General features: G+C 53.0%; 2 protein-coding genes across 17 annotated transcripts; one reads left to right on the top strand and one right to left on the bottom strand.

Annotated features, from left to right (window-relative positions):
- Positions 1 to 5,595: 5,595 nt before the first annotated feature.
- On the top strand, positions 5,596 to 14,529 carry CD74 (CD74 molecule). 2 transcript variants are annotated; one of them, XM_060144012.1, is made up of 9 exons: positions 5,596 to 5,844; positions 9,559 to 9,731; positions 9,960 to 10,033; positions 10,573 to 10,635; positions 11,404 to 11,499; positions 11,775 to 11,862; positions 12,892 to 13,083; positions 13,576 to 13,638; positions 13,909 to 14,529. In XM_060144012.1, the coding sequence occupies exons 1-9, from the start codon at positions 5,768 to 5,770 to the stop codon at positions 13,917 to 13,919; spliced, it is 837 nt and encodes a 278-aa protein (XP_059999995.1). In that variant the 5' UTR covers positions 5,596 to 5,767; the 3' UTR covers positions 13,920 to 14,529. The 2 variants fall into 2 exon arrangements, with proteins under 2 accessions (XP_059999995.1, XP_059999996.1); XM_060144013.1 differs by lacking the exon at positions 12,892 to 13,083 and having other exon boundaries at positions 5,603 to 5,844.
- Positions 14,530 to 15,899: 1,370 nt separating this feature from the next.
- TCOF1 (treacle ribosome biogenesis factor 1) lies at positions 15,900 to 55,093 on the bottom strand. 15 transcript variants are annotated; one of them, XM_060143997.1, is made up of 27 exons: positions 54,957 to 55,093; positions 52,499 to 52,554; positions 49,511 to 49,662; positions 47,370 to 47,443; positions 46,219 to 46,405; positions 45,584 to 45,657; positions 43,514 to 43,741; positions 42,444 to 42,626; positions 41,993 to 42,220; positions 41,611 to 41,817; positions 41,273 to 41,455; positions 40,885 to 41,139; positions 40,598 to 40,795; positions 35,073 to 35,210; positions 34,686 to 34,871; positions 34,363 to 34,569; positions 31,017 to 31,124; positions 26,170 to 26,353; positions 24,640 to 24,776; positions 22,966 to 23,079; positions 22,411 to 22,657; positions 21,862 to 21,947; positions 21,140 to 21,320; positions 18,675 to 19,211; positions 17,885 to 17,982; positions 17,089 to 17,132; positions 15,900 to 16,291 (listed from the first exon to the last, which is right to left on the bottom strand). In XM_060143997.1, exons 1-26 carry the CDS (start codon positions 55,062 to 55,064, stop codon positions 17,106 to 17,108), a joined length of 4,383 nt encoding a protein of 1,460 aa, XP_059999980.1. In that variant the 5' UTR covers positions 55,065 to 55,093; the 3' UTR covers positions 15,900 to 16,291; positions 17,089 to 17,105. The 15 variants fall into 15 exon arrangements, 14 of the variants coding, with proteins under 14 accessions (XP_059999980.1, XP_059999981.1, XP_059999982.1 ...); XM_060143998.1 differs by having other exon boundaries at positions 15,900 to 16,288; XM_060143999.1 differs by having other exon boundaries at positions 21,862 to 21,944.
- Positions 55,094 to 60,948: the final 5,855 nt, after the last annotated feature.

Raw genomic sequence — 60,948 nt, 5'->3', positions numbered from 1 at the left:
ACGTTTCTTCAATCTTTTAAAATATAGAACCCTCTCCACACCCACACATGCACGTTTTGTCATGACATTGACTCTTCGATGGGTACAGTTGTTGTTTGTAGACTGTCTCTGAATTTGTCTGTTTCCTCATAGTTTTATTTCATTCGTTCTTCTGTGTCCTGTAAACTAGAATTTAGGTCTAAAGGCAGATTCATTTAATGATTTTTTTAGCAAAGATACTCCCCAGCTGAGTATCTTACCCCATTAGGAAATACATAATGTTATGTTGCTCCACCACTGGTGATGCTAAAAGTTTGATCATGTGGTGGTGACAGCAGGGCTGCACCATTGTAGACTGCCTTTTTCTGTAAACAACCAGCAAGGACTTTGGGGATGATACTATGGCATGTGGATATCCTGTTCTCCCCCAACCCTTTGTCTCATGGTTTGGGCATCTATTGGTGGTCCTTGCCTGAGTTAATTATTACACTGGGGGTTACAAACAGGTGATTTTCTAATTCTGTCTTTTCTTTTACATTAGTTAGCTTGCATTCTTCTAGAAACAAGGGTTTTTCCTCATCAGCTGGGATTGAACTGTATAGTTCCTTTTAAAGAGGCGGGGTAAATTATTCTTATTGATGCTGGAATTGTCTCATATGTGGTTGGCAGGTGCCTCTTCAAGTTGGCTCCAGGGTCCTTCTGACAAACTCCAGCGGTCTTTGAGCACTTCTTCGCTTTCTGGGAAAAAAAGATGTCTCCGACTCACCTGTGTTTTCCCTTTCTCAGCCCTGGGATCTGCCATTTTGGAACTAGAATGTGAATCCAGCAAGTTGGCCTCAGAGCTCTTTTGTTTAGACCAGTCCCAGCTCTTTGTGACCTTGGGCCAGCTCCTTTCCGCTTTCTGAGCCAGACTTTCTTCATACGAACAGTGGGGGAGCAGAATCCTGCCTTAACCCTGGATACCCCTCAGGGTGTGGCAGATGCCAAGCCTTCCTTCTTCCTGTCATTCTGTCTCCATCCCATGCAGGAGGGTAGGTAGGATGGGGCTGCTCCACCGGGCAGCAGGGCCTGTGTGACAACTGAGACCTCTTACCCTACTAGAAGCAAAGGAGGGAGCCATCATCCAGCCCACCCTCCTAGCTGGAATCGTCTCCAGCCTCCTGTGGGCGAGGACAGGATGACCCTTGGGGTCACCCTCAGCTTTGGCCTAAAGCTGCTTCGCAAGGAAAAGGCATTAAACTACCATTTTGTTATCACAGTCAGTTTAGAATCAACTGACTTCGATGTGGAATGGAGTTTTACTTCATATCAAAGTTATAAATTCACATATTTAAATAATCAAATCCTTCTAAAGGGCTGGCTGTGAAAAACAGCAATTCTTTACCTTCCTTTTCATACCACTTTAAAACGTTTTTAGCTGATTCATTTGGTATTAACCTCCATATCTCTAAATGACTACTGGTATTGTTACTTCCAGATTGTTTCAGTTTTAAACATTATCTGGTTGGCTTTTCACTGTGGAAGACCAAGATTTAGCCCTCTTTTCTCCTCTAAGTGACTTTTCCTGACCTCTCGTCCTCCCAAATGCCTCTATTGTATGTTTAGTTAGGTCAGTATTCAAAGTTTACTATATTATGACAATGTAAATGCCTTTTATAGCTGCATTATGTAGTATAGTATCATGACTATTCATTTCCTATATAACTTTTGTTTTCCCAAGAGTTAATAGTTGTCTTGGTTTTTCATTTGCTTAATTTTCTGTGAAATTATCATAATTCAACCTCATACTCTCCAAAAAAGGATCTAAGTCACCTCTTAGTATGTTCAGACCTATCAGCTATCTATCAATTTTATCTTGTTGAAGAAATGTCTTTCAGAGCCTCTGGGCCTGATCCAATATGGATATGTTGCTTTACTCCTGGGATTTTGCTGTACCATCATTCTGGGGATCCCCATTCCCTCTTGTGAGCTGAATTTCAGTTTCCTGTGTCCCAGGTCTTCCTTTATTTTTAGTGAACACCTTCATTTTGGTGGAGCATACCTTCCTGAAGCTTTCTGAGGAAGAAAAAATTTTTGAGATACCTAATGTCTGGAAATACCTTAATGACACCCTCCTACGTATTTAGTAATTTGGCTCAGTAAATATTCTAGGGTGGAAATCATTTTCCCATCGAATTTTGAAGGTGTTGCTCCGTTATCTTCTGGTTTCCAGGGTTGCTCTTAAGAAGTCCAAAGTCATTCTGATTCCTGGTCCTTTATATCTGTCTTGTTTATTTCTTTCTGTGGAATCTTCTTTTTGTCTTTATTTTTCTGAAACTTCACTTGATGTGCCTTGGTGTGAAATTATTTTTATACTTTGGCCCTGGTACTCACTGGGCCCTTTCAGTTTGGAAATTTATGTCTTTGAGTTCTGGGAATTGTACTGAATTTTTTCCCCTCTATTTTCTCTGTTTCCTATTTCTGGAACTCTGATATTTGGCTATTGGGCATCCTGGACTGGTCTTTAATTCTCTTATCTTTTCTATTTCTTTCTTTTTATCTTTGTGGTATACTTTCTGGGAGGTAAAACACACACACACATACATACACACAAAACCTTTATCTTTTACCTACTGGTTGTTTAATATCTACCCTCATATGTTTAGTCTTTAAGAGCTTTTTTGTTGTTCTTCTTCTAACAGTACTTCTATCTTTATAGCATACTATTCTTGTTTCATGGGTGCAGTATCATCCTTTACCTCCCTAAGGCTATTAATGAGTGTTCGCTTCCTGCATGGTTTTTGGGGTTTGGTTAGTTGTTTTCTTCACTCTCTTTTATGTTAGAGGTTTACTTCAGATGTCCCATGACCCTTGATTGTCTAAAAAATCAAGTGGAAGCCGTGACCCATGTGAAGGGCTTATTCACTGAGGGCTTCCCTATAGGGTTATCTGGCTGGGTTGTTTCATTGTTGAACCCCAATATCAGAATCTTTAGGTCATTCCTTGTGGGATGGTCATACTCTCCAGGGAAGCCTTCTCTCATTTATTGCCTGGAGAAAGAAGGTCTGGCTTCTGGCATTCTGTGAACTGGGTCAGAGAGAAGGCTGGGACTCTCAGCTTTAGAACTGGGCCCATGCCCTGCACTGTGCCTAGGGATAGACTTCCAGTCCTCTTTCAGGGAGGGAGGGATAGTTGGGGAGGGAGAGGACATGGATATCCAACTGTTTTCATAAACAGACATAAACAAACAACGAATCTTCTTTTTAGCCCCACCTGTACTCCCACCCAGTGTGCCTAATACCTCAATTCCTGAGCCTGTTCTATCATGTAAATTGGTGGCTTCTCAGCTTTTCTAGCTGCAGGTTTAGGATTAAGCTTTCTGGGGTCTGTTAATGACTACCTCCAATCCACCTGCTTTCCAGCTTCCAAAATTTTGCACTGTTTTCTCCTGTTCTCTTTGTCCTTATAGATTTACACTAAGAAAAAAAAAAGGCAACTCTTCGCCATTTTAGTGACAGAGCCAAGTGAAAGAGGAAGCAAAGCTATATATGTGTTCTAGCGATCATTACCAAGAAATCTGTTTTTAAATTGAGCTATAAATTTCACATAATAGTCAAGCTTTTAAAATGGTACAATTCAGTGGTTTTTCCATATATCCACAAAGTTGTGCAACAATCACCACTGTCTAATTCCAGAATATCTTCATCACCCTGAAAGGAAATCCCATACCCATTAGCAGTCATTCCCCATCCCCTTTCCCCCCCAGCCCCTGGCAACTGCTGATCTACTTTCTGTTTCTATGGCTTGCCTAGTCCAGACATTTCAAATAGATGGAATCATACAATATGTGGCCTTTTGTGTCTGGCTTATTTCATTTAGCATGATGTTTTCTTTTCTTTTTTTAAAAAAATAAATTTATTATATTTGGCTGCATTGGGTCTTCGTTGCTGCATGCAGGCCTTCTCTAGTTGCGGCGCATGGGCTTCTCACTGCAGTGGCTTCTCCTGTTGCAGAGCATGGGCTCTAGGCACGCGGGCTTCAGTAGTTGTGCCACGCAGGCTTCAGTAGTTGTGTCTCACGGGCTCTAGAGCGCAGGCTCGGTAGTTGCGGTGCATGGGCTTAGTTTCACCATGGCATATGGGATCTTCCTATACCAGGGCTCAAACCCGTGTCCCCTGCATTGGCAGGCGGATTCTTAACCACTGCACCACCAGGGAAGCCCAGCATGATGTTTTCAAAGTTCATTTTGTGCCATGAATTAGTACTTCATTCCTTTTTTAAAAAATAACAGTTTTATTGTGATATTAATTCTTCTTTATGGCTAAATAATATCCCACTGTACGGATAAATCACATTTTGTTTACTCATTCATCAGTTGGTGTATATTCGGGTCGTTTTCACTTTGAGGCTATTATGAATAATGGTGCTATGAACATTTGTGTATCCACTATGAAGTTTTTGTGTGGATACGTGTTTTCATTTCTCTTGAGTAGATATCTAGGAATGGAATTACTGGGTCATATGTAACTCTATTTAACTTTTTGGGAAATCGCCCAATTGTTTTCCAAAGTAGCTGCACCAGTTTACATTCTTGCCAGCAATATATGAGTTCCAATTCCTTCACATCCTTGTCAACACTTGTTATCTGTCTTTTTGATTATAGCCGTTGTGGTGGATGTGAAGTGGTACTTCACTGTGGCCTTGATTTGCCTCCTAACGACTAATGATGTGGAACATCTTTTCATGTACTTATACCATAAATTTGTTCATTTATTAATGAAAATTTAAACACACACACAAAAGACATAAAGATTAATAAAAAAAAATAAGGTCTACAAGCCACAGATAGTCAGAAATAAAACCATGCCAACACAGTTAAACCTCCCCTGGATACCCTTTCCCAGTCCCTCCTCATTCCCTCCCTGTAGAGGTACCTGCTTTCATGAATTTGAACGACACAATTTGAGCATCAGGAGGGAGAAGGGTAGAATGGTTAAAATCATGGGCTGCAATTCCTGGATGCACGATCCTGGGCAAACATGTAGCCTCTCAAAAGCCTCAGTGTGCCTATCTGTAAATGGAGATAATAAAATAAAACAGCCCTCAAAGGGTTACTGTAAAGATTAAATGAAACAAAGCAAGCAAAACGATTAGCACAGTGCCTGGCACAAAGGAGGGCTTGGTAAGTGGTGGCAAATATTAGTACCAGAGCCTTAGAACTATGGACTCAGGTTCATAAAATGCTTGAGTTAGAAGAAAGCAGAGGGAACAGTGAATCCAACTTTCCTCCTCCATTTTGAGATGACATAACTGAGGACTGAGAGGAGAGGAACTTGTCTAAGTTCACAAAGGGGGCACAGCCCCTTTCTGCACCCACTCATCTATAGGTGAGAGGGGAGACAAACAAAGCATTTTGGGTATTTTTTGCTTCAAAGTGATTTCCTGTCTAGGGAGTGAACATTTGCCTGTTTCTCAAAACATCCAAAGAGCCTTATGAATCCACAGGTCTGCCCAGAAACAAGTGATGAGGGCCCTGGGCAGCCAGTGGAAGCATGCTGGCCTTTCCACCTGCCTGGGGGACCTCCCCCGACTCATCCTGCCCCCTTAAAGGAAGCTTTGCTCAAGTGGGGGGTATTTCCAGCTTTGTGGCTTTCACTTCCACTTCTACTAGGTGGGCGGAGTGCCCTCCTGTGGACGAATCAGATTCCTTCTCAGCCCCAACTTCAAGAGGTGAGCCAGGGGCTCAGCGTCCTAGACAGGCAGGAGGCAGCAGCAGCAGCAGGAGTGGGGAAGACCAGAGGCCGGAACCATGGAAGACCAACGCGACCTCATCTCCAACCATGAGCAGGTGCCCATGCTGGGCCAGCGCCCCGGAGCCCAGGAGAGGTATGTGTGAACGGCAGGAGAGCGCACACAGACCTTGGGCCGCACAGAGTGCGCAGGTGCTACAGGAGGAGCAGTAGACCGGGAGTCAGAGGAGGCATGGACTTGGGCTCTGACCCCAGTGCTAACTGGGTGATTTTGAGCAAGTCTCTAGCCCGCTCTGGGCTTCAGTTCTCCCTCCTGTAAAGTGAGGGAGCTCCTCTAGGACAGGGGTTTTAACTTTCTATGCATCATGCACTTCTCTTCTGAAAATCAAGAGAGCTCTGGACTCCTTCCCTAGAGCTTCACACAATATCAGCAGCTTCACAGAGTCCCCTGAAGCTGGGCCATGAGGCCTAGGTTAGAAATTTTGGACCAGATTTTGAAAATAGTATGGATCCTAGATGGAGCAGATTTTCTAAAAGAGATTGGTAGAAGCAGCTCATCACAGAGGAGTTTCCTCCTAGTTACCACAAATTGCTATATGTGTTTATATCAAGGGAATTATCGTTGCAGGTGTCTGTAGAGTAGATGGAGACCTCCTTTGCCATCACAGGAGGGAATGAGAGATGTTGGAGGGGGATCAAAAAAGGGTGAGGGGGGTCTCTGGCTAAATTTCTAGAAGGGACTGTGGGTTGATGTGGGTGGTACCCTGCCTGTTCCCCTCTCCCTTGCAGCAAGGGGCCAGCACAGCCATCCAGAGGACCCCTTCCCAACTCCAAGATGGCCTCATCCATCTGTTCCCCTGAAAAGAAAAGGCGTGGTTAGAATGCAGCTACCCTAATGCCCCTGCTCCCCCAAATAATTCGCAAATGACAGGGACCTACAGTTGTGATGTCAGCTGTTGCCAGGCAGAAATGGGTTTGGGAGAGACTCTCAGAGGTGTCATGAGGAACTGCATACTGTGGGACAGGTAACTAGAGACCTTTAGAGACCATTTTCACAGCCTGTGAAAATCCTGGGGAATCCCATGGCTAGGAGGGCCGACTCTTACGAGGGCTGGATTCTGGTCCAGGTTCTGCTACTGTCATGTGTGACTTGGATAAATCAGTGTCTCTCTCTGGGTCTCAGTAGTAGTAATAATAACTACGACAAGAGTTATGATAATAGTTCCTATTCACTGTATACCTGTCACCAATCTTCAGTCACTGTTAGTCATTACTATGATTAATTTTGTGCCAGACATATAACTAAATGCTAAACTCAATCGTAATTCTCTTAGAAACCCTATCAGTTGGGTACCTTTTTTTTTTTTTTTTGCGGTACACGGGCCTCTCACTGTTGTGGCCTCTCCCGTTGCGGAGCACAGGCTCCGGACGCGCAGGCTCAGCAGCCATGGCTCACGGGCCCAGCCGCTCCGCGGCACATGTGGAATCTTCCCGGACTGGGGCACGAACCCGTGTCCCCTGCATCGGCAGGCGGACTCTCAACCACTGTGCCACCAGGGCAGCCCAAGTTGGGTACTTTTATTATTCCCATCTTTACATAAGAGAAAGTTGAGCATATCAGTAAGTGACTTACTTAAGTTATCGCAGCTACTGAATACTGGAGCCAGAATTTGAACCCCAGGACTAGTCTGATATCAAAGTTTGAGTTTATTCTACCATCTGACCTCCTTCTAGAGGCACGATTTGCAGGGAGGGAAGATGGGTCCCCCTCTGAGCTCAGGTCTCCCAGTGAGTTGCAGACCCAGCATGGGCTCAGTGAGCAGAAAGGGTGCCCCCTCGTCAAATCCTTGTCTAATTTTCCTTTTAGTTCAATTACTGCTTCTAAAAACTGTCCTGGCCTGTTTTGGACCCTTTTGTGAACACTTCTGCCTGGCAACATTTGTAGTTCTGGTTGGCTAGAACCAGTTCTGGTTGGCTAGTTCTGGTTGGCTCCCAACTTTGGCCAATTATTATTACTAGTCAAGAAAGAGGCAGTAGAAAGGAGGAAGTGAAGAGAGGGGTGACAAGGGCTTCCCTGGTGGCGCAGTGGTTGAGAGTCCGCCTGCCGACGCAGGGGACGTGCCCCGGTCCGGGAAGATCCCACATGCCGCGGAGCGGCTGGGCCTGTGAGCCATGCTGGGTATGGAGTCGAGAGTTTTACCCCCCGCTCTTGTTTTATATAACAACCTTTGAGTAGAGTAGATGTTCTTACCTCAAGTTACTCACTCAGAGAGGTTAGGTGGTGACTTGCCCCTGGTCCCCAAGCTAAGGGAGTGGCAGAACCAGGATTCCAATCCAGGTTACATGGTCTCGTCTTCATTATGACTCTCTAGAGTCTCAGGCCTTATGAGAAACTGAGGTTCAGAGAGGGGATGGCGGGAGGCAGAGCTGGGGCTAGACTGGGTGTGGGGCTGCTGAAGCAGTGAGACTGTAGAGCTTGAACTCGGGCAAGACCCAGACTTGGGTGGACTTTTCACCACTTCAGAGGCCAGGCCACCCCTGTTCCTTGGGAAGGCCAATGAGTAGGATTTGTTTTCCCCTCCTGTCGGTTTTTCTCCTTTTCTCCACACAGGCTTTTTACTTTCTCCTTTCAGAATAATAATCCCTTGGGCTGGGCCTTGGCCCAGAAATCAGAGGACTGACAAGCAGAGAGCCAGTGAGAATGAGCCATGTCTGTGATGTCATGAGTTACTAGGCAGCAGGGTGTTCCTGGAGGTTCCTAAACTATCCTTGCTGATTGCTGGAGTAAGCAGGGTGCAGTCTCGTCCTCCATTTCCAGTGGGGTCCTAGTAGTTCTACCCCTGGGGTAGGTGGGAGAAAACAAACCGGTCAGGAACTCTCAGGGTCCTGGGGTGGGATCCTTACTTCCCCGGCACGTAATATTTACATGTGCCCTCAAAAGTGTATCCAAGGCCAATGGCTCCAAGGGCTGGCCGAGGCCCGGCCACCCCTCCCTGTGCAGACAGCCGGTCCAGGGAGCGTGAGACGTTCTCCCAGGTCATACAGGCTCAGGCACCAAAATCCTGCTGAGATACGCCCCACCCTGCTTCCTAACCCCCATCCCCGGTAGATATTACCATTCATAATACTTCTGTGGTCACAGACAGATCTTACTTCAGATGATGACCACCAAATTCTAGAATTGCTGATGTGAGAGGTACCCATGAAACAGGCCCAGAGAATGGCAGAGATGTGCTCAGAGGCACAGGGAGTGTCTTGGGCAGAGGATGTATTCCCACAGGGGGTGGTCCCTGGCCCTGCTCCAGCCAGACATTGTCTGATGCACCCAACCCACTCCTAAAAATGGCAAGGCCTCACTTCTCTTTTTCAGGTGGGCTGCATGCTCTGCTGTCCAGGCCCTACTTCCTTCCTTCATCTCTGATTTCACTACAGGGGTTGGGTGCATAGTGGGGGCTGCCTGGAGGGCAGCCCTGATCCTCAGGAGATCCTCTGGTAGAGGGAACCTGGGGAGACCCTCCACCTCGACCCACCATTGCACAGGTGGGACCAAGGTCTGGAGAAGACAAGCACTTGTCACCGCTTCTTCCCCACGCAGCCTAGGCCCAGGGGCAGCTCCAGGATTTCCACCTGGGAGGGCTATAGGGGCAGCACTGGTTGGAGGTAGGGGGTCAGGGGAACGTCTTCAAGCTGTAGGTTCATAGGCACCTGTTTGTGTTTAAAGTGTGTGTTTGTTAGGGGTAGCTGAGGGCCGAGGGCTGGAAATGGGGGGCACACTCCCCACTCCCTGCTAGTCCTTGGGGCAGCCGCCTCCGCGGACCCTCTTCTGACCTATCTTCCCTGCCCCCAACAGCAAGTGCAGCCGTGGAGCCCTGTACACAGGCTTTTCCATCCTGGTGGCTTTGCTCCTGGCTGGCCAGGCTACCACCGCCTACTTCCTGTACCAGCAGCAGGGCCGCCTGGACAAGCTGACAGTCACCTCGCAGAACCTGCAGCTGGAGAACCTGCGCATGAAGCTTCCCAAGTGTGCGTGCCCCACCTCTATACCCACAGCCCTCACCCCCCCATCCCCACAGCCCTCACCCCCCCGTCTCTCACCTCAGAAGACCCCTCATTCCTGTACCCAGCTGCGCCCGCTGTCCCTTCTCTCTGGTCTGGAATTCCAGCCCCTCATCTGGGTCTGAGATCTCGGTCCCCGGAGCTGAGTGCCCTCTTCCCTGGGGCCACGCTCATGCTGTACCTTCTGCCCCACAGCCGCCAAGCCTCTGACCAAGATGCAGCTCAGCGCCCCGATGCTGTTGCAGGACCTGCCCATGGAAGGCCCGGAGGTAAGGCCAGCCCCAGGGCGGCGGAAGAGGGAAGCATTACCTAGCCTGGATGGAGGGCAGGTGCCAAGGGACAGGGGAGGACAGATGGCCCGGGAAAAGTAGAGCTGGAGAGGGGGTCCTGACTGCTGGGGGAGGAGGAGGAACTCCAGAGGTGGGGGAGGAAGGAGCCTCTTGGGGCCCTCCCTGGGAAGAGGGCTCAGTCCTCCACAACTTACGAAATACTTCTCATTTCCCAAGCATCTCACAGTCCCTCCTATTCTCAGATCCCTTGATATCATATATGGATAACGTTTCTGTTCACTAAACGATCTCCCGTCCACAAAGCCTTGGGCAGGAAAGCTTACGCAGAGTTGACGAATAGGATATTGAGGCAGGAAGGTAGTGACTTGCCCGAGCCCTCACATTTGGAGGTGGCAGAGGTGGGCCTGTTGAACATCTGGGAATCCACACTCTCACCCAGACCCCAGCTGCTGGCTCTGCTCTAGGGCCCCTCCTCCATGGGCCAGTGCTGGGAAACACCCTATTCCTTCCTTCCACAGCCCATGCAGAACGCCACCAAGTATGGCAACATGACGCAGGACCATGTGATGCGGCTGCTCCTGGTGAGTGGAACCTGGCCAGGCATCCCTGAGCTCCTGCCCCATCCCCATAAGCCCCCAGTGAGGCTATGCTTCAAGACCTGCGCCATGCCTGGCTCACAGCGGACATCCAATATGGGATCACCAGATTAGTGAAGGAAGACAAGTGTGGCCCTTAAACGTTATATGAAGTCCAGACCCGCCACTCCCCGTTTTGTGTTTGGGATGGAGAAACCAAAGCCCAAAGTCTGGAAGTGACTTGCTGAAGATGCCTGTTTTTTCCTTCCCCAATTTTGCTGCATGTCTACTCAGTGCCAGGCACTGTGTAAGGCTCTGGACCCACAATTGGGAGCAATCAGATCCAGCTCCTAGTCCCACGGAGATCTCAGGCTAGCATGGGAGACAGACAGGTGACCAGGTGATGAGGGGTGTGCAGGGGGCTTTGTGAGGAAAGAGGCCGAGAACCCAACCTAGCTGGGCGGTTGGGATGAGGTCAAGGAAGTCCTCCTGAAGGAGGTGAGACCTGAAAGATGAACAGGAGCCTGCAAGGAGTAGAAGACTGAGGGTTATTGGTAGAACTGGGCCTGGAACTGGGTCTCCCAACTCCTAGCCCTGGGGTCTTGTAGCTGTGTAGCCGTATTACCCAGACCACTTCCCCTCCCCACTAGCTCCAACATGCTGAGGTGTGGGGTCCAGCCCTCAGAACGGAAGACCAGGGGAACATGGGCTGCACATTAAACCTTGCCTGCCAGGAAGCTTTTTAACCTTCCTTCCTGCCTTGCTACCCTGCAGAAGTCTGACCCCCTGAAGGTGTACCCGCAGCTGAAGGGGAGCTTCCCAGAAAACCTGAAACACCTTAAGGACACCATGGATGGCATGAACTGGAAGGTCAGCAGCTTCCCCTGCCCTGGTACCCTCCCTCTCCTGACATCTAGAGCAGCCCTGGGAAGAGGCGGGGTGAGCAGGGAAGCCATTCTCAGGAAGCTGGAGGCGGCTTACCAGCACCTAGAAAACCACAGCCATGGAAGAGTGACCAAGCCCTGTGGGGTCTCTAAGGAGGAACCAGGCTCCCGCTGGCCCTCCATGTCTCTGCCCCCAGGGACAGAGTCAGGCTGGGTTGGAGAGGGCTACTGAGCCTGACTCTCTGCCTTTATCCCCATTAGCTCTTTGAGAGCTGGATGCATCAGTGGCTTTTGTTTGAAATGAGCAAGATCTCGCTGGAGGAGAAGCCTTTTGAAGTTCCACCAAAAGGTAGAGGGAATGGGAGCCTTGGGGAGGCAGGGTTTCTGGGAGCTCCCTCAGGGGTAGAGCCTTAGGCACTCCCTGATCCATGCACAGGACTCTCCCAGCCTCTCAGCTCTCACTCCTGTCTCTCCTGCCTGCTCTTCTGGGCTTGGCTGCCCCCAGCCCCCATCCTGTCTGGGGTACCGAGTCCTCCCTTCAGGAGGTGACCCTCGTTGTGGAGGATGGTACTGCACAAGGGGGCCTGGAGCAACAACCACCCAAAACATCCCAGGCGTCATGGCAATGACCTTCCCCACCCAGCACTGCACCCTGCAGGTTCCCATGAGAGGGCTGGGCTCATGATTCTCGCCCTTCAAAGGGACCTCTCCCAGGTCACACAGCCAGCAGGTACTAGATAAGAGGGCCGTGGGGTTTTTCCATCTCATGGACAATGTATATCAGGGTTTTCAGCCCTAAAGCCTTTATGGGTCCTGTGTTCTCATCCTGGTGCTAATTTGTTGTGTGACTTTGGGCAAGTCTCTTCCCTCTGGGCTTCAGTTTCAGAAGTGGAAGATCAACGGTCCACCCCTCTCTGGGCCTCAGATTCTCCATCACAGAGTCATAGAGGGCACACTGGATGCGATCTCGACCAACTCCCAGCTAATGTCTGAATCCCCTCTATAACGTCCCCATCACATAGTAACCCCCACTTCTACTTGGATACCCCCAGTAATGCAAGCTCAGACTTACCAAGGTGTCCATTGCTTTTCTCTAGAAGTCAGAATCACAGGTGCAATTCTAAACTTTAATAGGCATTGAGTGTTCGAAGAAATCATGTTCTGGGATGAATTAGCCACACAGCCATTCACTTCCTCTTTGATCCTGGACCTTGTTGGTTCAGGCCTCATTTCTCCATCTGTGCAATGGGTAGAGCAAGTACAGCCATTTGGACAGAAGGCATTAGGCCCACAGCAGTGGTATGTGGATCTCTGGTTCTGCTGAGACCCTGGCCCAGAGCTTGCTCACTCACTGTGTTCACCGTGCCTGTCGCTTCAGTACTGACCAAGTGCCAGAAAGAGGTCAGCCGCATCCCTGACATCCACCCGGGCATGTTCAGGCCCAAGTGCGACGAGAATGGCAACTATATGCCGCTCCAGTGCTATGGGAGCATCGGCTACTGCTGGTGCGTCTTCCCCAACGGCACCGAGGTCCCCCACACCAGGAGCCGTGGGCACCATAACTGCAGCGGTAAGCAGTGGCCGCTGTGCCAGGAGCAGGAAGGACCAGGAAGGCTGAGGGGCAGGAGGTCTCTCCTGGCGCACCTGGGGCCAGGACACTCGAGGTGACAACTCCTGGGGGGCAGCCACTCAGCCATGCATCCACCCACCTGTGCATTCCTTATCTGTTTGTGCATTTATTATTTCTCTCCTCTGCCCACACTCATCTACTTACTCATTTACCCTTCAGTCCTTCCACTTTACCCATCCACGCATGCATCCAGGCGTCTCCAGATCCACCCATCTGATTGCATCACCCCCTCCTTGGCCTTGCTCACTTAACTCCCCGGCCGCACTTCATTGCCGCTTGCAGCCATCCAACAAGCATCCTTCCACTCATGTCTGTTCTACCAAGCACCAGGCTCGTGGCGAGGTTGGGCAGAACTAGCCCACCCAGGCCCCTTGTCAACGGGTGCGGTAGTCTGGGCTGCAGCTAACACGTGGACACTGTGCTCCTTTGCAGACCCACTGGAAATGGAGGATCTGTCGTCTGGGCTGGGCATGTCCAAGCAAGATCTCGGTCAGGGTAAGGGCCCCTGCAGGGGATCTGGTCCCTAGCAGCTTAGCCCCCGAGGGGCCTACTCCCTCGTGGGTAGATGACCCAGGGCCATTCTCCAACATCCATTTCACAGATGAGGACCAGGGTTGGGGGTTTCAGGGGCTATGACGGTCAGTACTTGTACCCAAGCGGGAGGCAGTGGAGGGTAGAGTCCTCGACTGCTCTGAGGCCACAGGATGCTGGGAAGGGGCAGCAACAGGTGACTCCAACCCTAACCTGCTGTGTCTCTCTCCGCAGTCATCCTGTGAGCACAGCAGACGCAGACGCCAGCACTCAGCCAGCCCTGCATGGCCACAGCTTCCCTGGCCCCCTACCCTAGCCCCTCTCCCTCCTTTACACACCCCTCCCCTTGCCATCTCCTACCCTGCACCTCATTCTATGAGACTCTGGCGCCTGGCTCTCCATCATCCTTGGACACATCAAATCATCAGAACGGCACAGATTAACAATGCAGAAGGGCCCTGCTGCTCAAAACACCATCCACTAGCAGGGACATAAGGCCCGGGGAGATGGACCATGAACCAGGCTGACCCCCACTTCTGACACCACATGGTGCTCCAAGATCTAGGCCCATGGAAGAGGTGGGCAGGTATAGGGAGAAGGGATGGCACTGACCCAAGCCCCAGGACTGACACCTCTGCTGTCCCCTCCCCCATTGGCCTCAGCCTTCCAGCCCATTTAACTGGGGGGGAGGAGCCGCCCTTTCCCTCTCCCCAGCATCACCCACCCAGGAAGAACCAGCCTCTCCACCCGCAGCCCCTCCTTTCTACCAACCCCCAGTTCCGTCTGCGCAGCCAAGCTTGTCATCGGCCCTCAGGGCCACGGTGCCTGTGAGAATAAAAGGTAGTGAGTAGAACACTCCCAGTTCCTGGCTGCTCTGTTGGGTCCGGTTCATTTCCCCGAAGGGGGTGAACTGCAGACCTTGCATCCTGTGGTTTGGTGGGAGGACACAGCCCGGAGAGCCCAAATACAGATGCCTGTGGGGCGGGGCCGGGCCGTGGGGAGCGGGGCTGCAGTCTTTGGACGCGGACACGCTTGGTCTCCATGTTCCACACACAAGATACATTCCCTACTTCCAAGAAGAAACAAGCTCTTGCCCACAGTTCTTTAAGCACAAGCTCCTCTGGGTCCGGCTTCTCACGTCCCCATTTTCTTTTCTATACTGAGAACAGTACAAGTGTGATGACAGATGGCAACAACATGGGCCCTTGTGTCGGGATCACCAGGGAGTGGCGGCTGTGGAAGTGGGGGGCCTATGTCCTAGTTAAGGGGCGGCCGCTGCAGTGCCCCAGCTGCTCATTACCAGGAGGAGCAGAGGCCCCTGTGGTCAGATTTCTGGACTTTTCAAGAGGAGCCCCAAATGAGGAAGTTCACTGAAATCTCTATTTCTAAGTCTGAAGACCTGCTGTGGGTCAGAGAAGCCCAAAAGGACACTGCTCTGCGGTCTCTGTTCTAGATCAACACACTTAAGCGGGGAGAGGCTCCCTGGGGGAGGGCCTGGCCCAGAAGCCCTAAGTTAGGGTAAATGTGGATGCCACCCTGGCTCGCCCAGACCTCCCCAGCCCAGTGTTCTGTTTCTGCACGGCCTCTTGCTGCCTTTAGCAGAAGGCTAAAAGCCTTGGAGCGGACTCCATGACCTTGGGTGCTCCACACTACTCTGGGCTCAGGGAAGTGGCCCTCTGCATCACTGGCCATCAAAAGTCCTGCGGACGTCACCCTGACACATCTTTCAGGTTCCTCCACTTCTTGCCTTCATCATCGCAGAACCTCTGTTACCTAGACACGTGGACAACTCAGGCCTAACTGGGCGTCCTGCTCCTACTGTCCCTGCCAGCTACTCTCCACCAAGTACCTCAAGAGAGCCTGCCCACAGCTTGTCCTAACTTCAAAAGGTGACTTGGAAGACCCCCTTCCATTTCTTGCTTCTGGGTATCTGCCTGACCTACCTACCACAGCAACCAGCCATGACCATGCCTGAGCTCCCCCTTAGCTTAGATGCTACCTCCTCCAGGAAGCCTTCCCCACCCCAATTCAACACCAGGGCCTTTTGCTGAGTCTCCTCTGGCAAACAGTGTGTCACTCACCACAGTATCACAGAGCCTTGATACACGGTCAAGAATAAATCCTGAGCGATGGTTTGTTCATCTGCCAAGTGTCAGCCAGACTCTCCCTTCCAAGGATCAATCAATTGCAAAACGTTTGCCCCAGATGCAATGGGAACTTGCACCTTTCCTTCACGTCTTTTATTTTCTGAGTTATTACAAAAAACACACAAACAAAATGGGAGAAAACTGACAAAAAGGACAAAGCCTCAGCATAGCTGGAGACCAGGGGCATGGAAGGAGTCGCAGGCTGAGCCTCACTGGGTCTGCAGGGCAGAGGTGGCAAGTCCCGAGACCTCTGGGCATGTTGGGTCTGAGAAGGGAGGGGCAGGTCACTTAAAAAAAATATATATGTATTGTACATGTCCATACGAGGCATCCTTTGTCGGCACAGAAGTCAGGCCAGGGTCAGTGAGTGGAGGTCACGGGAGCTGGGCGTGGTTCCTCCTCCCGGGACCAGCCTTTCTGCAGGGCTCACTGGCTTGGCCAGCACGGACACCGCAGCTGGCCATCATCTTCTGGGGAAGGAGGGGAAGTTAAAAATTCAATTCCAACCCTTGGTGGGCAGAGGGAAGAGGCACGGGGCTGGCCACCAACCACTTGGCTAAGAAATCCTTGGGAGAAGGAAACGTCAGACTTCCTGACCTGTTTCTCCACCAAGGAGAACAAACTCAAAATCTGGCATCTCCTATGCAGGGGAGGGGCATTAACTAACCACGGTGGATACTAGTCAGTGCTGACCATGTCCCAGGAACTGGGCTGAGCGCTTTAGAGCTTAATTAACTGCAATGAATCCTCACTACCAGCTCAGGCCTGTATTACCCCCATTTACAGCAGGCTGGGGCCGGCTCAGCCAGGCGGATCACTTAACCACTTCACCACTACCTGGGAAGCACAGAGCCATCAGAATGGCTTGTTTTGAGCAAATCATCTTCCTTCCCATGAGGAAATGCCCTCGAATTACAAAATCATAAGGAAAAGGAACGGGCAGTGGCAAGGGAGAGACTGAGCTGTCCCCGACCTCAAGCCTTATCCTCATGTACAGACGCACCAGACCAGTGCCCACCTCCCACTGCACACTCAGTGTCGGTCACTGCCAGGACTGTCCCGGACACTTCTGATTCTACAGCTCTGGTTCCCGGCATCACCCACTGACCCTAAGGAATGCAACCTCTTTCACCAAACCGCCTTCCCTTCAGGGCCTACCCACGAAGCCCAGTCTAGCTCCCTGGAACCACGGTGAATGCTGGGCCTGCCCTCCCACTCTTCCCGGGGAGCAGATGGTCAGCAGGGGTTCCCGGGTCAGGAAGTGCACCTGCCGCCTGGCGTCCCTCAGACAGTCTGCTCTGCCGTCTTCTTCTGTGAAGAGAGAAGTACGTATGAGAGGCTCCTGTACCTGAAGCATCTCCCCACCCACGCTGCCCCCACCAGGAGGGGATGTGACAGTTGTCTCCTGAGGATTCGTGGCTCCCCCAGAACAGATTTTGGGCATGTAGAGATCCCGGGAGTAGGGATGGCGGCCCCTGTGTGCTCTGGAGGAAGGAGCTCAGGGCTTTGCAGCAGCAGATGCTCAGCTTTTCTGACCACAGCTGAAGCCCTGCTGGCCACGGTGAGAACTGCGCCTGAGTATAAGGAGCTGAGGGCCCCCTCGCCAGGCGATCAGCCCTTGACCTGCATGAAGCAGACTGTGTGTGTTTCTGTGGTGGGGATGCCCTGCCCGCTGGGGCGCACACATGCCAGGGAACGTTTCCTCTCACCTGGAAACCTGCAACAGCCTACCTGGCCCCCCTGCCCACCTGGGGGGCTCTGCTTTCTTCACTTGTCATAAGAATATCCTTCTATCTCACAGGCAAGATAGGGCCACTCCGTGGTACCCATGTGCACAGACCTCGTGCTCCTCAGGGTGACGCCCCACCCCTAGCTCTTCTCTAGTGTATCATAACGCACAAGCCCCCGTTCTGGACCCTGAGAATGGAAGGGGCACAGTGACCAGGTCTGGCCCACACGAACCCCTACCCTGACATGCAGAGGCTGGGGCTGATCACATTCACCCTGGGGACTGGGTTTGGGCCCCCTTTTCGCGCCTGAGACTCCTCAGGAACTCACTCTACCTTTTTCTTCTTTTTCTTCTGCAATGGTGAGTCAGGGTCTTTGGTTGAGGCCTTTTTTGCTTTCTTCTTCTTTTCTTTTTTTTCCTTGTCTTTTTTTTCTAAGGGAAGAAAGTGAACTTGTTAAACAACAGGTGCTAGTCTTAAATGTTGGCGTCAATGTCGAGAGACACAGGGGGCGGGTCTCCAGGGGCCCTGGAGCTCTCCGCCCCCAAATGCCCCACACCATGGGGAGCCGTCAAAGCACAGGTCCATAGGCCTTTGTGACCAACTGCCCTGGCCCTCGGGCCAGCCTCATGATTTCTGCTCCATCCGTGGACCATCTGGACTATTACCATTTTTCTTTAACTCACTCTGTAAAACGTCTACACATTTATTTTAAAAAGACCCTTTCAACCTGTAAATGGGAATGAGTTATCACCCATCATACAGGGCCGGAGTGACGGTTAAAGGCAGCCCTGCCGCAGGCGGAGACCAGTGCAGAGCGCGCTGAGGGGCGGCTGCTGTCCAGGAGCCTGGATCGCAGGGGCCTGAGCTGCAAGTGCGCGTGGCGGTGGCTGCTGTGAGGGAGCTAGGGGCTCCGTGGGCACACGCCCTGGAGCCGTGAGCACCTTCTCAGCAGTGGTGGCCCCTGTGCTCCGGCACCTGGTTCTGCCTTTGCCCATCCTGCCCACCACGGACAAGCCATGCTCAGCCCCATCTCTGTGCTGGCTGGGGGCTGCCTGCCCGGGAGGTGACCGACAGCGCTCGGCGGGGCTGGGGAACGCGCTCCGGGACTGCACTGGGCACTTACTCTTGTCGGCTTTCTTCTTCTCCTTCTTGCTCTTTGGGTTGCCTTGGTCTCCCCCCTCACCCTTCACCTTCCCCGGCTCCCCTTCTGGCTTCTCCTTGGCCCCTTGGGAGCCAGAAGACTCCTTCTCCTTCTTCTCCTTGATGTCACCACTCGCTTTGTCCCTCTTGGATTTCCCCTTGGAAGTCCTGGGGGCCTTTTCTGGGGAGACTGCACGCTCCCCGCCATCCCCGGCCGCCAGCTGCTTCTTCTTCTTGCTCCTGGGGGCACCGGCGGCTGTCTGGTCTTCGGAGAGCTTCCGCTTGTTGCCCAGGCGGCCCTTCCGGCTGCCCTCCTTGGCCGCACCCATGGCCTTCTTCTTCTGCTCCAGCAGCTCCGCCAACACCTTCGCCACCGACGCCTGCACCTGCGCCTCACTCAGGGGCCAGGGCTCGCTCAGCAGGCGCCGGGTGATGTCGCTCTGCAGCGCCTGCATGGAGGCCTGGGGGCTCCTGGGCCCCTTCCCGGTCTTCTGAGGTGTGACGCTAGCCTCTCTTCTGCCTATGGAGAGAGGACCCGGGGTCACGGATCTGAGAGAATCAGGAAATAGACCACTCGTGGAATGAAAGTCAAGGGGCTCCAGCACAGACCTGACCTCCTCTGGTGCAGTACAGAGGGGGACGGCGGGGCCCCGCTGGGTCTCCGGCTCGCACCTCTCTGCCAGCTTCTAACTTAGAGCTCTCTTCTTGTCTCCCCACACTAAAAACTCAAGTTCAGGTTGGGGATGGAAATTAACTCCAGAATGTTCGTCAATGGGCTTGAAATCTACCAACAAATCAAAGAATCTAACTGTCAGGATAGGGATAGTATCTACCAGTCAGGAGTCCAGCGCTGGGAGGCAGGAGACCTGGGTTCTGGGTCTGACAACCAAACTCAGTTTCCCCATTTGTAAAATGAGGGGTTAGATGAACTGTGAGCCCCCTCACCCCCATTCTAAATCACAGACTCGTAATAAAAGCGAAGGCCACGCGGTCAGTCAACTCACGGCCACCTGTGCACAGTGGGCCCAGGCCCTCCGTGGTCAGGGGTCCAGGTGGTGTGGCCTGGGGGTGCAGTGAACATGCACATGGTGGCTGACTAAGCAGGTTTACTGCCTGCCAGAGTGACTCCTGCTGCAGCCTTTGTTTAGAACTTTCCACGCCTCTGCTCTCCTTTGATAATTGTATGCTGGCTACACGTGTGAAAAACCTTCCACAGCCCCCTCGAAAACGTCTCCCTGTCACACCCGCCTCTCACAAAGAGAAGAAAGCTGGGGAAGAAAGTGAGCAATGACTCCTCTGCTGACCCGGCACCAGGCAAGCTGCGCGAAAAGCCCAGGGACTGGGGGGTGTGGGACTCAGCATATGTCCTGACGCCGCCCCAACTTCACAGGTGACTTGGCGGGTCTCAGCCCCATTCGGGGCCTCACAGCACAAGTGCGCCGACACCCTGGGCTCGGGGAGGTGCTGGTGGCTTGGCCCTGCTCCACGTGGGGAGGAGAGGGCTGTTCCCGGTAGTGGGCCCTGCAGCAGCTCTGGCTCCAGAGCCCTAGTGGGCCAGGGGTGGTGGGCAGAGCGGGTTGCAGGACAGACGGAGGCCCAATTCAGTCCTCTGGTGCTTCTTGGCAAGGACAGGAGTCGGCTAGAGAAGGGAGCTGAGGAGGGCACGGGTGCCTCGGCAACCTCTCTCCCTGCAGCCCACTCCTCTGCTTCCTGTCTACCAAACACCTTAGAACACCAAGGCCAGGGAACCCCTAGAGCTGTCCCAGGTGTACCCTCTAAATGTCCCGCAGTGCTGGCACAGTCAGCGGTGGCTGATGCCCTAGGCCAGGTGACCTGAGCACTCCAGTCTGCCCTCCAAACACTGCATGACCATTTTCCACATGTGCCATTTTCTACGTGACATCAATGGATGCATCGACCCCTGCCCTGTCTGGTTAAGGCGCTGAGGTCCAGAGAGGCCAGGGGCTCGTCTGAAGCTTTAGAGAACGTCAGTCCATAGCCTGGGGTCATCGCCATGTGCTGAAGACTTCTCCAAACGTGGCCCCACCTTCTGTCTGAGCAACCCTGAGTCCCGACGTCCCGCACCATGAGCCTACCTGTTAGGAAGAAAAGTCAACACGGACAGCTAGAGAGCGCCAAGGCCTGCCCTGAAAGTCAAGGTGCACCTCCTCTAAGGCAGGGGTCACCCTACCAGGTGCACCAGCATCCCACAGGGCTGGATAACCCAACCTCCAGGCTGCCCTAGACCACAGCAGCCAGCCCCGTGGGCGCAGGCCCCTGCCCTTTCATGAGCACCTCCAGGCCTGATGCAGGGGTACCAGGCCTCACTTGGGGAGGCCCTGCTGGCAGACAGGACCATGTTGGTGGGACGGCTCCTGAGGGAGGGAGAGAGGCCCCTGCCTCGTCCTTCCACATCCTGCTGTGTCCTTCCTGCAGCCCTCGACTCACCTGTTTTAGGGGACATGGTGCCTGCTGCTTGTTGGGGCTCCACTTCCTGCTTGCCGTCTGGGGCATCTCTGGTGGCCGGAGTAGAGGAAACCGAGGGGTTGGGGTCTGGCTTGGGAGTGGCCTTTGAAGCCTGGGAACTGGCCGGAGTTAGCCCAGGGGTCACATAACCTGAGAGGAGAGACTGAAGAAGCCCAGTGTGAAGAGGCCCAGCAGTGTATGGCCTGCTATGAGGACACCAGCACAGGGACCCCAAGGGTTGGGCCAGCCCTACTGGGTGGTGGGCACACCAGCCCTCTGTGAGTACCTCCTGCACTATTTTAATTAATACATAGTTTTAACAGGCACATTTAAAAAGGAAACTTCTTATTACTAATGCAAATGGAAAAGCACTAGCATTGGCTACGTACAGATGATAACCTTAAAAGAAACCCCATCTGTTAAAGAGCGTTTTTATATGGGGATCACCTAAATCAAGGTAAGCCCTGTCTACAGACTCCAAGAGTCCGCTGCTCACGACTTTCTGTTGAAAAGGGGCCTCGGGGCAGGAGCCAGCCTGGCTCCACATGGACAGGACCCTGCCCAGGGCCCTTGGGAAAAGGAAGAGCCCAGACCTATGAGCCAGGGAGTGGCCTCGGCCTACAACTGCACAGGTGGGCAAGAGCCTGGCCTGGGGCTCCTGCCCCAAGGCCCCCAAGGTTGCCAGCCCCTTCCCTCGCGGTTACCTGGGAAGGTGCCACCACCTCATCATCGCTGGAGTCTGCTGTGGTCTCTTCCACCAACGTCTCCCTCCTGGAGGGGGCTGGACCTACTGGAGAAGCACAGGTATCCTACTGGAGTCCCAGGTACCCTGTGCCAGCTAGACAGGCCGGAGCCCTCAGGAGGGCCCCAGGACAGCCTGGTCCCTGTGTATGTGCCTCACCCTCCCGCCCGAGGCTTCATCTGCTCCCTTCCAAGGTCTACTGCTATTCACAGCATTCCAAGTGAGACACCTGAATGCCAAAACCTAATTCCCAAGGGAGGCATGGCCCTGGGATTTTGGGGCCTCAGTTAGGGGAGCTTGATACCAAAAACTTGGGAGTGGCCAAACAGCCTAGTAGGAAGGCCTCTAACGTCATGTGGACCAACTCTGTTATGGGGTTGTGCAGCTGGGTAAACTGAGACCCTGTGTGGGATGGCTAGGCCAAAGTCGCAGAACAAGTGGAGATACAAAGCAGAGGCCTGAGGCGAGGGCTCCACCAGGTCCCCCAGCCTTTTCTTCCCAGGACCCTCACCTGGCCTGTGGGTCAATGGGGCCACCTGGGGCCCCTCAGCATCTTCTTCACTCCCTGAAGAGCTGCCACTGCTGTCCTTGCTGTCATCTGAGGTCCCAGAGGCCTTGGCCTTGGGGCGTCCCGAGGGAGTGGCTATGGCCCGCTGGGTTGCAGGAACCTCAGGCTTTCTGAGCTTGTTGGCCCCTCTGGCCTGCGCGGGGGTGCTCTGGGGACTCGTCATGGGCAGTGTTCCCCGAGCACTGTCAGTCTAATTTGGTGAGAGGAGAAAGGGTGAAAGGAAAAATTAGGGGAAATAAGATCTGGTGCTTACTGAACACCTCAGTTAAGGGCCAGGCACCGTGTTAGCTGCTTCGCACACAGGCCTCATTTAATCCTCCCACAACTCTCTAAGACGGGCAGCAGAAGCCCGGGAGGTAAGCGTGTGTGCTAAGGCCAGTGCTGGTAAGTGCTGGTGCTGGGACTCAGGCCCCTGCCTGGGCCCTGCCTTCTACCCTCTGCGGTCTCTGATGACCGTCCCCTCCAGAGTGGGGCCTGGCCCCCAGCTCCCCAGCTCACCCCACTTGAAGACAGGGTCCTGGCAGCAGGAGGCTGGGCCTCACTGGCTTTCTGGGCAAGGACCTTCAGGGCAGCCTGGGTCAGCGGGAGGTGAGCTGGGTTCCTCTTTGTCACCTGTGGACAGCCAAAGGCAGCCCTGAGACTCCCAAGTTCCCAGGATGCCACCATGCCACAGCCTGGTCAGATCCTGTCTGGCTGGGGTGGAAGGGGACCTGTAGCTGCAAGAGGAACCTGGGGCTGGAGTGGAGGACTGAGAGGCAAAGGGGCAACGCCACCATCTGGGCAGAAAATGGTGCCAGGCTTCAGGTTATGAGCTAATCATAGCGTTCTCAGAGGTCCAAAGACAGCTCCCAGCCCAGGGGAGGGAAGCAGCTCAGGCTCCACCGGAGGCCCCACCACTCAATCTGCGCCTCTAGCTTCGTGGCTGTAACGGCCTCCTTAACGGTCTCCCTGGTGCCACTCCTGCTTCCCACACACGGCAGCGGCCAAGGACAGAGAACGGAACGAAACCTGGGTGTGATCCCTCGCTGAAACCTCCAGGCCCCCCGCGGCCCTCACCAGGCCCTCACCATGCGTTGTCAGGCCTGGCCCCTCCGCCCCAGCTTCTTCCAGCTCTCCAACCCCCAAGTGCTTCCCCAGAGGTCCCTGCACCTGGGTCTCCCTGCTTGGAGGGCTCCCCAGCTCGCCCAGGCCTGGCTGCTTCTCCGGCCTCAGTGCTGCCTCCTCTGGGAGGCCACCCCGGCCCATCCTTTCTAAAGCAGGTCATCCCCCGGTTCCCTAGTTGGTGAGTACTTTAACTTCTGGTCTCCTTGTTTCATGGCTGACCCCCGCCTTGGGAACTCCACGAGGGCAGGGACCCTCCTTGTCTTCTTCCTGTTGTATCCTCAGTGTCCCACATGGACAGATGCTCAGCACCATCTGCTGGCTGAACGGCCACATGGATGCAGGTTGTTGGGTGCCGTGACCACAAGCCAGCCACCCACTCAGCACCCATGCTCCCAGGAAGCTCTTTTTGAGCTGTAGCTCGTGATGAGCCCCTCTGAGTGGAGGTGCCCAAGTCCTGCTGCCGCCTCCCCAGCTCTCCCTCCTCCTGCCTTCTCAGAAAAAACGGGCGGGCACAAGGGGTCAGGGAAACAAACCCTACAGCCCCGAGAGCAATGGACTGGGAGGCAGGAGCCCCGATTCTGACCCTGCCTGATCCTGGTCACGTCTGGACCGTCTTGCTGAGGGCGTGGTGCTCAGTTTCATCATTTGAATGATGAGCCATTAACTCTCCCCTGCCCGGTTTTTAAGTTCCAGCAAGGACCAAATAAATAAAAATGCACTGAAATCCGTGAAGCCTGGGAAGAACGCTCATGGTCACTATGACAAATACTGACAATGGCAAACTTTTGTTCAAACCGGGAGAGAAAAAACAAACCAAAGGCCTGACATTGTTGAAAAAGCTGCTGAGGGACTCAGGGAGCAGGGCTGGCTCTGCCCGGGCGCCACATGCCAGATCACGCAAGGCTAATTCGGATCAGGGCTGCGGCCAGGCCAGGAAAGGCTCTGGCTTCGAGGGGGCGGGTGAAAGCAACTGCGCTGCCACCCAGAAGCCCTGTGGGGAAGTGGGGGCAGACGAGGGAGCCCCGCAGCCCTGCTAGCCCGCACAGCGTCCCCCGGTCCGTCGGGTACCTGAGTGGCTGGCGTCTCCTGTTTCTTGCCTTCAGACACCCGACTGGTGTCCTCACTGCTGCCGGCCCCCACCATGCTGGCTCTGAGGGCTGCCCTGGGGTGGGCCGTGGGCACAGTTGCCACGCTGGTCCTAATGGCTGAGACGGAGCGGGAGGGGCTGCGTCAGGGCACAGGAGCCCGTGGCCTCCCCGGAGGAGCAACACCCAATCTCTCAGCCCATCCTGAGCGGTGCCCGGGGCCTTTGTGGTAGAAGCCCGTTAAATCCCCTCCCGAGCGCCTTCCAGGCAGGATCTGCCACTGTCTCCACATGACAGGGAGACGACACGACTGCTGTGGCTGTCACCCCAGGCCTCGTCCTCGCCACCTTCAGCCACCCCCCCGCCCCCGCCGCTGGCCAGGCCGCTCCTCCTGAGCAACAGGCAGAGCACTGGAGCCAAACGTGACTCTCCGCGCATGTAAAACAGTCTCTCTCGAGGACAGCCTTGGTCATGTGCAGAGGCTTGATTACACATGTTCACTGCAGCACTGTTCATGATAGCCAAACACCCCAAACAAAACGCTCAGCTTCCTCCAACGTGGTGCTGGCTAAGCAAACTGCAGGATCCCGCCCCGGTGACCACTCTGTAGCCAGCGGGCATCATGCTGTAAATATGTAACGTCACAACACACCAAGTAAAGATTACTGAGCGTATGTACAGTGTGGTCTCACTAAAAACACATGGCGTTATCGTAGGTTTTTGCAAAGTTAATAGTTGTAAAATGTTAACAGTAATTATTCTGGACAGTGGGATTCCAAGTGAGGTTTTTTCTTTTGTGCTAACCTGCATTTCTTAATTAGCCTACCAAGATCAGGTATTAATATCTTCATTAAAAAGTGTTCTAGTAATAATAATAGTAATTAACCATTTTCTTGCTATCACTGTTAGAATCACAGATTGTCAAAAGTCAAAGAAGGGCTTCCCTGGTGGCGCAGTGGTTGAGAGTCCGCCTGCCGATGCAGGGGGCACGAGTTCGTGCCCCGGTCCGGGAAGATCCCACATGCCGCGGAGCGGGTGGGCCCGTGAGCCATGGCCGCTAAGCCTGCGTGTCTGGAGCCTGTGCTCCGCAACGGGAGAGGCCACAACAGTGAGAGGCCCGCGTACCGCAAAAAAAAAGAAAAAGTCAGAAAAATCCCAGATCTGATCCTGTCTCCAGGAATCCTTCCCTACATGTCTCTGTTTAGGGATTACCTAACCCCTCCCCTTTACATGCCACCAGGAACGGAAGGCTCACTACCTCACAGCCCTCTCCATGTTCAGTCAGTCAGTTGTTACAAAGCTCTTCCTTATACTACAAACCTGGTCCCTGCAGCTTCTAGCCTCTGGTCTGGGATCTACCCTTTGGAGCCAGCACAGAGAAGCCCCAGCAGCTACTTCTCCTGAGCCAGCCCAGTGGGGGTGTGTGTGCATGTGTGTGTGCACGCGGGTGTGTATGCGTGTGTCTGGCAGTTGCATCAGGGGAGTCAGCCCTGCACAGTGGGCCTGTGCTCACCAGGAGTCAAGCACTGCGTAGCGGGGATCACGTCCTCATCCTCACTCTCAGAGGAGCTCCTGGGTGTGCTCTCTGAGGCCTGGGCCTTCCTCGGGGTGCTTGTAGCCTGGGTTTGGGTGGGGGTAGCAGCTGGGCCAGCTGGACTACGATTAGGGTCGACAAAAATCAGAGGGGTTTTAATCACCTTGAAAAACAAAAACAAAACACACCCCCCCAGTGATTAAAGGCTTGGCCAGGGGAAGAGGAAGGGGAAGGTGGGTAGGGGAGGGTTTTATAAGGCAAGGGGTCCAGAGAGCTTGGGGTGGCTGGGCACAGTCAGAGGCCATTCTAGCTGCCCAGGGCACTCCCAGCTCACTCCCAGTCCACACACCCACTAAGACCCCGCACAGCACCTCACAGCTCACAGGAGCCCATCTGACCCTCACATAAACCCCTGAGGTCAGCAGCGTTAGCTCCACCATACAGATGGGAAAACCACAAGTCCAGAGAGGGGAGGAGAGCTGCCTAAGGTCACACGGCCCAACGGAAGCAGAGTCAGGGCCAGAACGTGCAATTCAGCTTCCCTCCTCTGGCTGACTTCAGACACACCTGCCGCATGGGGCGCTCCAAGCAGCGCCCCCCTCAGTTGCCTGGTTGTTATACGTGATTCACCCGGGGAGTTGTTCACAATCTACTTGACCCATGCCCAAGAGTCTGATGCCACCTCCTGAGGGTGTGGCCAGGATGCAGCAACCCAACTACATCAGCCCAGTATCTTCAACAAATAAACTACACAGGGAAAATCAACAGAGTAAGACCGAAGGGACCCAGTACAGTGTGTGGCTCTTACATGGACTCCTATCTGACCATGCCAGATATAGAAAACGTCATTCATGAGACAACTGGGGAAATGGGGACACTAACTAGGTGGGTCAACTTTTTAGAGATTGTGGTTAAAAAAAAAAAAAAGGGATTCAGTGGTGTTGGGGAAGTGAGTTGAAGGTTTGGATGAAACAAGCTTGGTCACAAGTTCAGAACTACCAAAGCTGGGGATGGTACTTGGGAGCTCTGTACACTGCTCTATCTGTGGGTATGCTTTGCATTTTCCAGTGAGACACTGAAACAAAGAGAAAGAAAGCAGGACCACCTGGTATTCTACAGATGCCTGGGAACCACAGCTCCAGTGAATATGCCCACTGCACAGAAGGGCATCTGGGGAGCCTACTTTCCAGTCCCCAAAGGTCAGGGCTGGTCTGGGTTCTGGCCCCAGCCCCACCCCCACGGGGAGAGGAGGGCAGCAGGCAGGAGCTGCCCACGGCCACGGTCTGAGACCCAGGTCTCTGCCCACCTCCTGAGCCTGACTCCACCTCCTCCCAGGGTGCTGCTGGAGAGGTAAAGTAAAAAGGAAAGCAGAAAGGGGCCCGCCCAAGGGGGGAAGCTCTGCTGGGCTTGGGCCCTTCCTACCCCTGCCAAACGGCCTCCCCCATGGCTGCTCGGATCTGCCACTTCCAGAGCCTTCCTTCCCACGTGATGAAAGAGAGAAGATGGAAAGTGGGAGAAGCCTTACAGTTGAGGGAGGGGGGATCTATATATATGTGAGAAGACAGAGGAACAGATTGTCGGGGATGAAGAGAGGCAGCAAGCCCACTGAGGCAAACAATAGCGTCTGGGATGTTAAAAGCAGCTCCGCAGCAGAAGCCTCCTCCCTGTTCCACCTGCCCACGCCGTGCACCCCTCCTTCCCCCGGGCTGGGGGCTGGGCAGGGGGCCTGGCTTTGGGGGCCGGGGCACGAGGGGGACCCTGGCTGAGCCCTGGACTGGGGAGGGTTCCGAAGGAGGGCTGTGCTGCCCAGGGGTATGTGGGATGCACTTCTGATCCCACCTCTGCCACGACCTCACCTTGTAGCCCAGCCCCTGAGCTTCGTGGGCCTCACTGTCCCACCTGCTGAAAGGGCTATTAGTAACCCCAGCCTGGGCTCACTCACCGGAGGGCCTCTGGTCTGCCCAGTACACACAGGGGTGACAAGGGCCTTCTTTCTGGGGTACGTCAGAAAAGACGCACTGGAAACGGAAGCAGCCCGAACATCTGGCTGGACGCCCCGTGTAGGTGCTGGGCAGTGAGGGCCCAGAGGGAATGCAGGCGCTCCTTTCCTACTACAGGCTCTGACGCCTGTAGGACCAAACCCGGGGGCCTTCTAGAAGTCACAGCTGAGCGCATCACAAGAATGCCCTCATTCCAGTCTGGGGCAGAGCAGGGGTCAGGTGGATTAGCCCAGGCTGCTGACTCCAAGGGACATGGCCATGAAGGTACCCGAGCTCTGGACGGTAGCACTTCTCCAAAGCCTCTCCCACAGCTGCCTGGGACTGGTTAGCAGATCCTGGGCCCAGTCCACCCCAGGGAGATGAGAAATCCCACTCCCAGGGATGTGGCCTGGAGCCTCCATGGTTCACCAGCCCCCAGGGAATCTCACCCCAGGGGTTGAGAAGGCTGAAGCTCAGCGAGGGCAAGTGGCCCTACCCAGGGTGACCAGCAAACTGGTGTCAGAGACAGGGCTGGAAGCTAGTCCTCCAGGCACCAGACAGGAACTCCTTCCAGGACCAACCATGCTAAGCCTCTGATTTAACACCCTCATTTAGTTTCTTGCAGGTCTCTTCTTTCTTTCTGACTCAACCTAAAACTCTGAAGGCAGGGCCTAGTCTTCTTAATTTGGTACTTACCCCAGATCCCAGCACAGACCCTGGCCTGGGGTTAATGCCAGCACAACAGGGCTGAGCCACGGACCACCCCCCAAGGTGCCCCTCAGAGCAAGGGGGCAGGCCCCACCCCCTGCATGCGGGGAGGCTGAGGCACAGTGAGGGGGCCTGGGAATGGACCACATCCCCTCTCTGCCTCCCAGCCTGGGGCTCTGCCCACCACCCTGGGATCAATCCCTTTCCCGCACGGACGGGCTAATAATAAAAACAGTGAAACTCGTCAACAGAGAAGTGCCTGATAAACGCATAATAACGATAATAATAATAATTAGTGAGCTTGGGATTAAGGAGATAAAAATGCCCCAGTTAGGAGGAGGCTGCAGCTTCCCCAGGCCGTGCCATCTTCCCTGAATCCTCCCGGGGAATGCACAAAGTGCTGACTTTTTTCTTTCCTCTTTTTTAATAGGGACTCCAGAATACTGAGGACTAACGTACCAATTAAATGGTTCAGTTTAAGCATGATGTTCATATTAATTGTGTTAGTCCACCCCCTCAGGGAAGGGCGAAACGGCCCCCCCACCAGCTGTTTCGATCCTGCTCAGAGAAGGAGGCAGCCCCCAAAAGGCTCCAGAGAGCCAGAGGGCAGTGTCCAAGCCCTGCTTCCTTCCTGCCACGGAGAGGGGAGTGTCGGGGTAGTGCCAGAGAGCGGACAGCCTGGGTTCAAACACCAGGTCTGTCCCCTTGTTACAGCCCTGTGACACCAGGGCAGCTCACCCAACTTCTCTGGGCCTCATTCCTTCCTCCTCAAAATGGGAATAAAAGAAGCACCTAGGGCTTCCCTGGTGGCGCAGTGGTTGAGAGTCCGCCTGCCGATGCAGGGGACACGGGTTCGCGCCCCGGTCCGGGAAGATCCCACATGCCGCGGAGTGGCTGGGCCCGTGAGCCATGGCCGCTGAGCCTGCGTGTCCAGAGCCTGTGCTCCACAACAGAAGAGGCCACAACAGTGAGAGGCCCGCGTACCGCAAAAAAAAAAAACCCCCAAAAAACAACAAGAAGCACCTATCCTCATAGGTCTGTTGTGGGGATTAAACAGAATAATGAAAGTATGGGGCCTAGCACAGTCCTTGGCACTCAGGAAGTGACCAATGGTAGATGGAGTCGCTCATGGTTATTTTTCTAATCTAGGCTATTAAGGAGAGAAAGGCAGTGAGCACCCCAGCACTGGGGGTGTGCAAATGGCATCTGACTCTACCGATGGACTGATTAGCACGTGGTATATCTAAGGGGACCTGGTTGTTTTTTTGGCTGCACCGCGTGGCATGCGGAATTTCCCCGACCAGGGATGGAACCTGTGCCCCTTGCATAAGGAGACCCACTGGTCTGGGGGTTGCGGGCTCCAGCATCTCCGAAGGGCCTGGCAGAAGCTTCTAGGAACTTGGGGCTAGAGGAGGACAAAGGGCAGTGCCAGCTGCAGGCGAGGCCTGGGGTTCACAAGAAGCTCAGACACTTGCCAGGTGAAAGTGGGCCTCTGGAGTCGGGCAGACAAGGTGGGCTTGGTCCCGCCCTCAGGGGTAGAGTCAGGGGAGGACGGCCGGCAGCGTGTGAGGATGGGCCGCAGGTGCATGAGTGCGGTCTGGGACCAGGCCTGTGGGATTCTGACAGGCCCTGCAGAGAAGGCTCCCAGTTCCCAACAGGAAGCAGGGGTATCAGCGTCTGCCCCTTCCTTGGCTCCTTATGGGTCACAGGAGTCTGGGGAAATCACTTCAAGTTGTTGGGCCTTGACTCCTGATGCACCACCACGTGCCCTCCTGCCTTCACAGGCCCTCCCTGTCGGGCGGCACGCTGTGTACCTGTGCCGGCATGCAGAGCGGGGAAGCAGGACTGCCACCCTGCCTGTTCACAGCTGAAACAGCCGGGCCTCAGCATGGTTAAGGCAAGCCCGGGCCTTGGAGCTGGTGGGCGGGGCAGCCGGCTCTGACCCTACACCGTCTGGCTCTGCTGCCTTGGCTCTGCTGCCTGCCTCCCAGGGTTACTGTGAGGATGAACGTGTTAAAACAGAGGAAAGAGCTCAGGAAACTGGGAAGTGCTATTTAAGTGGGACAGATCTGCCCCCATGCCCGGGCCCACCTACCCAGCTCTGAGCCTGAGGGTGCTCAGAGACAATGCCTGGCCTACCTGTCTCGCTGGCAGCTCATCACTGCTGGTTGAGGACCCCTCTGCCTTCTTCTCCGGGGGCGCTGGGGCCAGGGTCTTGCTTCTGGCAGTTTTGGAGTTACCCTCCTTCTGACGGGACAAGCATATGGTGGGTGAGGGGGCATTTGTTAGCCGAGCGGAAGCACAACTGAGAGGCCGGGGTGGGGAAACCACGGCCAGAGAGCAACGACCCTCAGTCTCCGGGGGAGATAGCATGACCCCCCTATATACACACGGGGGGCACAGCTGCTGGCCCGGCATGCCTCCCAGCCACTGGGAACACAGGTCTCCACTCTGTCTATCTTTCCTCTGGAGCTGACTCTGAACGTGAAAGGGATGTGTGAGTCAGACACCACTAAAACCTGAGGGCTGGCGTGCTGTTGGCCGGGCATCTGAATGAGAGGTGATAGTGGCCCGGGACGAAGTGGCAGGGGTGGGGCCAGGGGCCCCAGCACAGCTCACACCTGGCTGTCACAGCCCCAGCTAAAAGCAGCAGTTGGCTGAGGGTGCTCCGAGCAGCTGTGATCCCCTCCTGCCCCCCTCCTGCCGGGCCAGGCTTAGACGAGGGGGGCGGGCTGGCTGGGAAGAGCCGTCGGGAGCCAGAGGATGACTCGGAGAGCAGTGATTAATCAGCAAGGCACTGCTGGTGACCAGCTCAGGGGAGCCCAGGCAGGTGCAGAGGGCAGCTCTGGGCCTCCCTACTGGTGCGAAGGCCCCACTTTCACCACTCAGAAAAGCAGGACCCATGTTGCCTGAGCCTCCAATTTCTTAAGAAAAGCTGGAAGATCCTGATTTGTGTATTTCCCAATTTTTAAAATGAATCAACTACAATGCACACTGCAACAGCCACACTCCCATGGCTTCCTTGCTCACAGAACCCTGACTCTGTTCTGGGGGTCCCCACCACAGGCTTTGGAGAGGGTGGCTCCTTCTCCTAGCCAATCACAGGAACTACAGGCCTCTCATCAGTGAGTGACTTTTTTGGGGGGTGGCAGGGGGCGGGCAGAGCACATGCCTTAGATCTGGTCAAGGAGACAAGGGGAGGGGACGTCAACTGGGGGATTTCCTAGCTCTTTAGGAGATGCTGCAGCCCTGCTGTGACAATGAGGCACACGAGGCATAGAGACGGAAGAAATCTGAGTCACTGATGATGCTGAGCTGAAGGAACCACCTTTACAGACACCTTATCCTGAAACATTGTGCACTGAGATAACCAATCCCCTCAGCATCTAAGCGCTTGTGAAGTAGCTCTGTTTTCTCCTGCAGATTAGGATGTCCCGACTGATACAATAACCTGTTTCTAACTTTACAGGGACTTCCCTGGTGGCGCAGTGGTTGGGAATCTGCCTGTCAATGCAGGGGACACGGGTTCGAGCCCTCATCCAAGAGGATCCGACATGCCATGGAGCAGCTAGGCCTGTGCGCCACAACTACAGAGGCTGTGCTCTGGAGCCCACGAGCCACAACTGCTGAGGCCCGCGCACCTAGGGCCCGTGCTCCGCAATGGGAGAGGCCACCACAATAAGGAGCCCGCGCACCGCGGCGAGGAGTGGCCCCCGCTCGCTGCAACTAGAAAGAGCCCAAGCATAGCAACGAAGACCCAATGCAGCCCAAAAAAAAAAAAAAAAAAATTAAAAAACAAACAAAAGAAACTTTACAAAAAGCACCACAGTCCAAAACGTGGCTGGGACCCTTGTGTCTTAGTCTGGCATTTAGGTCCCCATAAATGTTACTGGTAACAAGCAACTAGAAGTGACTATTGCCTACAGGACAGCTGGCCTTTGCTGAACCCACCTGACTTTACATCCCCCCTCCCTTTCCACACTCCCCTCCCCAACCTGGAGGGTCTGTCCCTACTTTTGTGTCTAGGGAACCCCAGGTCTTCCTCCAAGCTCAGCTCAATCATCTCATTTGGCCTCTCAGACACTTGTTTTCCCAGCACCATCAGAGCACAACCAGAATATTCTCCAATAATCCGGTCACCTTGTCTTGCCCTACAGACTATATGCTCCTTGAGGGCAGGGCCAACATCTTTCATCCTTTTGTCCCTATCAATAAGACAGCGTGTTCAGTAGTGGTCTGATGCACTGAAGGCAGAGAGGTTAGTGCTAGGAGCACTTACACTTCTTGGTGCTTGTTTACTCATGAAGAAAACAGAAATCTATGAGGGGCTGGAGCTCAGCGTGGAACAGGGATTTCCAGCTTCCCTTAAGAAATGGAAGATCAAGGGACTCCCCTCGTGGCGCAGTGGTTAAGAATCCACCTGACAATGCAGAGCACACGGGTTCGAGCCCTGGTCCGGGAAGATCCCACATGCCGCGGAGCAACTAAGCCCGTGAGCCACAACTACTGAAGCTTGCGTGTCTAGAGCCCGTGCTCCGCAACAAGAGAACCCACCACAATGAGAAGCCCGCGCACCCCAACGAAGAGTAGCCCCCACTCTCTGCAACTAGAGAGAGTCCACGTGTGCCCGGCAATGAAGATCCAATTCAGCCAAATATAAATGAATAAATAAATAAATTAATTTAAAAAAAAAAAAAGAAATGGAAGATCTGGCCTTACAAAGGGTCCATCTCCACCAGGTCATAACTGGCTGGAGCTGACAGGGACTGCTTTTCTAGATGAGACAAGGGCTCTCCAGTTTGTCCTAGTTGCCACCACTCCCTACTGTCTCTCCTGACACCAAGGCTCCATGTCAGTTGCCATCTATCACCCCTACCAGGCCTGAGCCCATTGTTTCCATCACATGTCTGAGTCCTGGAGTTTGTCACCCTGAACTTCTTCTGTGCAAGCAGACAGAGGGAAAATGGTCAAGATAAAAGTCAGTTGCTCATTCCTTCCCTCTCCCCACTCCCCAGGCTTCATGTTAAGCTAGAAGAGCTCTCCTTGAGAGATACACATGCCTACAGGAGGCCCCAGGCCCAGGTGAGGGATGTGACTTCCTCCAGCTTCCCAGGGCCTCATGGTACCTGCATCACAGTCCAAGCCTCCTCATGGCCCTGTGACATCTTTGGGGGCTTGGCAGGAGTTGCTGGCCTAGCCTTCCATGGGGCTGGTGTGCCCACTCGTGCTGTGGAGACCTTGGTAGATATGGGAGTGCCCAGGACACCTTTCATCAGGGAGGCCTTGGTTAGGGGGTTTTTACAGCAGGTTTCACCTAAGGAGACATGGGGTACAGCAGCTGGGGGAAAGGATCCTGGGGTCAGAGCCTTAATCTGGTCTTAATTCCTTCTTCACCTGGCCCTGAACCCACGTTCTGATGCAGGAGTAGGTGGCAGTCAGTGGCTCAGAGGCCTGGCACTGTAGCTGCTTCCTCGTGAGGCCTCACCTGGGCTGGGGGCACAGCTGCTGGCGTCTCCCCATCACTGTCTGATTCCTCCTCGCTGCTGCTCTCCGAGTCCTCTTTCCGCTTCCCGGCCTGAGCGGCTGGGGCTCCTACCTTCCCAGAGGGTGCTGGGGCAGCCCCTTTCCTGGGGGACCCCTTGGCGGAGGCTGAGGCAGTTCTGACCTGGGGGGTCTTCCCTGAGGGCTTCGCCTGGAGTGAGAGAAGCGGAGTCAGGGAAGGGCGACGGGAGATGGATGGCGCATGTGTAGCTGTGCTGTGGGCAGCTCCTGGCACAAAGGGCTGCTCTCTGCCCACCCGGGCCTCACCTGAGCGGGCGCCTCTCCCTCACTGTCCGACTCCTCCTCACTGCTCTCCGAGTCCTCCTGTGGGCCCCCGACCGGCCCCAGCTGGGCCTGGGCTGCTGCAGCCAGTGCCTTCCCCATAGCCGGCACAGACAACTGGCCCCTGCCCGAGACGGCACTGCTCTGGGGGGCTCTTGCTGGTGGCTTTACCTGAATCATGAGGAGGGAACAGTATTGGGGAAGGAAGAGGAAAGCACAGTTGCCCTTAGGTGAAGCCCCACCCAGGGCATGGCTGTGGGGAGATCACTCCCACTTGTGCAGAACCCTTGTCCAGGCTGGGGCCACTGCTTGGCCTCCTCTACATCCCACCCTGGCACCTCTTTTGGCACTGGGGACCCCAGTTTGGCTTGCCTTGGCTGGGGACCCCACTTTGGCTTGAGCAGCTGCAGAAACCCCTTTTCCAGGAGCTGATGCTGCCCCTTTGGCTGAAGCCACTCTGGTGGCAGCTGGGTTGGCTTTGGTCTGAGTGGTTTTCACTGAGGTCTTCACCTGGAAGGAGAAAAGGGAATTACGGAAAGGAGGTGAGATGCAATAGAGCAGGTAGCCAAGAATGCCGATTCTGGAGTCAGATGCCTGAGTCTGGGTTCTGGCTCCTCCGGTAATAGCTGTGTGAACCTGGGCAAATCATTTGACCTCACTGGGCCTCAGTTTCCTCCTCTATAAAATGGGAATAAATGAGGCCTACCCATAGGGACGGTGAGGATTAAATGGGAGATTCCCAGTGTTTAACACAGTGCCTGGCACACAATAAGCACTCAAACTTATTACTGTGAGAACTTTTCTTACTGTTAGCTAAGTATAAGACTACCCAGAGCGAAGGTGTTTTCCAGGCTCCCTTTTAGCTAGGTGGCCATGTGATTAACTTCTGGCTAATGGATGTAAGTCAAGCATACATTTGACTTTCTTACACACGTAGGAAATGTGTCTTCTTCCTCTCTGCTGCCTGGAATGCTGAGGTAATAGCTGGAGCTCAAGCAGCCATCTTAGTCTATGAGATGGGAGCCAAGTACTCAGGATGGCAGAACAAAAAGGAAAACGACTGTTGTTTGAGGTTTTCTTCAGCTTATTCTAAACTAAACTGATATTCAAGGAATCCCCTAAAAGCTTGTCAGAGTCTATAGACAGAACTATAGACATAAGAGCAACGAAAACCAAAATCCTTGATAAGAGTGTGAAAGCAAGCCTTCCTAATGTGAAATCGGATGAGGAATTTGGCATCATCTCAAGGCCCCTGTCTCCTTCAGAGATGTCATTTGAACAGTGATATGCCCTACAACCCAGCTTCCCTCATTCACATGGGACCAAGTGAAACTATCAGTCATGAATTGAAGAAAGAAAACTCTCTAAAGCACGGACTATGTATGACTAAGGGTAAGGTGGTTAGCAGCACAGAACTCACGTCATCCAGGAGAGTAATGTTTTTTACATAGACTTACAAAAACAAAACAAAAGATACCAAGTCTAAGTTGACCCAACAAGTCTTAAAAGTTTAAAAGGACTGATATCATACAAAATATATTCTCCAGCCACACAGGATTAAATCAGAGATCAACAACAAAAAGAAATCTGTACAATTCCATATATTTAGAAGTTAAGCCACTTCTTAATAATACATTCAAAGAATAAAAATTTAAAAATACAACATTTCGGGCTTCCCTGGTGGTGCAGTGGTTGAGAGTCTGCCTGCCGATGCAGGGGACACGGGTTCGTGCCGCGGTCCGGGAAGATCCCACATGCCGCAGAGCGGCTGGGCCCGTGAGCCATGGCCGCTGAGCCTGCACGTCTGGAGCCTGTGCTCCGCAACGAGAGAGGCCACAACAGTGAGAGGCCCGCATACCGCAAAAAAAAAAAACATTTCAAAATTCGTGAGACAAAGTTAATGCAGTCCTCAGACGGAAATTTATAGCTTTATATGTTTACATTAGAAAGAAAGAGCTACAATCAAAAATCTAAGATTTCAGGGACTTCCCTGGTGGTGCAGTGGTTAAGAATCCACCTGCCAATGCAGGGGACATGGGTTCGAGCCCTGGTCTGGGAAGATCCCACATGCCTCAGAGCAACGAAGACCATGCGCCACAACTACTGAGGCTGCACTGTAGAGCCCACGAGCCACAACTACTGAGCCTGTGTGCCACAACTACTGAAGCCCACGTGCCTAGAGCCCATGCTCCACAACAAGAGAAGCCACCGCAATGAGAAGCCCACACAGCACAACGAAGAGTAGCCCTTGCTCACCGCAACTAGAGAAAATCCGTACCCAGCAATGAAAACCCAACGCAGCCAAAATAAATTTAAAAAAGAAAAGAAAAGAAAAAAAATCTAAGATTCCACCTTAAGAGGCTAGAAAAAGAAGAGCAAATCAAACTCAAAGTAAGGAAAGAAATAATAAAGATCACAGTGGAAATTAATGAAACAGAAAACAGGAAAATGATACAGAAAAATCAATGAAGCCAAAAGTTGTTTCTTTGAAAAGAAAGAAATTGATAAGTCTTTAGCTAAACTTACCAAGAATAGGACAGAAGACACAAATTACCAAAATTAGGAAAGAAAGCAAGACATCACTACAGACCCTATAGATATTAAAAGGATTATAGGGGAGTATTATGAACAAATTTATGTTAACCAATTAGACAACTGAGATGAAAACAGAAAAGTTTCTAGAAAGGCACAAATTATTAACTGTGCACAGAACTATTAACAGGTACAAAATAGAAACTGATTCAAGAATAATAAAATCTGAATATACCAATATCAATTAGAGAAATTGACTTAGTAACTAAAAATCACCCCCCCACAAAAAGCCCAGGCCCAGTTCGCTTGATTGATGAATTCTATTAAGAAAGAAATAATACCAATCCAACACAAACTCTCAGAAAACAGAGCAGAAAATACTACCCAACTAATTTTATGAGGCAGTATCACCCAATACCAAAGCCAGGCAAAGATATCACATGATATCTACAGACCAATATTCTTTATGAACACAGACACAAAAATTCTTAACAAGTGATTTGCAAACCAAATCCAGCAACAAATAAAAAGGAATATACACCATTACCAAGATGGATTTATCCCAAGAATGAAACATTGATTTAATACCCGAAAATCAACTAATGTAACAAATATTAACAGAACAAAGGGGAAAAATCACTTCAATAGAGAAAAAGCATTCGATAAAAACCTAACTCCAATTCATGATAAGAACTCTCAACAAATTAGAAATAGAAGGAAACTTCCTCAACTGGATCAAGGGCATCTATGAAAAACCTACAGCTAACATCACACTTAAAGAGTGAAAGACAATGCTTTACCAGTAAGATTAAAAACAAGGCAAGGATGTCTGCTCTCCTCACTACTATTCAACATCTTACTGGAGGTTCTAGCCAGTGCAATCAGGCAAGAAAGAGAAAAGCCATCTGGATTAGAAAGAAAAAAGTAAAACTGCCCTTAATTTGCAGACATGATCCGTATACAGAAAATCCTAAGGAATCTACAAAAGCCACTAGAACTGGTAAGTATGTGTAACAATGTCACAGGACATGAGATCAACATACATCACAAGGTCAGGCCCAGAAGGCACCATACCACTTATCCGGCCATTCATCAAACACTGACTGAACATCTCTCTCCTGCCTTTCTCACAAAGGGCTGTCTTTCTATGATATTTAAGTCACGAATCATCTCCTTCCTGAGTCTCTGGCACATTTGGTTTTCCAGAACGGACTCTCTGACTTTGCCAATTTTTTTTTAATTAATTTTTTTTTTTTTTTTGGCTGCATTGGGTTTTCGTTGCTGCGTGTGGGCTTTCTCTAGTTGCGGCGAGCAGGGGCTACTCTTTGTTGCGGTGCACGGGCTTCTCATTGCGGTGGCTTCTCTTGTTCTGGAGCACGGGCTCTAGGTGCACAGGCTTCAGTAGCTGTGGCACGCAGGCTCAGTAGTTGTGGCTCGCAGGCTCTAGAGCGCAAGCTCAGTAGTTGTGGCGCACGGGCTTAGTTGCTCTGTGGCATGTGGGATCTTCCCGGACCAGGGCTCGAACATGTGTCCCCTGAGTTAGCAGGCAGTTTCTTAACCACTGAGCCACCACGGAAGTCCTGTTAATTTGTTTTGAACCTCAATTCCCTCAATGGATGGTTTACTTTGAGCTGGCTGGGTGTTTCTGAGCAGATCAGAGATTGTGACTCATTTCTGACCCCAGCAATGCTAAGCAGAATAGAACAGCATTTTGCGGGTGAGGCCATACAAGTATTATTTCAATCCTCATAATAACCCCACAACAGAGACAGTTATTATCCTCATCCTTCAGATGAAGGCGAGGAAAAGAAGGTGGTCAACAAGACTCCTATCAGCCCTGCTTGTTTTAGCAGAAGCTCTTCAGACCTCTTGAAGCTAGGAAAGGCAGTAGCTACTGACAGAGCATCAGGCTATAAAGTCTATGCCCCTATAGAGAGGGACTGGCTGCTCAATTTTACGACAGAAAATAAGGCCCCAAAGTATGACCATTTCTGTGGCTGGAAAAGTTTTGGCCAAGATATAGCAGAAGGAAGTGGGAAAGGCAAAGGCTTTGGAGGCAGGCGCTGGTGGGGCTGGAGCAAGTCACCACACAACTCCTCTAAGTTCCAATTTCCTCTTCTAGAAACCAAAGTAAATGAACACTGTCTCATGGTACAGGTGGGAGGCTCAAATGCGAAGACAGATATTAAGTGATCGGCACACTGAAACTTTTAAGGCATTGGTCTGGAATGTGTCTGTAGCTTGGAAAAACAGGACAGGAGACTACTGACCTGAGACTCTGGGAAGGCCAAGAATAGTTTAAAATCTCAGTAAAGGAATGATAGGACCTTGGGTCCTACAAGATAATAGTGAGATCAGGACCAAAAAAAAAAAAAAAAAATCCATAAAAATGTGTGCTTTGGTACAAGGAAACAAGAAATGACTAATTTGAGTGGTTAGTGAAAAAAAGAGTGACAATTAAAAATGATAAATGGTGGGTGGGTGAATATAGGGAGTGAGATATCTTCACTTCTCTCCACTCTCCCAGGCTGGAAGGCACCTCTTGATTCTGCTCCCTCAGGGAGACGGAGGAGAACTTGCTGTGTGCAGGACCTTTGCCGGGTGTGGCAGCTGAGATCTCATCAAATTCTCAACTCTGCGCAGGTTGATTTCCAATTTACAGAAGAATAAACAGAGGCCCTAATGGATTACTTCATTTGCTAGGACGTGGAGCTAGGACTTGAACCCAGGCAGCCTGGCTCCAAACCTCCCACCATTCGCCATTCACATGGTCTCCCCTAGTGATCCCACCAGAATGTTCTGCTTGGGGAAACTCACAAAGCCAGGCACTCTCCCACCCCCTGGCTTTTGCACAGGCTGGTTTCTCTGCCCGGACACTCCACATCACCTGGCCAACTCTTTCAGCCCACAGTTTAGATGCCACTTCTTCAAGAGGTCTTCCTCTACCCAAAAACCTCTAGACACCATCACGTGCCACGTCCTGCTAGCCTAGGCACACATCCTCCATCTCAACCCTACTATCATACCACACTGAAATAATCTGTACATGTCCACGCCCCCCTATCTAGGCTGGCAACTCCAAGGGCCAGGGCCAAAGGAGCCCCAGATAAGTTGGCACCTGGTAGATGGGGTACTTAACAGAGCTTGTGTAAAAAGAAATCTCAGTGGGAGCTCAAAAGGTGATGAAGGAGACCCTGGAGCTCGACCCTGGAGCTCTGATGGGCGGAGGAGATGAGTGGAAGGTGTGGAATGAGGCTGAGCTGAGGCTGCTGCATACCTGGGGCAAGAGCAGCCTAGGTAAGTGCATCCCCAGCCCCATCCCAGGACGGTGTGGGTGGGGCAGGCTGGCTCCTCCCAGGTCTCACCTGTGCTGCAGCTGAGGCTGCCTCCTCATTGTCCGACTCCTCCTCACTGCTCTCTGAGTCTTCCTGCACCTCAGCTTTGACCTGGGCCACGGCAGGCCCTGCCTTCCCAGGGAGCCCTGGAGTGGTCCGTTGCCCTGAGGGCCCCTTGGTGGGCGCTGAGGCAGCTTTCACAGGGAGGCTTTTCCCTACAGACTTCACCTGGAATGACATGGAAAAGAGGCATGTCACAGGAGCCAAAGGACCATGTGGGGGCTAGCCCTGACCCAGCCAAACGAACTTCGCCTCACCTGTCCCACAGATGTGGCAAGAGCCGTCTCCTCCTCGCTCTCCGGCTCCTCGCTGCTTGAAGAGTCCTCCTCTGGCCTCTGGGTGCCCCTGACCACGGCTGGGGATGATGTGCATGCTGGCGAAGTCACCGTTCCTGCTTTCCAGGGGGCTGGTGCGCTTACTTGCACTGGTGGGACCTTGGCAGATGCGGGTGTAATGGGGGTGCCCTTCCTTGGGGAGACCTTGGTCTGAGAAGTTTTCACAGCTGATTTTGCCTGCAGGGACACAGAAGTCAGAAGCTACAGAAGGATCTTGGACTCAGAGCCCCCATCCGCTCAGGGCTGGAGCCCCACTGCCATCCTCCCCCACAGCTCCCTGTGGAGCTGCTCCCCCGGCGGGGGCAGCTACCTGGGCTGGAGTCTTGGCTGTAGGGGCCTCGTCCTCACTGTCTGACTCCTCCTCACTGCTCTTCGAGTCTTCCTTGGACCTTTGGGTCTTGACCTGGGTGGCTGCAGGCCTGGCCTTCTGAGGGGGGCCCTGGGTGGGACCTGAGGCAGGTCTGACCTGCAGGACTTTCCCCGAGGACTTTGCCTGCAGCGAGACACACAGGCTCAGGGGAGAGCACCCAAAGTGTGGCTTTGTGCAGAGACGCAGAGACAAAGAGACAGAGAGGGTCAACAGGCATGGTGAGCGGAGGGGGATGGGGCTTCCGGCCGGAGAGAAGAGCCTGACAGCAGGGGCCTCACCTGGGTCAAGGCTGCTGTTCTCAGCGCCTCCCCCTCGCTGTCCGACTCCTCCTCGCTGCAGCTCTCCGAGTCCTCCTCCCACTTTGCCACCTGGGCGGCTACAGCCCTTGCCTTCTGAGGGAGCGCTGGGACAGCGCTCTTCGCTGAGGGCCCCGTGCTTGCGGCTGAGGCAGCTCTGACCTGGGAGTCTTTCCCCAAGGGCTTTGCCTGGGAGTGACAAAGGACAGGGTCAGGATAGGGGGCTTGGGAGGAATGTGTGTGAGGTAAGACAGGAGGTGCGCAGGGCGGATGGAGGGCAGCAGTTCCGGGTGCAGAGGAGGAGAGGCCCACAGGGTCTCTCAGGCGACGCACAGGGCCGGGCCAGGCATCCTTCCAGCCTCACCTGAGCCAGGCTCGTGGTGTGGGGCACGGCTGTGGACGCCTCCCCCTCGCTGTCTGACTCCTCGCTGCTGCTCTCTGAGTCCTCCTCCTGCCCCCTGGTCTGGGCCTGGATGGCTGCAGGCCCTGCCTTGCCACGGGGTGCTGGAGGGGCCCCTTTCCCAGGGGAAAGCATCTGGGCAGGTGCTGCTGCGGTGGCTCTGACCTGGGGGAGCTTCCCTGAGGGCTTTGCCTGGAGCGAGAGAAACAGTATCAGGGGAGGGAGACTAGACGGTGGGCGTGAGGAAACACAGGAGAGCGGACAGGGTTAAGGACACCGCAGACACCACACCACATGGTGAGAAGGCGCAGGGCTCTGAGCATGGCTGGGGTGCGTGTGGAGCGAGAGAACAAGCCCTCTGAAGGCCTCCTGGGATGGGGTGCTGGCTGTGGGACTCTCCCTCCCCAGGCCTCACCTGCAGCAGGGTCTGGGCAGCTGGCGTCTCCTCCTCGTTGTCTGACTCCTCGCTGCTGCTCTCCGAGTCCTCCTCTGGCCTCCCTGCCTTCCCAGGGGGTGCTGGGGTGGCCCCTTTCCCAGGGGTCCCCTTGGCAGGACCCGAGGCAGCTCTGACCTGGACAGTTTTCTGGGAGGCCTTCACCTAGTAAAAGAGAAAGTGCAGTTTGCTCCCCTCCTTCTGAAAACCCCCTTGTAACACCTTAAGAATAAGGCTCGAAGCCTTAGTGAGGCTCGCAAGACCCCCTGCTTCTCTCTGGAGAAGAGAGAAGTCCAGTCCCCACCTTGACTGGTGCTCCAGCCGGTATGGCCGGCCAGCCAGTATGGCCATACCTCCTCATTCCCGGGGCCTTCACAACCCCTGCCCATTTCACCTGACCACTACTGCCTCATCCCCTGGGTCCCAGTTCCTTATAGCAGTTCTCCATGATGGCCCTGCCCCAGGGTGGGCAGGCTCAGGGCTCCCAGGGGCCTTTTACCACCTGTCTCACCCCTATTCCTCCCTGTTCTCTGATTCCAACAGCTTCCCAGCCTCTCTGGCTTTCCCTTAGGACATGCCCAGCTGCAGCTCTGGCTACCCAAGCGAGGAGAAGGGGGTCCCAGCAGATGGAATGGAAGCGGATTCCTGTTTGCTAACAAGCCATGGTTTGGCCTGAGAAGCCAGAGGACCAGGTAATTAAAACTTCTCAAGTCCCTTCACAGCAGGACTAGCTGGGACAAGGACAGCAGCCCATTTACTAGACAGGGAAACTGAGGTGAAGGGAGTGGTTATTGACTGGGTGGGGTGTAGCACCTGCCCTTTGGGAAGCAGCCACTCCAGGCCACTGCTTGGACAGGAAAGGCCATTTCCAGAAGCGGGTGGAGCAAAACCAGGTGCCCTTGCCCTTCAACTCCCATAGCCCCGCCTCCCTCTCCCCAAACTCCAAGGCGAGTCTCCTCTGGCAGGGAAGGTGCTCATTACACAGTTTCTCCACCAGTCTCGGGGCCAGGGAACCAGGGAACCCTGAGGAGCAGGCCTCCCTTGGGCCTCACCTGGCTGGGTGTCCCCGCAGGGGCCCCCTCCTCACTCTCGGACTCCTCGCTGCTCTCTGAGACCTCTTCTGGCTTCTTGGCCCTGCTGGCTGGGGTCATGGCACCCCCTCTGACTTGGGGTGTCACACATCCCGCCTTCCCTGGGGTCGGGGCTGCCCTTCTCCTTGGAGACTCCTTGGCCGCAGCTGCCGAGGCTTTGACCTGTGGTGGTTTTACTGCAGGTTTCACCTGGAACAAGGCGATGGAATCAGAGAATAATCCTCTCCACCCCTGAGGAGTATAAGATGCTTCATAGTTTGTAAAGCTCTTTCCTAATGTCATCTGGTTCTCAAACAACTCCCTAAGACAGGTACTATCTTTACACCTATTTTCCAGTAAAGGGCAAAAGGCTCAGAGAGGCTAAACCACTCAACACCAGTACTAAGGGGCAGAGCTGTGACTTGAACCCATGTCTATATGGCTCTAGGGGCAGAGCTCTCAACCACGACGCTCCTCTCCCACCTGGCACACAGGGCCCAGCAGAGGGGCAGCCACTCTCAACCAGGACAGCTCATGACTGTCCCTCCAGCTACAGTATCTTGTCATGGTGGCCACCCCAAGGGCCAGGAGGCTAGGCTCTGAACCCCAGTCTTGGCACTGGCTTGCTGAGATTCCTGGGGCACATTCCTTCCCTCTCTGGGCTCTGGCCCACTGAAGCTATGTGTTTGGCTGCTGGTTTCCCAGGGCCAGGAGTGTCGCTCGTTCCCTTGGCAGGGCCTGGGGGATGGGAGCCCAGGGCGTCCTTACGGCTGGCTGTAACGAGGGCCCAACGGTGGGACAGAATGTGGGGAGCAGCCCACAGCTAGGCCCGGGGTAGCTGGGAGCAAGGTCTCTACCTTCGTGGGTGACTGGCTAAGGCAGGAAGGCAAGGTAGGAAGCACCGTGGGGGCCAGGGCAATCCATCCCTGAATGCTACTTTTCTCCCTCTGCAACACCTTTCCCCGGGTGTCCTGGCGCCAGGCACCAGCGTCTCCTGCCAGCATTACTCCAACAGCCCTCAACCACGTCATTACATCTATTCAGCACTGTCCTCCGATCCAGGCCACAAGCAGCCATCTTTCCGAACCGTAAGTCAGGCCACCTTGCCGCTGGGCCTGTAGCCCTGCAGTGGCTTCTCCCAGCCTCCAGAATAAAACCCAAATTCCTCTCAGCAGTCCTCGTGGTCAGGCATGGATCTGGCCCCCGCCTACTTCTGACCTCACCTTGTATCACTTTATGCCTCATTCATGAAATCGCAGATCACCATTGCTTAAAAGCACCAAACTCATTTTGTGTCTGCCTCTGCCCCTGCTGTCCCTCTGTCTGCATCACATTCCTGTTACTGTGCCTCAGAGCTCTCCACACCACATTTCCCTTTCATAATAACCATCACCACGGCAGTTAAGTTTCTGAGGGACCCCTCCACTTCCCCACAGCAGCAGGAACCCCACCCGTCCTGCTTACCACTGTTTCCCCAAGGCCTGGCGCTTGGAAGGTGCACAATAAGGAATAACCAGCGGGGACTCCTCCCAGGTCACGGTTCACAAAATAGACACGGCCACTGACTAAAAGACCTGCCTACCCCTGGCCAGTGCTGAGGCCTGGCATTCACCAGCAGGCCCAGAGCCTCCACAGCAGCCTCACCCACACCCCAATGCCCTGGACAGCCATGCTCCTGCCCCGGGGCCTTTGCCCCGGGGCCTTTGCTCGTGCAGTTCTTCCCGCTCGAATACCCCTCCCCCTACCTCCCTCCTGGGTGAAGCCTCCTGTGCGTCAAGGCCGCAGTCCAGTGCCGCCTATCCCAGGAAGGCTTCCCCCCACCTCACAGGCAGGATGGCGTCTCTTCCCCCCAGCCCCACACCTTCGCCTGCCTAGAGTGCAGGGAGCAGTGCCTGGCTCCCCGCCTCCGCAGGCCTCAGCCTTCCCAGCTCCCGGTCACCCTGACACCCTTGCTGAACTGATCTGGTGCCCCTGGTAGGTGAGGCCCCGGCCAGGCCCCCAGGAGGGTTAGAGGTTTGCAGAGGGCAGCTCCTGAGGATGGGCGGCAATTACCTCCACGTCCGTCTCATCGCTCGAGCCGGAGGTGTCTTCGCTGGAGCTGGCGGCCTGGCTGGCGGCCGCCATTCCTGAGGAATAAACAAGGAGGGACTGAGGGCCTTTCCAGACCCGCCCACCCCTCACAGGCACCCTCCACGCCAACTACTCAGGGCCAGGTGCGAGCGCTCCCGCCGCAGCTCCTGCGCGGCTCTGAGGCCCCGGTAAGGCCTGTGATGTTAGGTCCCAGCACACGAGCGCCAGAAGCTGATGGCTCAGATGATCTCCTTCCACCAGCACACAGCAGCAGGCAGGGCAGACGCCTATTTTACATGGGAGATGGAGGCAAGCCCAGGCCTCTCAGCTTAGCCTCTGAGCCTCTGCAGCAGGCCCTGCACCCACCTGAGAGCAATAAGCCAGAAAGGGCTCCAAGCCCACCCCGGCTGCTCACACTCCCTCGCAAGGCCTGAGGTGTCCCTGCAGCTGACTCTTCCTCACCCGGGGAGGGGAAAATGGCCTGAGGTGGCTGTCCTCGCTGTCATAGAGACAACCTCCTGAATTCCAGAGGGTCCCAGGGCCTGACAAAGCAGCGCCCAGGTCTGCTTCCTCAGCCCGCACTCGGGGGGCCTGGTCCTATGGGCAGGGCCGCTCACCAGGCTTGACAGTGGTTCTGAGGGCCGAGACACCGTCCTCCTCCTCAGTTTCTGAGACCAGGATGGTATTTGCAGAGGGCCCTGCCGCCTTCTGGGGTGACTTCCTGGTGAGGAGGTGGGCCACTGCCTTCCCGGAGGCAGGGTGTGCCGTGGAGTTCACTGTCTTGCTGGCTTTCTTGGTCTTTGCCTACACAGAACAGGAGTGACAGACAGTGGGTATGGCCTGGCAAATGAGAGCACAGACCACATCTGAGCCCAGCTCCACCACTTCCTAGCCCTGTGAGCTTGGGCACACTACCTCCCTAAGCCTCAGTGTCTTCATCTGCAAAGTGGGGCTAAAAATGGTACCTCCCCTCACAGAGGTGTGGAGAGAACCGAATTACAGTTCTTGGGACACAGCAGTTTTGCTCAGTGGTAAGGAGCATCTTGTTGTGGACATTACCATGGCCTCATAATTCTTTCTACATATTTTTTGCTAATGCTACAGGCAATATCAGGGACATAATCCTTTACGTGCCTGTGACACTGCTTTGTGGATGACCAAAAGAGGATATTCTACTTTCCAAGTAGTTTCCAGCCTAGAAAGTGATTCTTGAGGGAGTTCCCTGGTGGTCCTATGGTTAGGACTCCACACTTCCACTGCAGGGGGCACAGGTTCTACCCCTGGTCGGGGGACTAAGAGCCCACAAGCCCCCCGGCACGGCCAAAAACAACCAAAAAAAAAAAAAAAACCCAAAATAAAATGCTTCTCAAGCTTTCAGAGCCACCAGTGTCTTATCTGCTCTGGTGTCTCCACTGCCTTGTGCAGTGCCTGGAACATAACTGTATTGGTAACGATTTGCCGAGTGAACAGGTGAATGCAGGGCTGGAGGAGGAAAGGAACTGTCTCTTCCAGGTGTGTAATGTGCCCAGTGGCCCATGGCGGTAGGTATTATCCCCATCTTACAGAAAAAAAAAACTGAGGCCGACAGAGGTGAAGGGACAGACCACAATCACACTGCGACTGAGGCTGAGATCTGAATCCAAGATCTGAATCCAATCCAAGGGTTGGGCAATTACCCACAACCCTATCCTTCTCTGACACAGGGGACTGTGTCCTACAGGGCACTTCAACTCCCACGGGCGACAGCTTGGAAGGTGGTCTCACTCACCTTGGCTTTTTCTTTCACACTTGAAGGCAAAACCATCCCCGTGGCTGAGGAGTTGGTAGATGCTAGTGCCGGGACTGCAAGACACAAACACTGGTTGGGTGAGCCAGATGAGCATGTTCTCATGGGTGAGTGGCAAACAGGCTCAGCTCACCTAATAATTCGACTGGTATGGCTGCCTGGGGCTGGCATGAGATCTGAGGCCGAGCCTGGACTGGGAAAGAGCTCGGTGGTGCATCAGCCACATCCCCCAGGAGCAAGAGAGGAGAGTGACGACATGAAAGGCATGTGTCTGCATCCCCGATGGGGTCCCAATTCCCTGGTGGCACGAGATGCTGAAGCCCCCAGAGGAAAAGGGATTGGCTCCAGTCTTGCCGCATACTACCCCGGAGGTCCCGCACAACTCCAGGGGTGCCATTCCCACAGGCTACCTGCCACACTGCAGCCCTAACATCACTCAGTGAGACAGGAGCAGGTCAGGCAGCCCCAGGTCCACAGAGAAAGCTGCTCGAATTAAGCGGTTTCTCAGTGGAGAAGTAGCTGAACCATGAGACCGGGACCCTGTTAGATGTCGAGATTTCCAGATTCTTGTTGCTTTTACACCGGGGTATCGTCTCCTTAGAGCTCAGATTAGGGAAAGATTTCTAATGTATGCTGTGAAATAAACAGGATGTTGTTGAGATGAATGATATGATCTAATTCTTTTCCTGACATTTAATTCCATCTCTCTCTATTTTTAATCACGGAAAATGTTAAGCCCGTTCCTACGTAGAGAGAAAGTGTATAAAACCACCCTGCCCCAACCGTTACCAACTTGTGGCCAATCTTATTTCAACTGTCCCCCCATTCGCCCTTCCCTGCTGAGTATTATTCTGAAGAAAACATCAGACATCATACCATGTTGCCCACAGATATTTCAGCATGTTTCTCTCAATGAGGACTCTTAAAAAGTATAATTATAATTCCATTATTAGAGCTTAAAAAATTTATTAATATCGAGTAGCCCGTCAGTAGGAAACTTTACAATTTTTGTTTTAAATAGTGTGTAGGTATGGACGTAGGCAAGTATGGATGTCTATCTGTATGATTTCAGATACAAAGGAGAGCACTGTAAGGCTCCCCTCCAGGAGATACATTTAGGGAGTGGAAGGGGAGCAGGCGAGGGGAACAGGAAACCTCCCACTTTTCTTCTGTATGCTTTTGTACAGTTCACAGTGAACTTGCTTTGCATTATAATTTTAAAAGATTAAGCAAGGTATAAAATGCATATTCAGTATGATCTCAAGTATTTGAAAAAACATGTTCAGGAAAAATAAATGGAAGAATAATTTGCCAAATTATATGTGGCAAGAATATGGGTAATTTTTCCCTACCTTTCTGAAAAGTAATTTTCATATATTCTATAATGAATACTCCATAACAAAGCCTGTATTTCTTTTACAATCAGAAAACATATTTAAAAATTAAGAAATTATCTTCTATGTAAGTAAAAACCAATAATGCAAAGAAGAACGATAATTCCTCTGTGGAGCTATGACCACTGTTGGTTAAAGTACAAACTGCCCTGAGAACATGGGGAGAAGGGGCTGTGAAGGCCTCCCCGGGTCACCCCTGCCAACACCCTGAAACCAGAGTGCCCGGGACGGCCTGCCAGTGCTAACCTGCACACTTCCAAAATAACAGGAAGATCGGCAACTCCTGAAGCAGCCCGTAAGCACACAGAAGAGGTGCCCGCCAGCTGCCCTCTCTGAAATTTCTCTAGCAGTTCTTCTGAAAATGTGGGCTTCTTTCTATCTTTACCAGAATCACCTGGAGGGCTTGTAAAAATGCAGCTCCTGGGCCCCACTGGAGGGGCTGACTCCACGTACCCCAAATTAGACTGTAAGGGCCCATCCATGTTTTTGTTCACCATTGGATTCCTAGCCCCTGGGACACGATGTCTGGCCCAGAGGAAGGGCTCAAATCAAGACTGAAATAGGTATGTGGGACCCTTCCAACCTTCCCTCTAAAAGGGCCGGTCCTCTGAGGGCTCACTGAAGGAGAAGCTGGAGGTGGACCCTCCCCTGGAACAATCCAATATACAACAGCCTGTTCCTGAAAGGTGCAGGGCGCTGAGCTGAGCCCCTGGCACACAGCGCTCTTACTGGCTTTGGTGGTTCCTGCTTCTGCCTCCTGCGCCACCTCCTCCTCCTCTTCTGAGCTCTCAGAGCTGGTAATGGGGTCTGACACGCGGGTCTTCTTGGCCTGCAGGGCTGCATCTTCCTCTGCCTTCCGCTTCTGGCCAATCTCCGAGGTTCTGCAGGACAAGGGTGACTGGCTAGTTCAACCGGGTGACAAGGACAACCCCAGGAGAGTTGAAAAGGAAGACCTCCCCACATCCTCCCTGCCCCCAAAGGAAACGTGCATGAAGAGAGTTTAAACAGTGATGAAACACAGTGTTAGATACAATTTTGTGTTCTGCATTTTCACTCATTTCATCGTATTTTTACAATTGTCTATGAGTCTTCAAATATTCAGGAAGGGTGGACAATATTATATAACAGCTGCTAAGAGTCACTGAGCGCTAAGTGCCGGCACTACAGACACTTCACAGCACCATCCAGGCTCCTCCTTCCTCCAGAACTTGTGGCACCGGCAGTGCCCTCTTCCTGGAAGAGTCTGCCCAGGTCGGTCCCTATTGTCCTTCAGGCCTCAACTCGAATACAGCCTCCTCAGAGAGGCCCTCCCTGATTACCCCCCCTCCCCTAAGACATTCTCTGCCCTGCCATCCTGTTTCATTTTCTTCAGAGCACGTTCCTCTCTCCTGTTATTTTACCTACTTCCTGCTTGAAGCCCCCACTGCACAGCCAGGCCCCTGGAGAGGAGGGCTGGCAGGAACCTTTTCCAGCTCCCTCAGTACCTTGAGCACATAGCATGAGTCTCACGGGCAAGTGAGTTGCCCAGAGTCAAAGAGTAAGTCTCAGGCACTGGGGAGGATAAGCACCCAGATGGCTGAGTTGCTGGAACTTTCGAGCATCATCTCCCCTGACCCCAGCCTCCTGCCCCGAGGGAGTCACTGTCTGTGCCCCATGTTCTCCAGATGGGACGGATGCTGCTCTGCCAGTTTGGGATGTGCTGCTTGGGTCCCTTGTTCCCAGGGAATCTTCTGCAAAAACAGGTTTCATTTACTACATGTATCCGTTCACTCTGCCTCTCTCCTCCCAACAGAATGTAAGTTTCACAAGGGCAGGGATTTTTCTCTGGTTTGTTCCCAGCTATATCAAGAACAGTTCTGGCTCACAGTAAGTGCTCGATAAATACGGAGGTGAGTGGGGGTAGGAGGGGGATGCCTCCAATGGCTAGGTTTAGCACTTTACCATTATTATCTTCATTTTATGGATGGAGACAGACTTGGGGAGGCCAAGTTTGTCCAAGGTCATACGGCTAGTTGCTGGGTTTGAACCACTAGGTTAGGCTGTGAGGTCCTCATCCCAGTCAGTACTCCTCACCCACAGAAGGGGCTGGTGGCGGGGAAGGGCGTGCGCTGCGGCTCACTGAAGGAGTTCTCTGGGGAAGGAAGTGCTGTGCAAACACACAGACACCTAGGCAAGTGCGAAAGGAAGTGGGGGTGTGCCCTGTGCTCACCTCAGCAGCAGAGGAGAGCCAAGAACTGAGGGTTGATGGGGCTCTCAAAGACCTTAGCTCTCTACTGGAAGCTCGGATCCCTTCCACACCATGCCTGCCTTTGTTTACACACCTCTGATGACAAGGAACTCACAACTCCACTGTAGCCTACCTCATTTCTGGAGAGCTCTGATGACCCACTGCTTTTATTCAGAAGCTGAAACCTGTCTTCCTAAAGCAGGTACATGTGGGTCCCACTTCAGCCTCTCGGGCCCCAGGGAACACCCCACTCCCTTTGTCTTCAAAGATGTGCATACAGAGGTCCCTTGCCTGCCCCTCTGACATCTCTTTCCCATCCCAGACGGTTCAGTATTCACTATCATTCCTCATGGGACATGACTGCAGGTCCTTCACTCCCGTAGCTGGCTGTGGTCAGGCCAGTTCATGGAGAGAACGATTATCCCTCCTTCATTTTCAAACCATTCCTCTGCTGATACGTCCTTAGATTATTCCCCTCCTTGTTTCCCAGGTTTTACAGGCATTTCACATTCAACATGTCTTTGAAATCTTTCCCTCCAAATTGGGTTCCTTCCATTCAGGTGTACAAGTCAGACACCTGGGAGTGGACTAGACTGCCTCTCCAAGCCATCCGCAGACCCTCATCTCATCCTCTCACATTCCTGGACTCTACTGTCTCCCTCCCATGTTATTACTGCCTCAAGCTCCGTCAGCTCTTGCCTGGATAATGATATCCACAGCCTCGACTGGTCGTGCCACGCTGCAGTGATCTCACCACTCTCTGCTTCACCCTTCCATGGCTCCCACGGCTCTTGGGGCAAAGACACAACTGCTCCCCATGGATGATCAGGCCTTGCATGGAGTGGGCCCTGCCTACGGTCCAGCCTCATCTGCACTGTGCCCGCAGCTACAGGCCTCAGACCAGTAGTTCCCTCTGCCAGGTACGCTCTACTGGCCCCTCCACACCTATTGCCTCGTTCACTCCCCTACTACCTGCAGCTCTCAAATCAAAGGTCACTTCGGGGAAGCCTCCCCTAAACCCCCAAATGAGGCTAGGCTAACCTGTTTAGGTAGTTTTGGCACTGGGCACCTCTTTGCATAACCCTTACTACCACTATAATTTTACACTCATTTGTTTTTTCTGAGGTGTGCTTACCTCCCTGGACTCCAATGTCAGCTCCAGGAAAGAAGGAACCATGTATGTCTCACTCATGACAATACCTTTGTACTTAGAACAAAGCCTGGCATCCAGTAGTTACTCAATAAATGTTTACTGATTGAATGAATAATAAAAGCTGCTGAGAAGCTTTTGTCCTTAAGAGGCACTGATCACAGCTCAGTGTCCTCTCCATTACCAGACACCCGTATCTGTGACCTGGCTTCCTGGAGGTGATAACAGTATCTACGGTGGGCTATGGGGACAGATCTTAGACCAGGTTAGTAACCTAGCTGATCCCAAGCTGAGGGCTTGCAGTGTCCCTGCTGTACTCTCTCAGTCCCATTAGACTTACTGTTGCCAGTGTGTGTAGATGTCCAGAAGGGTTACAGGCTGAGTCAGGAAACTTTTCTGCAGAGAAGTAAAGAGAAAGCAGCAATCAATCCCCCAAGCACAGTAAGGGTCCTCCTTGGGCCCCACTCTCTCAACGTCATCATCTACAGAGAGGTGGTTGAGAAGGGGGTCTTTCTGCTCTGGGAAGTATGTCTGCTTGACCCTTCCAGTACCACCCAAACCTTCCAGAGACAAGCAGGGCAAGTATTTCCAGCTAAAACCTTTTAAGACAACATGTTGGTGAGGAGTACCTTTGAAGATTAGAGTTGGCATGTTCCAGGCTAGCATTTATCCAGCCCCCAGCCTCCCTGGCACTCTCCAGGCTTAGGTGCCACGAGACAGGGCTTTTTCTACCCCTGACCTTTCAGAAGGCTTTCAAAAGCCAGGCTGGTCAATCTCCCCAGGACAGTACGAACCACAGCCCAGACACCGCGCTGTCAGCTCACCCGCTGGGAAGAGACTGGAACCAAATGGTGCCAGTCCTTTGGTAGAAGCAGAGGCCTTTGGAGCCAAGATCAGAAGCCTATTCTCTCTGCAAATATCAAGAACCTGGGGTGTCAAGTGCCCCAAGGAGGTTGAGTGAGTAATGTGGGGCGAGGGCAGTGCCGGGGATTTAGGCAGAGTGGTCAAGAGGGTGCACCTGGACTCAGGCAGAGCGCCTGTGTTAACTGGATGGGCTACTCTCTTCACCTCTTCAAACTTCTGGTTCTTTCTTTCTAACATGGGGATAACAGCAGTACCCACCTAAGATGTTGCTGTCAGGCCTGATGGAGACCATCTAGCCCAGCACAGGAGCCAGTAACATTGAGACTGTAACTGACAGTAATTGAAAGTGTCAGTTTCACTTTCCTCTGCCCGTGGCACACTGGCCTCCTCACTGTCCCTCAAATCTGTCAGGGCACCCCGCCCGCATGGGGGCTTGCAATTCTTTCTGTCTGGAATGCTCTCTCCTGCCAACTCTACGGCTCACTCCCTCACTTCCTTCAGGTCCTTGCCCGAATGTCACCTTCTCATTGGGGTTTCCTGACCACCCTATATAGATAATTTAACTCTGACATTCTTTATCCCCCCACACCTGCCTTATTTTTATAGCTGGCACCTACCATCACCCCACACACTGTATCATTAACTTTAAAAAAAAAAAATCAGTCATCTTTCGGCTCCTGCTGGAACGTGTGCTCCATGAGGGCAGGATGCTTTTGCTTAGGTAAATGCCCCAAAGCAGATGGGTATTCTCCTTCACCCCCTGTAGCTGTTAAGTCATGTTAACTGGAGTAAGAAGGGCTACCGAGGTCCAAAGAAAACTGTAAAAAGCACAGGTAATGTCGTAAGGCCCATCAGCCTTTAGTTTCTCCAGGAGGTCCTGAGAGCAAGCATCATGACCACAGCCTCCACCACAGCCAAGCGGTACTGATTAACCAAGTCAGTAGCCACCATACCAGCTTAAAACTTCCCCGTGGCTTACCACTGCTCTTCAGATGAAAACCAAAGTAAGCCAACTCCCTGCCTCTGTCTCCCCGGGGACCTCTATCACCCTTGTGCTCCACACTTCAGTCAACCTTCTGGGGCAGTACATATGCAACCATTTGCACCTCTGCTTGGAATATCCACCTCCCTTCTCTCAGCTCTCAAAGCAACATCCACTTCCTCAGGAAAGCAACCCTGGATATCCCTGACGAGGGCAAGCTGCCATTCTCGTCTTAGCACCCTATGCCTCTCGTTCTTGGCACTTAATACAGTGTTAAGTGTACGGGTGCTTTTATGGTTCTTTGATTTATGTCTATCTCCCCTACCAAATTCAGACTGTAAACTCCAAACAGTGAATTGAGGGACCGTGCTCACTATTCTGTCACCAGCACTCTGACCGCCAGATTAACAGCTGCTCAAACAACGGATGAAGTGAAATGACTGCACCACGAGTTCGAATCCCAAAGCTGTCCGACTCAGTACAGAAGGGCTGCTAAGGGCTTGAGCTCCAGCTCAATTAAGGGGCTTCAGACCCCCTCTCTCGGCGCTCTTTCGCCCCACCAGAGCTGGTCGCAATCCACCTCTCAGACTCGCAGCAACCTTCTCGCCCCCAGGAGCCGCGCCGAGCCACGTGGCCCGAGACTTCGGAAACTTTAAACTGCCGCTCCCAGGAAAAGGGTGGAGGTAAGGGGCGCGGGAATTATAAAGCCCTGAGCGTCATATCTCACGTCCCGACCCGCCCACTGCACAGACAGGGAAACTGAGGCCCATAAGAACTGGGAGCCGTAGGGGTGGGGAGCAGAGGCTGAGCCTCCTTCGGCACCCCAGGCCGCGTCCCGGATCACCGCGGGTATCCGGCTCTGGGCGCCCTCCAGGCCGCCAGGGGAGGAGGCGCGGGCCTCCTCTCTTCAGATCTTGCACGCGGCCCTCACACACGGCCCGGGCACGCTTACCTGGCCGCTCTGCTCCTTCACTTCCCGCGCCGCGCGCACAAAGCCCGCCTGCAGCAGATGCTGGTAGATCAGGGGAAGCAGCTCCCGCCGCTTCCTGGCCTCGGCCATGCCCGCAACCCCCGGCTTGTCGGCTTACCTGCACGCCCCCCTCAGTCCCCGCCCGCCACTTCCCTCTTGCCCTTAGACCTCGCGCCCCCCACTTCCGGCTCCTCCTTCACCCGCCGCGCGGCACGCCGGAACATGTAGTCTTATCTCCAGGAGTGGCCGGCCCCTCTCCGGTGGGTGTAAGGGGCGGAGGCAGGGAGGACAACGAGACCTCCCATTGGCTGGGAGGGCGTGGTCAGACCCGGATACGCCCCCTGGGCCGGCCACGATTCGAATGACTTCCTCTTAAATCCTTCGGACTCGTTCCTGGAGATTTGTCTTCCACTTAGCTGTGTGACAGCTGCGGTCAGGTTTTACTCATCTCTGAACATCCTAATCTCCAGCTCTCTCTAGACCCGAACTTGCAGTTACCCACTCATTTATTCATTTCACAGGTGTTTTAGAACCCATAAACTAAGTACTATTTGTCATTGTTCATTCATTCACTGAACAAATACTTACTGAGCACCATACCTTGGGCTAGCGCTAGGCTAGGATTGGGGGATAAAAAGATGAATAAGATATGGCAGCCGCCCTCAAAGCTCACAGGGAGGAGAGAGACAGTCGGTAACCAAGCAACTATGGTTCAATGTCTTCTGTGCATTGTCCGGGACAGATACAGCCTGTGGGAGAAAGAAGGAGGGGCCCCTGACCCCAGGGAGATATCTAAGCTTAAGCTTAAAGATGGAGTAGGAATTTCTAGGTGCAGAGGAGAGGGATGGCATCCCACGCAGAGGGCACTGCATGAGTATAGACAGGAGAAACCACCCTGGTACAGGCTGGGAAACCCAGATATAAATCCAAGTCTGTGCTGCTGGGCTGTAGAGTTGGAGGGTTAAGGGAATGAGTGAGGACACAAAAGGATGGAGAAGTTAGCAGGGCCTAGTGCACCCCCTCCCCCCAGCCACAGTTTGCACCTTTGCTCCAAGGACAATAGATAGTCTGACGGATTTTATGCAGGAGGGTGACCTGGGTTTATGTTTTTAAAAGATTGCTATGACCAAAGCATGGAAGATGGATTTATGGAGAACAAAACTGGACGTGAGGGTGTTGTAGTTGTGGAGGGGAGGTTGGCAGGGAGAGGGTGACCTAGGCTGGGGAATATTTGAATCAGCTGTTCTTAACTTCATGGATCCATCGAGAAACTGGAGACAGCACGAACCTAACCTTTGCTGTAGAAAAATTTGAAGTGTACAGACACATGACGTTTTGCCTCCAGTTTTAGGACATGGATAAGCACATACTTGAACCTCCTAGGCTTAGGAACTGCCGCTCTAGGAAGAAACAGGGACAGGACCAGGTGACTGATGGAATGTGGTGAGAGAGACTAATTTACATTCAGCTATTTAGCAAATATTTATTGAGTACCTACTATTGGGGATAAAACTGTCTCTACCCCAATAGAGCTTATAGTCTAATGAGGAAGACACAAGCTAAACAAATAGTCATACAAATACATTGTTACAAACAGTAGTAAGTGCAGAAAGGAAAAGGATAGTGTTTTCTTATGGAAGAATTGGAGACTTCCCTGGTGGCGCAGTGGTTAAGAATTCGTCTGCCAATGCAGGGGACATGGGTTCGAGCCCTGATCCGGGGAGATCCCACATGCCGCAGAGCAACTAAGCCCGTGCGCCGCAACTACTGAGCCTGCGAGCCACAACTACTGAAGCCCAAGCGCCTAGAGCCCGTGCTCCACTACAAGAGAAGCCACTGCAATGAGGAGTCCGTGCACCGCAATGAAGAGTAGCCGCTGCTCGCCACAACTAGAGAAAGCTGGTGTGCAGCAACAAAGATCCAACGCAGCCAAAAATAAATTAAAAAAAAAAAAAAGCTATACTGGAGTCATGCTGCCTGTGTTCAAATTCCCACTTTGCGTCTTATTAACTAGGTGACCTTGGATAAGTTACATAACTTCTTGGTCCCTCAGTTTCTTCACCCATAAAACAGAGATAATTATAATTTCTACCTCATAGGGTTGCCATGAGGAGTAAATGAGTTCTAAGCAGAAATGCACAGAAGAGTTCCAAAGAATAGTACTGCGCTTGTGTGTACCTTAGCCATTACTGTGAAAGCATTTGACAGGATGGAGGGACCTATCTCTTCTTGGGGAAGGATTCCCTAAGGAAATGATCTTTGTGAGGAGATCTGAACTATATGCAGGGGAGGATGAGGTACGGGGAGAATCCTAGGCAGAAGAAAGAACCTGTGCAAAGGGCCTGAGGCAGAAGTTACAGCTAGAGAAGAGGTGAGAAAAGGCCTGTGTAACAGGGCCAGAGGGAGAGCAGGGGGATTGGGGAGTGCAGAAGGTGGGCAAAGGATCTTTCTTTTCATTCTCCGAGTGATAGGAAACCACTGAGAGTGTAGGCCCAAGAAGGACAGGATGACATTTGCATTTTAATGTGACCCGTGTGAATGCCTAGTGGAGAGTGGGGTAGTGTGTGTATGAGTAGCTGCAGGGTAAGTTAGGGTTAGGAGTACGGGCAGGCATCCAGGGAGAATATCACAGAGGTGGTGCTGGTGGCAGTGCAGTTGGAGAGCAGTGGAAGGTTCCAGTTATCAGGAAGTAAAATCGTCACAGAGATATGTGGGAATGGAAGGTAAGGGAGAGACAGTGTCAGGATGGGCTCTGAGGTTTCCCTGCAAACAGGCAGGCAGTAGTTTCCACTGAGATGGGGAAAACTGGAGACCACTGGGAGGCGGTGTTGGGTGAGCAAGGATGGGAGGGTGTGGAGGGGGACGTGAAAAGTGCAACTTCCACTTTAGATGTGTTGAGCTTGAAAGGCCTTTGGGACACTGAGTGTAGATGTTGAGTAGGCGCTTGGAGGCCTGGGTTTGGAGGCACGTGAGGATGGGAAGTTGTCAGGAGACAAATGATCACGAGGCTGTGGATGAGGGCTGGATTGTCCAAAGAGAAGGCGCCCCAGGATGGAGCTGTGAGACACACCACAGGTTAGAGGCTGTGCAAACGAGGATATACCTGCAGAGGCCGAGAAGGAGGGCCTGAGAGGTGGGAGAAAACGCTGGAGGGTGGGCGTAGGGAAGGTAGCCAAGGGAAGGAAGCTGAGAGTTTCAGGAAAGTGGGAGGAGTCAATGGGGAATGCTCTGAGAGGTCAGAAGGATGTGGATGGAAGCAGTGGCTTTGGTTAATGACAGACATGGGCAGATGCTGGTGGCTTTAGGGAGCACTGTTTCTGCAGAGTGATGAGAGGGTCAGATGGCAGCGGGTCTGATGAGTGAAGGAGGGGTGAAGGAGGCAGTGGGTCTTTTGAGAAGTATTTGTGTGAAGGGGAGGAGAGAGATGCTGTGACGGGGTCAAAGCATATGTGGGGGTACGGGGGGAGGTGTGTTAGAAGGTGGAAGAGACCTGAGTTTGTTTACAGGCTGATGGCAGATCAAGGGGGGAGATTAATTAAGGGTGTGGGAAAGAGGGGAGATAATCAGCGAGGGATGTTCACGAGCATGTGCGAGGGGATGGAATCAGGCATGTAGGTGGAGAGGTTGGTCTTGGAAAGGAGGAGGGATGACTTCTCTAGAACCAAAAGAAGGAACAAAGAGAGGATGGGTGCAGATGTAGATGTAGGTTTGTAGTGGGATGTTAAGGGAGATTTCATCTTGAGCTTCTATTTTTTCTGCAAAGTGGGAGGCAAGGTCTTCTGCTGAGAGTGAGGAAGAGGTGGTGAGGAGTTTGAAGGAAGGAGGAGAGTGTGCATTCAGACGGTTGTGGAGCAAATTTACCCACAAAATCCCCAAATGTCCGACAGTGCTGACAACCCAGTGTGTCCTGTCCTGTCGGCTGGGTGATTTCCCCCACCATGTGTCACCTACCCATGTGCAAACAGGGGAAAGTACTTGGTGGGGTTTATCCAGGCCCAGGGCTTTGCCAGATGGGCGGGGAAAAGGGCAGAGTGTTCTAAAGTGTTGGCAAAAGAGATGCCCAATCTTTCGGCCCTGGAAACTAGGCTGGGCAGGGTGGAAAGTGAAGACAGATGGGGTCCATTTTCAGGAAGAGAGTGGAAGCCTTCATGGACTAGGCGGCCACAAGATCAGTAACCAGGAGCCTGAGCTCAGGGTTGGCAACTCGAATTGATGACCGTGCCCTGGTTACTGACTGGGTGGCTGGTAGGGCTACTCACTGAGACAGTGAACATTAGGAAGATAAAAGTGTTTTTACCCCTCCAAGAACCAATTTTCATCCCCTTGGGGCATTATGGCCCCAGTTGAGAATGCCTGCCTTGGTAGAATGTAAATTCCCTGAAGGCAGACTGGTGGTCCGCTTGTTGCCCACATTATTCCCAGCCCCAGTCCGTAAATACTGGCCAGTGCAAGGGTGGTTACAGCCTGTCTCCTGAAGAAGAGAGGAGAGCAGAGCAGGCAGGGCACACACCATGAGTACAGGCCTGGAAGCAGAAATGTGGAAGTCTTCTAGAAGACAGTGGAGAAGGAACTGGGTCTTCCATCCTTGGCTGACCTTGGAAGAAATGGAGAATTGGTATTAAATTAAAAAACAAAAACCAAGCCAAACCAGGATGATCTAATACCTTTTGTCTGGCAACAGGTTGTTGGTTTTGTTCCTAATGAAATTCATTTTAGGCGTTTATGGTTTATCCTTGGCTTCCGGGAGGCTGCTTCTTCTGTGGGCAATTTCTGTTTCCTTGATTTTCCAAATCATACCCTTCGCCGCATTGCCTTGGGGCTCAAGCACAAAATCAAAACATTAACCTGATAAAATATAACATGGCAACAGTTAAGACAGCAACAAACAAAAGAGTGCATTAAAAAAAGAGCAAAACAGCAAACACAAAACAAAACAAAACACACACAAAACTGGCCTCAGAGCATTTTTCTACCACTTAGAAAAAGATGTCTTTGTTAGTGTTAGAAGCCAGAAGCTTCCAGGCCACTCGACTGTGAGGACTGTGAGCGCCTCTCGGGTAAGCAGTATGCCTTAGTCATCTTGCATTCTCGAGCAGGGCACTCAGGAAATGAGTGGAGGAAGGACTGTCAGTAGAAGGAAAGGAAGCTAAGCAGGTAGGGTTCTATCCCCTTCTCTTCCCAGCAGGAGTGGCTCCTGCACAGAGGTGGGAGGTAGCTTGATACAGGGGAGAGGTTACTGGGCCGGGAGTCAGGAAACTGCTTTTTTGGCCTGGCTCTACTGTGTGACCTTGGGTTAGTCTCTTGCCCTCTCTGATCTTCAAATTTTCTTTTCGTTGGAGAAGCTGGACAAAAGCCCTTCCAGCACAGACACTCTCAAGAGAGGAGCCCATGTGGGAAGACTGCCTTTGCCCCCAGCACCCAAAGTCGGTCCCTTCATCCACTGTGAAAATGGATTCTCCCTGGCCAAGTCACTTGGGCCAGCTGTGTTTCCCACAGCTTCCTTCTCTCTCCTGGGATGACAATTCCTCTGTTTCTTTTTTCTTCAATCGCACTGGAGATTTTTTTAAAATTAATTAATTAATTAATTTTTGGCTGTGTTGTGTCTTCATTGTTGTGTGCTGGCTTTCTCTACTTGGGGCGAGCAGGCGCTACTCTTCATTGTGGTCCATGGGCTTCTCATTGCAGTGGCTTCTCTTGTTGCGGAGCATGGGCTCTAGGCACGCAGGCTTCAGTAGTTGTGGCATGTGGGCTCCATAGTTGTGGCTCGCAGGCTCTAGAGAGCAGGCTCAGTAGTTGTGGCGCACAGGCTTAGTTGCTCTGCGACATGTGGGATCTTCCTGGACCAGGGCTCGAACCCGTGTCCCCGGCATTGGCAGACGGATTGTTAACTACTACGCCACCAGGGAAGTCCCCGCAATGGAGATTTTAAAGGTTATAAAAGATTGAAAAGTTATTACTGCAGTAACAAATAAAA

The sequence above is a fragment of the Lagenorhynchus albirostris genome, chromosome 3 (assembly GCF_949774975.1).
Source record: "Lagenorhynchus albirostris chromosome 3, mLagAlb1.1, whole genome shotgun sequence".
In the NCBI taxonomy this organism is placed as follows: domain Eukaryota; kingdom Metazoa; phylum Chordata; class Mammalia; order Artiodactyla; family Delphinidae; genus Lagenorhynchus; species Lagenorhynchus albirostris.
The sequence above is the reverse complement of the archived record's forward strand: the minus strand, read 5'-3'. Positions and strand labels throughout refer to the sequence as shown.

What these genes read in the sequence shown, in the direction of transcription:
- CD74 (XM_060144012.1), top strand. Translation starts at nt 5,768, where the DNA reads ATGGAAGACCAACGCGACCTCATCTCCAACCATGAGCAGGTGCCCATG. An exon ending in ATGTGATGCGGCTGCTCCTG is followed by an intron (nt 10,636 to 11,403) that starts GTGAGTGGAACC and finishes GCTACCCTGCAG; the next exon opens with AAGTCTGACCCCCTGAAGGT. An exon ending in TTTTGAAGTTCCACCAAAAG is followed by an intron (nt 11,863 to 12,891) that starts GTAGAGGGAATG and finishes CTGTCGCTTCAG; the next exon opens with TACTGACCAAGTGCCAGAAA.
- TCOF1 (XM_060143997.1), bottom strand. Translation starts at nt 55,064, where the DNA reads ATGGCCGAGGCCAGGAAGCGGCGGGAGCTGCTTCCCCTGATCTACCAG. An exon ending in AGGGAGAGGCGCCCGCTCAG is followed by an intron (nt 34,570 to 34,685) that starts GTGAGGCCCGGG and finishes CTCTCACTCCAG; the next exon opens with GCGAAGCCCTCAGGGAAGAC. An exon ending in ATGAGCTGCCAGCGAGACAG is followed by an intron (nt 26,354 to 31,016) that starts GTAGGCCAGGCA and finishes TTGTTTTTCAAG; the next exon opens with GTGATTAAAACCCCTCTGAT.